The sequence below is a fragment of the Dipodomys spectabilis genome, unplaced genomic scaffold (genome assembly GCF_019054845.1).
Source record: "Dipodomys spectabilis isolate Male_0828 unplaced genomic scaffold, ASM1905484v1 ptg000579l, whole genome shotgun sequence".
Taxonomy (NCBI): domain Eukaryota; kingdom Metazoa; phylum Chordata; class Mammalia; order Rodentia; family Heteromyidae; genus Dipodomys; species Dipodomys spectabilis.
In genome coordinates this window covers 37,869-109,957 of record NW_024871256.1, presented here as the reverse complement: position 1 = coordinate 109,957, position 72,089 = coordinate 37,869, and the positions used below count along the sequence as shown (strand labels likewise).

The window sequence follows — 72,089 nt, the reverse complement described above, 5'->3', positions numbered from 1 at the left end:
TTGCATAAAGTCCTATGTTCAAAATATGCGACAGAACATGGGTCCTTCGTGTGTCTGGCTCTGACTTAGTTTACTTAACATATTTTTAGATCTATCTATTTCTTTGCAAATTACGTAACAGTCTTCATAATGGATGGGTGCAATCCAATTGTGTATATGTGCCCCACTTTCTCCAACCATCCCTCCACCATAAGACATCTGGGCTGTTTTCATAACTTGGCTACAGTAAATAGTGCAGCAGTCAACATGGTTGTGGAAGTGATTTTCTGTATCTTTTGGAAGAATTCATCACTATCTTTCTGGGAGCAATCCTCTAGACAATTTTCCAGAATAAGCACATCCCTCCTTTCATCTCCATCACAACGTTTTGCAAGGCCTCAAAAACACACTACCCCTTACAGTCTCAATAAGCTAAAACCACACTGGGCCCATATTCTTTCAATACATTTTTTTTTCATGATTATACACATAATTTACTGAGAACCTTCTACGTACTTTTCTAATGTGGGAATGAGGGACATGACAATAGAGTAAAAGTAAGAAAATTTCAATTTAATTAGCTATTATAATATTTAAAAACATTTTCAGCTCTAACTCATAGCCTCACTTACAATTATTTTAATCTTTATTTGAGTACTTCATCAATCCCCTAAATTATAACAGGTGTGTTAAATACAAAAGCAAAAATTGTGGTTTGATTTTGATACTCATGTGTGAGGATGCACAATATGGGCAAATAGATAGATTGGAATTAATACCCATTATCCATTATGTTAAATTAAGATGGTTTTCCCAAACTGATTCTCGCAATTCATATTCCATTAAACAACAAGAAACTTGTGACAATTCCCTTTGTTTTGCTCTTTAATAACTTTGTTTCCATTTTATTTTACAACGAAGGTTGATATTTCATAAATCTACTGTAGATACAAAGATACGATAAAATATTTCTGTCTGTATGCATTGATATATACATACACACATCTATTACACAGGTTGTAATGATAATTTATAACTTCTGTAACTACATGATTTACTAAACTATTTAAAAAATAGACAGCTTATGTCTGGAATCCTGGTTACTCAGGAGGATGAGATCTGACGATCATGGTTTGAAGCCATTTTGGCAAGAAAGTCCATGAGCCTCTTATCTCCAAACAACAAACAGAAAATCAGAATTGGAACTGTGGCTCAAAGTAATAGAGTGGTAGCCTTGAGAGATAAAGCTCAGGGCATCACACAGGCTCTTAGTTCAAGAACTACAATCTAGCCAAAAATCTAATTTACACCTGTGTAAGTAGAATATTTCCATCACCCAAATGCATATCCATACTCATTTGCAAGATAACTCTGTTATGTCTGGAGTTCCACACAACATTATAGCTTAAGTAGAAGGGATCACAACATGGGTTCACTCTATCTCTCTCATGGTCTTTTTTCTCCACTGAAATACTCAAAATCTTACAATCATTCCAATTATTTAAAGTTATAGCTTTTTTCTTCATTACGCCTAATAGAGTTTGCATTGAGTGTCTTGTGTCTCCTAAATGGGTGTTCTTAACACTTTGTCATGCCCCAGCCCTAAATTACCCTGATTATTTTTCAGATAGATTCTGGCTTCCTCCTTGTGTATGATCTTGGGCTCATTCCACTTTATGTTATTCTTCCTGGAATTTAGAATAACAGGTGCATGGCATGGCTTTGTGTACAGATCTTTCTGTCCAGTCTGGGCTTTAACCACTGTCCTCACAACAGTAGACTCCCATGTAGTCAGGATTCTCAAAAGCTTATCATAGCTGATTTTTAAAAAAAATCATTGCATTTCCTGCAGGTTTTTAAGTACTGAATTAATTTGTGTTTTCTTCAGTTGTTTTGTTTCATTTGAATGTATGTGTTGAGTTGTTCCAAACTTTCCTTTTGTTTCTTTCACTCACGTTCTTACCTAAGTGCTGAGAAACCAATTCTTTCTCAAAATAGTCAAAGTGAACATTATTTATTCCAAAGCAATTTCAGTAATATTTAAATACCTTCATACATATGAATGTTATACGAATGCTAAGTGCTGAGAATGGTCTTTTTATTTTCACAGCAGTCTTTGGCATACACAGACAGATCATGAAATATATGAAGATAATAAAACTACACATGCTTGCCAGGAGGAGAAAATCCTATTATTAATTGTTTGACAAAGGCTTCCCTTCTCGTGAAAGAAATACGCTGTTTGATGCAGAATTTCACAAAATCATATAGCTAGGAAGAACCTAAACAATCATCTAATACTACAGAGTTGAGGGAGATGAATTGCCCTCCTGAATAATTTACTTTTGGGTCATATAAAAGCAGGCTTGCAAAAAGAGAATAGACTTTAGAGAAACATGATCAGTTGTATGTAAATAGCTGCTTAGCTGATTTTGTTAATTTGTGAACCAATACATGGCAATAGGGTACAACAAGGTAAAAAAAATTAAAGAAGGTAGCATTGAAATACTCATTGGTGTGTTTGTGTGTTCACGCACACGTGTGTATGCACACACATATTTGCAGGAGCTCATGCATGTATTCATCATTCCTGAAGCTTGATAGTGCCTGGGCACTATCCCTAAGCTTCTGTGCCCAAGGATAGTGTTTTACCACTCGAGCCATTGCTGTTTTCTGATGTTTTGGAGATAATCATATGTATTTTCATGATTGGACTGGCTTTGAACAGTGGTCTTCAGATCTCAGCCTCCTGAGTAGCTAGCTAAGCTGATTCAGCCTCTGAGTAGCTAGTTAAAGTTCTGACTGTCCTTTATGCTTCACTGCTCTTTTATTCTTTTCCTGAGGTAATCACAAGCCTAACTCATATATATGTCGAGTTTTTTTAAAAATACTGCTACTGCTTGGCACCAGGGGCTCCCATCTTTACTCTTAACTACTTAGGAGGCTTGAGAACAGAACCCAAGCCAAAAGTTTAGTGGACTTCCTTCTCACTCTATAGCTGGGTGCACTGGATCATTTCCATGATCCTGCACTATCTAGAGGCAAAGATTGGAAGGACTGCAGAATCCAGGCCAGCCAAGGTAGTCAGCTAGACAAGTTGGTGTGCAACTCTGATGCCATTGATGATGGAAGGCTAAAAGGACAGATCAGGTGCATGTTCTTGTGGAAAGGGAACCCCTATCCTATAATTAACCACTGATATGACGCCAGCCTAGCAAGAACAATACTCCAAGTTGAAATCCCCACAGTTACCCACAACCAAAATAGGTAAATACATTAACATCCCACAACTTAGTACAATCTGTTCTTTGTTTTAATATCATCTTTATCTGATTATCATATGATGTGACAGAATAGTTTCTTCATTATCTTAAGATATATTTTAAAAGACCTAGAGAATTCTTTCTCACTTATTAAGTGCAAACGAATGGCAATTCATCTCATTTGTTACATATTTGACTACCACTATAAATTCATCTTATGATTTTTATTATTAGTAATATATTCTGCTTTATTACTTTACTTGTAACATTTATAAACTTTTTGCTTCTCTGCTGAAGTTTAAGTATTTAAATAGTATCATCAAAGTATATTCCTTGGGTTCCTAGGACAGTTTTTTACAAAGTTTTTAACCAATGGCTTCTAAGAATTCTTAATTAGTATATTATTTAATTTATTTTTAATTTCAATTTAATTTTATTGTAAAGGTAATGTGCAAAGTGGTTACAGTAACATAAGTAAGGTAATGAGTACATTTTTTAATGGAAGGAACATTCTTATCCCCTCCATCGATTTTCTTGTACACTCAAAAAAAGAAATACTGATACTTTAGCTGGTGCTATTGATCAATGGGTACTTTTGCTTTCTTTGTTCATGCATTTTTTATTATAAAATTGATATACAGAGGGTTTACAGTTTCTTCAGTCAACTAAAGAATGCAATTCATTTCATTTTCTAAATTTCAAATTTTGAACTTAATTATTTTCTTTTGTTTCTTTAGAGTAATTCTTTTTTCAGAGTCGAAGGATTAGTTAATTCAATTTTGCATGAGTTTTACAATGTAAATTATTTAGACACATATATTTTGCTTTTAAAATATTTAACATGAATATTTAAAAATTATTTTCTTAATTTTTATATGGTTGGTGAATTTAAATAATTTTAATTTCTTATAGTTTTAAACATATTTGTCTTTACTGTGTTTCCAAGAAGTACATACTTTATTAAGAAGGCTTCATTACCTGGTCACTTTTTGGAAATATTTGTACTTGAATTAAAAAAATGTTTGAGCAGGGAATGGTGATTTGTGGCTTCCATTTTCTAGCTATGGTGGGAAATATAAGCAGGGTTTGTGATTCGGGAGAGGCTTTGAAATGATGAGACCTTTATTATAAAAGTATCCAGAGTGAAATGATTAGAAATATAGCCATCTCTAGCGAGATATAGAGCATCTGGTTATCATATTCTAAATCTTGAGTTAAAATACCAGTAACATCAATCTTTTGTCAAAATAAAAGTATACATGTTTCAAAATGTTTATTATTTAAAACTTGTTTGCAAAGGTTCTCGTGTCTTCTATTTCTTAATTTTCAATTTAGTTGATCTATAAGAATCCAAGTATATTGTGAGTATTTTATTTCTAGTAAACTTTTAAATAGTATGAGCAATAATATGATTTCATATTAACATATTTTACTATTTGTGATAATTACCTCTGTTTAATATGATAATATCAATATTCCAAATGTGTGTATGTTGTGTGTGTGTGTGTGTGTGTGTGTGTGTGTGTGTGTGTGTGTGTGTGTGTTAATGTGGATTTTTTTGTGTGTGTGCTTTGGGTGTACTTTGTAATGTTTGGGCGATCACACCATTGCTTCACACATGCTATGCCAATGTTTTACCATTGGGCTATAGTGTTTTAAATTATGACTTTTAAATTTTCATTTCCTATTACTTCCAAATTATATATGATAAAATATGATCCATCTTCTATCCACGTTAGCAATTTTTATTGTTATTTTATTGTTATTTACAATATTTCTACTGCCTTTCCACTTCCAAACTCTTGTGTTTGTTATTGATAAAGGTTTATTTTGCTTCTTTTCTCTCTTCATTCTTTTTCCTTTTAGAATTTACCTACCCTTTCTTTTATTTCTTTGGAAATTATCATCTTCCTATTACAATTTCTTTACATTGTAACAGGTTTATACAATGCTTTATTTTCTATTTTTCCCATGTTCTCTGATTCTCAGTCAAAACTATTAGGTGGATTAAAACGAAACTTGATTCAGGACACCTTATATTCCTCTTTCTCTTCTCTGAAGTCTTTCTGTTTTTTGAAACACAGTACCAATGACATACAGCTCCTATGTGGTCCATCATTCTATCCCCTCTCACTCTCTTCTGCTGTGCATCGTTATCTAAATCTTAACTCATTCCTAAATTAATTTTAGAAAACAAATATAGTCTTAGAGCAAACTAGCCTTGGAATAGATTTCTTAATTTTTTTGAAAGTACAAAAGAATTGATAATCCTTTGCATTGGAAATCATTTTAAAATGTTTATCACTTATTATAATTCATATACCAAGCAAGAATAATTTTATATAATCATTACAAATATCATTTTATTACTACTATAGACTATAATTAAAGTCCAAACCCAATCTATTACCCAAATCTCATTATTCTTAATTCCTAATCCTCACCTAAATATCTTAAACAATCTAAATAGTCTTGTCTTTAACCTAGACATAAATATTCTATACTTTTACTTAACATTTTCCAGGGGCATGTATTCATGTTTCTAAGAAATGTTCACAGCAGTTAAAATTTGCTTTTGTGAAATTAATGTGATACATTTTGTTGTTGTTGTTGTTTGGAAGACTTTGGCATTGTCCCCAATGTTTTTATGCTTAAGGACAGCACTCCACAACTGGAAGCACAGAGCTAATTCCTGTTTTTAGTGATTAAATGGAGATAAGACTCTAACAAGTACTTTTCTGTCTGGGCTAGTTTCGAACACAATTCTAGGATCTCAGCACCCAGAATAGCTCGAATTATAAGCGTGTCACTGGCACTTGGTTTGATGTATTTTTTAAATTTTAATTATGTTTTAAGATGTATCTTTCACTATAATGTACATCATTCTACACAGAAATTTAAATATATGTACATATTTCTGATGACAAATAATCTCTAAAAATCTATATCGTTCTGCACATAACGTATATATAGATATATATGTATATGTATTTCTGAAGACAGACTCCCTCAAAAATTTTTATGCTACTATTTTGACCTTTTACATTTCAAAGATATACAGTCTTTTTCTAAAAGTTCCTGAGAATAAAATAACTAATACTTGATTTGAAAGTAGAGTTTATTACTTTAAAGGAAATTTTAGATATACACATGATATTGTAGTAACATTTAGAGTATATCACTTGAAAAAAGTTCTGTTCAAACTCTTAAATATTTGTGTGTAGTGACGGAGAGAGAAGTTAATTCATACTGGTTAGGAATTTGTAATGCTTCAAAAATCTATTCCATAATTTGTTAAAAGCACATCGTCAAGTTACCTGATATGGTTTAGTTTTTTTTAGTTTCTTTATTTGTTCAAAATTTTAATATGGATGCATGCACAGTGGTAACATTAAAATTATTAATCAAAAGACAAATAATAGCAACGTCATAGACACATACCAGACTTTCAATAATTAGCACTTATGATGCTAATAATAATTTTGGTGAGGATGATGACCACAGTGTAGCCTGATGATGACTTATTTTTATTTCTGCATGAAAAAAAATTGTGATTTTAAACCAACAAACTGAATTTGACTCTTTTCTTATTTGTAAGGCAAGATGGAAAATGTAAGGACTCTTCACTTTTCTTTTTTCTTGCTCTAGAATTCAACAAATTCATTCTTCAATATTTCTGGTAGATTATATTAATTTACAGATGAGGAATGTAATGCCAACAGTCAATGGAGTGAGTAATTAATGATACTAGAATTTGTGTCTGAGATATTCACTCTGTGTGCTTACATGGAGCAGTAATTTGGTGATGGAGAGGAACAATATGAAAAGTCTATGGGGAAAAAGCATACTATGTAAGCAGTTGTTTTAGGACAAAGTGACCAATGATGAGTATTTGAAACAGGCCAGTTTCAGTTGCATAAAAAAGAGTACATAGAAATTATATTAGTGACAGAAACAGAAAATCTTGATCATTCATCTTATCTAACAGACGGAAGTAGAAGGATAAGAAGAAATCTAAAGTGTTTCCACGTCTCTGGATGGCAACCATGTTAGTAATATTCTTGTTGATAAGGACTACAGGTGGAAATGATGGATTTAGAGGAAAAAACTCTCTGATAGTTCTAAAATTTATGTTAAACAGATGCATGGATAAGTCTTTTTAGACATCATTAAAATATCCACGACCAAAAACAGATTTAGAGAGGTAAACAAGGGAACAAATTGTCAGGAAGATACTGAAGGAAATATGCTATTTGGATTTGAAAACTAAAAGGACATAGACAAGTTCAATAAGAACAGTGTTTTTGTGAAAGTCATATTAATAAAATTTTGAGATATGAATGTGAAGCCATAAAATTCTGGATCCATGAATTCAACAGATTCTGTTGATTTAAAATATTGAGAACAAATTCTTTTATCCTGACCTTAGAAGAATTATACAGATATAACTGTCATGATCTTTACTTAGAGGAATTCTGTGAATATTTTTGAAGAGTTTGTTTAGCCAGGTGATTATAGATTGATCTACAGCACAGATAAGACTAATTTGTCTACAGTTTCAATGAGTGACCCATGTATCCATTCAGTTTGGGATTTTATTGAAATATCTTTAGATATGTTTGGATATTATATCAGCCTATTCATTATAAATGTAGGACAAGTAACACTGATGTTACTGATGTTACTGAACAGTCCTCGAATTGATTCTTCTTTAGAATAGAAAATGCCTGATTGACACATCATAACTGACATATATTCTATTTAAATCTAGTTCTTGTTAGGGATATCTCCATGCTGAAATAACCCTGTCAATCAACATGCCACAAATTCTTATATGTAGGAAGTACTCTTATAAACTTTAAATGTTTATTGAATGGGAGAGTTCAGACATTACCCTCACCACTAGGATTAAATGCCTAAAAAGATAAGACATTTTTCTTTAATGCCTTTCTTTCATTTTCTCATCCATATTTGCAATAGGGAAGGATTCTGATGTAACAATAATAAAATGGTGACTTGTATTAACACAGTATCTAAGATCTAGTGTTAATTCGGATACTTACTAATAAGGTCCAGGTTTTGTGGATATTTATATTTCTCCTGGGTAAACTAATGAGCTCCAAGAAAATGTCCCTAAGGAGCCTTTCAATTCTAATATCACTGTTTGTCTCAAAATGCTTTAAATTCTACGCCCTCTAATGTGAGCATAGGTTTATAATGTGGAACTATTCTCCTCAGAGAGTGAGTACTACCCTATTGCTTAACATGTACAAAGTACCTTCATACATAGACTGGGCATGTGCAAACAAGAAGTGGTAGTTGAACAATGTTCTTAGCAGTTTTTACAGATGAAATGGAAATAGAGCAACCATGAACTCAAAAGGAATGTGCAAAAAAAGACAAAGGAACAAAGTAGAATGTGACAAGGAAATGTTGAAGTATAATTTCAAATAATCTGCTCATGTGTAAGGGTGTGTTCAAAGCACAACTTCAGAAAATGTAGTTGGATATCTTGGGAGAAAAACTACTTTAAACTATTCTGGGATAATTGTACAATTAGAAGCCCCTTAGTCTACCTCTAATCAGCCACAACATCATCAACTTAGGTACTATTTTCCAAGTGCAAAGTGAGAAAAAGAGGGTTCATCACAGTTAGTGTTCAGGTTGAAGTAATGGCAATCACATACCTTTTCTTATGTCTTCATTTATTTAGGAGCATTAAAGTAGGAAAAAGCCAAGTAAACATTTTGCATGTACCTAAATTAAGTGCGACATATTATATTGGTCTCTTTTTAACTTGGAAGTAATAGATTATGTCTTTTATACTCTAATTTGGGACAATGATCTGCTGTAAGTTATTTTCTTCTCTTCCCCTTCTTTTGCCCTTCCACTTACATAATTATTATTTAAAGAGACATACCTGAGCTTGCATTTCTAAATTCTTCAAAATTATCTCAACTACTTCATACTTCTGGCAACCTCTTATGTCTTTCTCAAGGGAATATTTTATCACTACCATTTTTATTCTATATGATATTGGATATCTTCCTGTCTAATTCAGTGCAAGATATAGATAGACTCATTCAGATATCTCAACACCTGCCACCATAAAATCCTGACTTAGAAATCATGATTTTAGAATGTCTGGGGAAGTGGCATCTGTCATTTTTGAATGACCCTAAGTGATACTTACATGCAATCATGTTTTAAACCAATATGCCACTCAGTTGATGAACGAATTGACAAAATGTGATACACACACATACACACACACACACACACACACACACACACACACACGCACGCACGCACGCACACACACACGGTGGAATTCTATGCTTCTAAGTCATAAGGAAATGGAAAGACTTGGAAATATCCTACTAAGTAAAATAAGCAAGACATAAAGAGATTCCATGGTTTCTCTCATTTGTAATAAGTAGGAAATGTCTAGGATAGTCCTAGCAGATGAGCCGAATGTCTCAATAGTTATGTATATATGACCATATAAGATAATGCTGAGCAAAATAAACTCCTAGATATGGAAACAGAGGTTTTTCTTCGTGGATGTTGTTTTTGATGTACAATGTGATTTCTTTTTCTTTGTGTTTACCCCTATGGTTTATCCCCTACTATATTTGATTTTGGGATCCTGTGTATTGTATATACATATATCTTAATTTGGCAAGAGAAGAGGAACAACAAAATGGCGAGACAAAGGGCAAAAGACAAACCAGTGCAATAGCAATACTCACAAGACTTGTTGGAAATTTACATTACAACTTGTAAGGGGTATTGGGGTAAAGGAAAATATGAGAAAAATGAGGGAGGAGGTAAAAAGTTCAACATGCTATATATTTACTATCTTACAATTACTGCAACCACTTCTATATATCACCTTGACAATAAAATTAAATTAAAAAATAAGCTACATAAAATATAATTTCACTATATTGGTATAGTAAATATTATTCTATGTGGATTACCTTTTTAAAAAATGAACGCTATTTGTCTTATAATTTGTATTAATTATCCCTTTCTTTATCAGATGGTCATCAACTTGAATGTTATCAAACTATACAAATTTTTCAGAATATACTTGCCATTATTTTGGAAAAAACACATTATTTTAGTATTGTCATACTAAAACAGAAAACAGTTCAATTCTATGGAAACTCCTAACTTTTAAAACTGACTAATTGTTAAGAGGACAGAATATATGTATTTTTCAACATTCCTGTAACTACTAAGTACTCATTTTCAAATTCTGAACATGCCGAACCAGAGACATTCAAAACAGTACCTGTTTGCATTTTATTCTGCAATTGATGCAGTTTCCAGTGTGGGGGGTACATATTTAAAAGTCAACAGAAAAAATAGCCACATTCTGGTAGAAGATAAAACTATGAAGTATCTATAATAAATTCCTCAAGTGTAAACATATGTTCATCAGAGTAAGCTATTATTTCTATGACCATCAATCCTAAGTTTTTATGCTGTAAATTCATCCTAGCCCAACAGTTTCCAACTTGTAAGGTGGACCTTAAAATTCCCTAAATTCACATCAGGACTAGCTTATCATTATTGTGAAAAAATACTACACTTCTTCTAATGTGATGCTCTTCCTATTGGGGAAAGAACACTACACTAAACTTTGCTGCATCATTTTCCCCCCAGTGGTATTCTTGAGATCAAAACACTTGCAAATATTATTTATAGCTATATTTTTATCTATCACAGATATTCAGGAGACCTGAATACCTGAATATGAAGATCTGAAGCTTATGGTTCAAAGCCCACACAGGCAGGAAGGTTCCTTAGATTCTTATCTCCAATAAACTGCTCACGAAAAGCCAGACACAAGTGGCACTGTTGTTCAAGTGGAAGAGCAGTAGCCTTGAGCAAAAACAGGCTCAGGGATAGTACCCAGGCCCAGAATTTAAGCCCGAGGATAAAGCAAACAACAAAACCAAAATAAAAACAAACCCCAAACCTAGCATTTTTCTCATCGTATACAGAGGTATGTAATTAAGAAAATTTCTTCCTGTGTTATATATAGATAGAAGAAAAAGGATGTCACACAATTACTCTATTCATACCATGGTGCACCAAAGTCTCAAAAAATTCCTCTTTTTCTAAATTTATAAATTAATGTCATAAATTTGTTGGCAACTTTGTATAGATTATTCTCATTATCATGTTACACAGGAACTGTTGCAATTATCTATTAACTAAGTTCTAATTATAGCTCACTTGAAAGAATATGTTAGGCAAATAGAATGCCAGAATCATTTGTGAATTTGTGAATTAAATCTTCTATCGTATAGAATATGAAATTCAATATGAAATAGAATATGAAATTACAAAAAAATTACAAACAAAAATATTTATTTTAAATCTAAATTCTAATTTAGACAGGTCTACAAAGTCCTACATTAGATGAACTTCGCTATATCCCCAGGCTTAAGCTTTTGTAATCCTTCATCATTTCTTTGGAATCCAACAGAATGATGCTTACTTTTTCAATTTTTTTTTTAAATTTTATTTTATTTTATTTGAGAACATACTGTACAGAAGGGTTACAATTGCATGGGCAGGATAATGCATACATTTCTTACCAAGCATTGCAGCCTCCTCCTTTGTTTACCCTTCACCTCCCTTCCCAGCCTCCCCCCTCCCCCCCACCCAATCATGCCCCCTTCCCCCCTCCCACACCGACATTGTAAAGCTGGTTTTGACATAACATTTTGTACTTCTCATTGTTGCAACAGGTCCACCTGAATCCTTAAACGACTTGTTTGTCCCCGTCTCCTCCACATGTTATACTGACATCAAATATAGTGAAAGCGGGGGTTACACTGTGGGGGAGGGACATACAAAGCAACAAAGAAATAATCTTATAAATGCGTTAGAAACACACGCATGAAAGAAACAAAAACATTAAAATACATATTTGAGGGTTCGTTTTCCTAACATCACATTCTCTGACTTTTTCTGCTTGACTCATACCTATACTAGATATTGCAAATAAGGGAAACCATGGGACATATGTTTCTTTGGGCCTGGCTTACTTCACTTAATATAATTTTTTCCAAGCCTTTCCATTTCCTAACAAATGGGGAAATGTCATTCTTTCTGATGGAGGCATAGAATTCCATTGTGTATATATACCACATTTTCTTGATCCATTCATCTACTGAGGGGCATCTGGGTTGGTTCCATATCTTAGCTATGGTAAATAATGCTGCAATAAACATAGTTGTGCTGGTAGCTTTAGTGTGGTCTTTTTTGTAAACATTAGGGTAAATGCCCAAAAGTGGGATTGCTGGGTCATAGGGGAGTTCTTTGTGAAGTCTTTTGAGGAACCTCTATACTGCTTTCCAAAGTGGTTGAACAAGTTTACATTCCCACCAACAATGAATCTTGAGCTCTTTAGCATCTAGGAATGTTCTGTAATGATGACAGCATTTAAAACACAACTGAGGATTACATATGAGTTGCATTTCAATAGGAAACTTGACTTCTTAAAACATAATGAGAAAATTAGCCAAAACTTGCAACTGTGTATTCCTTTCTTGTTTTTTTTTATTCCTTTCTGGTTTTGTTTTATTGAGACAAAATTATATTACCTAGTCTAGGAAAGGTACCACTATGTAATTCCACTCTCTAATCTCCTGTCTTAGTCTGAGTGCTAGAATTCCAGGCTTGTATCTCATTGTCCTACCACACTTTGTTGGTTTATTTAATCTTGATATAGACTAGCATTTCTGAACTTCTCCGATAATATTTTTCAAAAGACTGATGGCTCAGAATGTTTATGTACTATTTTCAAAGATCTTCTAACATTTAACACAGGATATGAACGTTTTCAGATGCACCTGCAGGGGTCTCTGATTCATTCCTCCATGGATCCAACCCCTTCAATAACAATTACTTGACTTTCTTACTATCTCTGGTCCCTAACTATGTAATATTCTCAAGCGTTTTGGGGGGAAATTTCACTTGAGGACTTTCTAAAATTAAAAAATTATCACTTGATTCTAGTCTTAGGACATTTTTTAAATTATTTTCTAACATTTCTACACATTCTGAGAGTTGTTTCATATGTGTGTTTGCACATATAAGTGCCTCTGTGTGTATGTGCATGTTTGTAGGTATATATATGATAACCTCAAGCTCTTATTCAGCAATCTTGCTTATAACTAGTATTCCATCACATGAGCCATTCTTCCAGTGCAGCTTTTGGCTGGTAATTATAAATAGTGTCTCAAAGACTGTTCTCCCAGGCTGGATGCAAGCTGAACTTCCCAGACTCCTTGACATTCTTAGGTTCTATTTTTCCAGGAGTATCAACTTTTAAACTAGAAACATTTTCGTGAGTGCAAAAACTGTAGTCCAGATTTTTAACTCGAGTTCATATAAAGATAGAGAAACATACACATTACATATACTGAGTGTACACTGTTAGAAATGTGATGTTAAGAGGGATGCTGGTGGCTCATGCATATAATGCTAGCTACTCACGAGGCTGAGATCTGAGGATTGCAGTTCAAATCCAGCATGCGTAGGAAAGTTTCTGAGGCCCTTATCTCCAATTAACCAGCAGAAAACTGGAAATAGCACTGTGTCTCAAGAGGTAGAGCGCTAGCTTTGGACTGAAGAGTGGAGGCCCAGACTTCAAGCCCCACAACCATCCAAAAAAAAGAAAGAAAGAAAAAATGGAAAAAGAAATGTGATCTTAGCCACCAGTTCATTGCTAGTATAATTCCTGCTTTCTCAACATGGTCTTTTTTTTCCAATTAAGTCCATGCTCTTATATGTGACTTACTTGGAACCAGAATTATTCTTCCATTCTACTTTTTACAAATTTGCATGATTAGCTACCATGATTTAGAGTTAGTAGATGAAAGAGAGTGGCCTTATCCTTCATGTTTCATTAATAGTAATGCTTTCTCTATATCACTCCCGTAGATCTAAATACTGGCTTTGGCTTTATTGTTTCAAACTTGTGTTTTGCAGAGTCTTCTATAGTGTATTGGACCATTATATTTAAACACAGAACTTCTCTTTCTCCTATTATTCTCATTGTATCTCCTACTGTTAACTTACGTACACTAGGGAACTAATGAACAACACACACACTTACTAAAAAATGTTTCTGAGAATCTTCTTCCCACTTAAAATTGGTCTTAATTTACAGAGCATAGGAAATTTCAACTTAATGTACTCCAGGATAATTTCTTTCATGTTTTTTATTTTGAAAATGATGTAAAGAGGGGTTAGAGTTACATAAGTAAGTTAATAAGTGCATTATCTAATGAGCATTGTTACATCTTCTTTGTTTTTCCCCGTCATCTTTTTTCTCTCCACCATCCAAACTCCTCCCTCCCATCCCCAAGTTTTAAAGTTCGTTTTCAACATAGTGTCTTGTTCATCTCGTTGTTACAATGGGTCATACTGTTTCCTTGTTTCAGCATTTTATTTCCCTTCCCCTCCCCACATTAGAAAAATGTATATGTAAGATGCAGGTTAACGACATCAAATACACTGAAAACAGGGGTTACACCATGGAGGAAGAAAATAGAAGAGAAACAAAAAATCACATAGTACATTTAGTACATTAAAAACAATAACAAAAAAGAAAAAAACAAGTTGTGTTCCTATCTTGAGGTTCATTTTACTTAACATCATCTTATATGGCCATATGTACATGGATAATGTTTTATAAACCATGACAATTCCATATTTTCTCGTTACTAAGTTGTCTCTGAAACACGTGTTACCTCATGTCCAAAGATGTACTTGTGCTATTTCAATGAAGCCAGAAAACATTCATTTTACCGGGAGTAGCACCATAGATTGTTCCTGGAAGTAAGTGGAAGGAACTGTTATGGGAAGTGGATACTGATTCCAAGAGAGGAATTGAACATAGGGAAATGACCAAGTTCAAGTTAATTTGTGCTGTCCTTTTTACTGTACAAGAAAATAATCAAAGGCTTGAAGGAAACTCTGTCCCTGACTTGTTCCAGTGTGTTCTTTACTCATATAAAACTTTTCTGTAAACTTCTAATTGAGAGTATTACAAAAGGAAACAATCTGCCATTTGAAGGCCAGCATAGAAAAAGAAAATAACTTTGTTTTAAAGTATTCTACTTCAAAGAAACAAAGACATGAGGTTTTAAAATGTCTTATGCATGGATATTTAACTCCTGAGATGATTCTCTTGTTGCAAAAGTCAGTTATCCATTCCTTTAATCTGGTCCTGAGTTCACCATAGCAATGAGGATTCCAAAAAGCAGGTTCCAGTGAATATGATAAGCAAAAGGAGCCTCTTCTCAAACCAGTGCTGTAAGGATGGTCCCAAAGAAATATGTGGGTTTTTTGTTTGCTTCTTCATTTGTTTAGTTTTTTTTTCTTTTTTTTTAATTTAATTTTATTTGTGAACATACTGTACAGAGGGGTTACAATTACATGGGCAGGATAATGCGTACATTTCTTACCAAGCATTGCAGCCTCCTCCTTTGGTTTACCCTTCACCTCCCTTCCCAGCCTCCCCCCTCCCTCCCAACCAATCATACCCCCCCCCACCGACATTGTAAAGCTGGTTTTGACATGACATTTTGTACTTCTCATTGTTGCAATAGGTCCACCTGTATCCTTAAACAACTGGTTTTTCCCCATCTCCTCCACAAGTTATACTGACATCAAATATAGTGAAAGCAGGGGTTATACTGTGGGGGAGGGCCATACAAAGCAATAAAGAGATAATCTTATAAATGCGTTAGAAACACATGCATGAAAGAAAAAAACATTAAAATACATATCTAAGGGTTCATTTTCCTGACATCACATTATCTGACCTTTTCCGCTTGACTCATACATATACTAGATATTGCAAATAAGGGAAACCATGGGACCTATGTTTCTTTGGGCCTGGCTTACTTCACTTAATATAATTTTTTCCAAGTTTTTCCATTTCCTAACAAATGGGGCAATGTCATTCGTTCTGATGGAGGCATAGAATTCCATTGTGTATATATACCACATTTTCTTGATCCATTCATCTACTGAGGGGCATCTGGGTTGGTTCCATATCTTAGCTATGGTAAATAATAGAGACCCGGAAACACAACAAATCAAAGAAAGGTTGGACAAATGGGATTGCATAAAGTTGCAGAGCTTCTGCAGGGCAAATGACATAGCTAGCAAGATCAATAGAAAGCCCACGGATTGGGAGAAGATCTTTACTAGCCATACAACGGACAAGGGTCTCATATCTAAAATATACTTGGAACTCAAAAAATTAACCCCCCCAAAAACAAATCCTCAAAGAAACAACTGCCCAATAAATAAGTGGGCGAAAGACTTAAAGAGAAACTTCTCTGAAGAAGAAAGAAGGATGGCCAATAGACACATGAAGAAATGTTCAACATCCCTAGCCATAAAAGAAATGCAAATCAAAACAACATTGAGATATCACTTCACCCCAGTTAGAACGGCAAAAATCAAGAACTCTAACATTTGTTTAGTTTTTTCTGGATGTGGGGCTGGAACTCAGAGGCTGGACCCTGCCCCTGAACAGTTGTCTTTCTTGTCTACCTGCCCTCAAATCTAGTACACTATTGCTTGAGCTAAAACCCCACGACTGGCTTTTTTGGTGTTTAATTAGAGATAACAATGTGACAGACTCCCCTGCCTGAGTTGACTTTGAACTGAGAAAACCAAGTGACATCAACTGTATGAACTTCTCTTTTGAAACAAGAAATATTAGAAAAGTTTATTTATAAAGCTAATATTTGGTAATTTTTAAAATAAGAGAATATATCCATCAAAGAAGCCATAACTTAAATAACTCAACTAAAGTAGGTGCACTGAATCATTTCAGAATTATTTTTTATGCATAGGAAGATTAATATTGACTTCGTAGTTCCTTTTGGGGAAACTGAAAGTCATATTTGCACTTGTTTTGTTTGTCGTGGGGCTTGAACTCTGCGCCTGGGCACTGTCCCTCAGCTCTTCATCTCAAGTTGAGCACTCTACCACTGTAGCTACAGAACCACTTCCGGGTTTCTGGTGGTTAATTGAAGATAAAAGTCTCATGGACTTTCCTGACCAGTCTGGCTTTGAACCACAATCCTCTGGTCTCAACCTCCAGAGTAGCTAGGATTACTGGCGTGAGCCACCAGCACCTGGCTCATGTTTGAATTTACTGCATTTAATGACACTATGTATACAAAGAATGGAAATTTGAATCAAATGATGACATTGCAGCTTTTCAGAAAAATTGAGGTAGGAATAACTATGTCCTCATTTTTCCATGTTGTTATACTAATGACTCATGAACAATGGGACTCTTATATTAGCATCCTCTGCCATCTGTGTAGGTGTTATTTAATATTAGGAAATATTTATAGAGAAATAGAGAAAGACTGAGATTTTTAGAAAGCAAAGGATATCAGGAATGAAAGAACAACATAAAAGGAGATACAACTTATCACACAGAGATTAAGAACTAGCCTAAGTGATTTAGAATGCTAAAGGCAATGTGGAATGAACCTAGTTGATAACTAGTTCTTCAATAACCCAAAATAGTTCCCTAGAACAGTTTCTGGTATAATTTAGTTATTATTATCATTTATTTCTTCGAGCTGGGGTTATTCCTTCACTTCTGTTAAAACTATTAATTAGCCTCTGCCTTTTTGGTGCCATAACTGACCAAAAAAGATTTTCAAATCTCACTTAGACTACCCTTCTCATTGTGATTAGAAGTGATCACTCAAAACCATGGAATCTTTGAATTTCCAGGATTAATCTTCACCTGATATCTAAGCACATTCCTGGCACTAATTGCTGTGATCTGTTAACAAAAGGGTTTTTTTTAAAACACAGTATCCTAATATAGGTTAAAAAAAAAAAAACATGAATTAAGGACTACTGTTAGGTAATAGTTGGAAGGAGCAATTATATATTCCAAGTATGGATTCTCTATTTGGCATTTACTAGCTAAGTGACATTTTTGCCAGTCCTGGGGCTTGAACTCAGGGCCAAGGAAATGTTCCCGAGCTTTTGGGTTTGTTTTTTTTTGCTCAAGGCTAGCACTCTACCACTTGAGGCACAGCACCACTTCCAGTGTTTCTTTTTCTGTTCATGTGGTACTGAGGAATTGAGCCTAGGGTTTCATGCATGCTAAGCAATCACTGTACCATGAAGCCAAATTCTCAGAACCCTAAATGACTTTCTTAAGATGGCATTACTTTTTCTTTCCATTACTTTGTATTATAATTTGGGCCAGGTGGTAGAAAAGGAAGTGGAAAACAATACTAAGTCCAGTAAGGTTTACATTCCTATCACATCACTAAGGAAGTAGAGTGTTGACCTTCAGGACTCATAAGGCTGTTGCATGTGACATTATTATTGAAAACACTATTAACAGCTCAGACATCCAAAATATTCTGCTTCCACTTTCAAGGTCAAGAGCCATATCTAAGCCTTTTTGTTGATTGGGTGTGTTTCCTAGGAAGGAAGAAGAAGGATGTGGAATATGATGGTTGAAAAATATGTATATTTGTTCCCTGTCCAAATTTTTTGCAATTTAAAAAAATGCTACTGATGAACTCCCACCTACATCTAATTGGCTATGCTGTCTGCACTGGCCCTAAGCCATGTTGGCTTAGGTTGAAGACGCCTTATGTGTATATTCCCTGTATAGGATATCTTTCTCTCACCATTACCTATAGATAGGTATTCTAGTCAAGGCCCGTGTGTGTGTGTGTGTGTGTGTGTGTGTGTGTGTGTGTGTGTGTGTGTGTGTGTGTGTGTACACCAGAGCCCAGACTCTGGTTCCACAGGCCTGTATAATCCGGTATGTCTTTCTCCCACTTGGCAGGCACTCTTCTGCTCGAGACCTGCGGCTCCGAGTCCAGCTCCCTCCCGAGTCCCTGGTCTCTGCAAGGGGGTCTGAACTTGGATCTTCACATACTGACCCTGATTCTATGCAAAGCCTCGGAGCCACCTTCTACCTTGGAGCCTACAGAGACCAATGGAAAATGGAAGTCTGGGTGACTTCTTAGAAGGTATCTGACTCAACCTCCTTCCCCCCTCTTTCTCCCCCGATCTGTGTACTGGAAGTGTCCCTCTGGATGAGACCCCCATCCCTGGGCTGTATGGGCCCAGAGCTGCCGATTAACTGAGCAGGTGGAGCCACATCTCCTTAATTTCGACCACATGAAGCCCCTCTTCACCCCAGCATTCTCCTGTCAAATCCTCCACACCCTTTCCAATTTTACATATTTTTCATGGCCTAATGTCTTTATTTTTGCTTCTTAAATCTTCCTGCTCTTAGAAACCCCTCCCACCCACCCTCCCAGCAGAAATAGCTTTTAGAAGCCCTGCCCACCACATGTGCCAAAGTTCCCCCCCCACACACACAAACAGATCAGATCTGCACCCGAATGCCCCCGGAAACCCAAGTTGCTGAACAGGTCCTGCACCACCCCAAAGGGGGCCATCTTCCCTCCTCATCCCTCCTACCTTGTTCTATCCCTGGCCACTCATGACCACCAAGGTCTCTCCAGGTTTCTTCACTTCCTGCTTGCGAGTCTTTCCATCTGTTGGGAATAGATTTTAGGAGAACCCCCCCCACATACACAGAGTACCAGATGCCGCATCTGAACCGACCACCCACTCTCCCCCTCCCCCCTGCCAGCCCTTCACTGCTCCACCCACTACTGAGCCAGAGGGTGCTCCCTGTACACCGTGCATCCTGCATTGCTCCTTCCTGGACTTGATTCTGCACTGTGCTTTCCCTCTCCACCTTCCTCGTGCAGGAAGGACCTCTCCATGTCTGGATAAGGTTTGTGGGACATGCCCTTGCCCCCTGTCCCACCTAGGGAGCCAAAGGCGCAATACCACCCCTCCCCCCACTCCAGGGAGACAACTCATTGGGAGAGATGGGCTCCCTGGTGGGGCAGGGGTAGGCCCAAGCACCTGGCTCATGTTTCCCCCTCTTCCTTCCTGGACTGTTTCTGCTGTGGGCTCTGCAGGTGCACACGGCCTCCCCCAACCCCTTTCCTCTGGAGATGCCTTTTCTCACCCCACCTGGAGAAGTCACCAGCTGATTCCCCACCCCCTCACCCCACTCCTATCCCCATCTCCTTCTTGGATCACTCTTGGCTGTCCAGCCCTATGCAACCAAGTCTGATCTGTGTGGGAAATCCAGAAGCTGGCCTGCATTCCTGTGGGAGGCTCTCTCCTCCACTGCTCCCGGATGTGTCTTGAGTTCCCTCCCCCATGCTCACCCATTTCCCTGGGAAATGACCTCTCAATGCCACAGCCACACACAGAGCCAAGGCTCTCTGTTGGCTCCTGGGCCATGTCAGCCACAGTGGGTCTGAATTAGAGAGGCCTCAGGAGCCAGAGGGGACCCACAGGTTGAGGGCAGCCTTTCCTATCTCCTACATTCCCTCATCCCAGGATATTAGTCTGGGAGGAGGTGCTGGTGCCCCGTGGCCCCACTGGATGGTCAGATGTGTTGTAGCAAAGCCCAAGGGAGGCCTAGCCCCCCTCCCTTCCGCAGGCAGATGGCAGCAGCCCCGAATTCTCCCTTCCTACTTTCTCCCTTCCCTGAAGGCCAACTTCAAGATTTCCCAGATGGAGGCCTACCCCTTCTCCCCTACTGGTCTCTGAGGCCTCCGCCTACTAAGTCCGCCCACACTGCTGGGTTGGCCTGCTCCCCATTTGCTGCCCCTCCCTGGCAGCCCGGGTTGTGGTTCTCATTGAGGAAGCCCAGAAATCCTGCCTTCCTCTTCCCCGCTTGGCCAGCCCTTTCCCACTGACTGCTCCTGCCTCTCCTGCCCCGCCAGTCCCTCTCCTGCTTCTACTAACCATAGGGGCCTAGGGGCCCAGCAGGTACAACACTGAGAACCCATCCCCATCTGCTCCATCCTTGCTCCTCCATTTCCCCCATCAGCCCTACCTCCTCCATTCCTGGCCTGCCCCTGTCCTAAGTTTCATGCCCCTTCCACTTATCCCACCCCTCCTGGGCAGCCCGGCCCTCTCAGAATGGCAAAGGCTCCATTGGCCATTAAGAGTCAGTTCCCAGTCTTGGAGCTTGCTCCAACCTCATCCCTTCCAGGCCAGGGCCATTCTCTGCTTTCCAGGAAATAACTTCTGGAGCTGTCCTGCTCCCATGGGCTGATGCGAGGTGGAGGAAGAGTTGCTGGGGCCTCAGCCTGAGAGTCTTGCCTGGGGTACCAGGGCTGCAAAAGGCCTACTGGGAACAAAGCACTGGTTTGTGGATCTTGCCTGGGATCTGAGCAGCAGCAGGAAAAATGGAGCGGGACCAGGCTCAGGAAACAGATGCCAGCAATCCTGAAAGGGCAGGGCCTTGTCTCAAGTCTGTCCCTGTGATGCAGGTGGGAGCAGAAGGAAGTGGGTGGGCCCAGTCAGGCCCCTGCATCTGTTCTGCCCTGAATCCAGGGGATGGAGGGAAACCTAAAGGGCGAGTCCTGCTCAAGGTGCAGATATTGATGGGCAAACTGATGGGATGGGGCCCTAGTTCGGGTGCCGCCCAAGGCGCTCCTGCTAGAGAGCCCCATGGCAGAAACCGCCCCAAGCACCCCACTGGCAGGCGAGCTATGGGGCAGAGCCCTGGGGCTGGTCTTGCCAAAGAATGTGGATGCCAACTATATTTTAGATATGAGACCCTTGTCTGCTGTATGGCTAGTGAAGATTTTCTCCCAATCTGTGGGCTTTCTATTGATCTTGCTAGCTATGTCCTTTGCCATGCAGAAGCTCTGCAACTTCATGCAATCCCATTTGTCCAACCTTTCTTTGATTTGTTGTGTTTCTGGGTCTCTATTAAGAAAATTTCGGCCTAAGCCAAGGAGGCCTAGGTTTTCTCCTATTCCATCCTGTAATGTTTTCAGAGTGTCTGCTTTGACTCCGAGGTCTTTGATCCATTTGGAGTTGATTCTGGTGCAGGGTGATATATAAGGATCTAGTTTTAGTTTTCTACAAGTAGTTAACCTATTTTTCCAGCACCATTTACTGAAGAGGCTGTCTTTCTTCCATTCTATTATTTTCGCTCCCTTATCGAAGATTAGTTGGCTATAGGTCTATAGGTTTATTTCTGGGTTTTCAATTCTATTCCATTGGTCCTGAGGTCTGTTCTTATGCCAGTACCAAGCTGTTTTGATTACTATGGCTTTATAGTAGAGTTTGAAATTTGGTATTGATATTCCACCAGCAGTGTTCTTTACACACACACACATACACACACACACACACACACACACACACACGCACACACACACACAAAGAGGAAGGTAGTAATGATGAGCTGAGCTAGAACTGGGGGCAATCCTGAGGCATAGACATAGTAAACTCTCAAGGCGGATCAAGTACTTTCTCCCTAAGTTCTTCTTGGGCTGAGGGTTCTGGGCCATGGCAGTTAGTACCATGGAACCTGCCCCTTCATCCGTGCATGGGGCCACAGGACCTAGGGAAGGACACTATGGATGCTCCTTTGTAGTTGGCCCATGATTGCAGACCTTCATATACCCCCACGCACTGGTGAGGAAAGCAGAGCCCTGAGCCCTGGAACTCCAGAGATAGTGACTGCTACAAGCAGCAGCCAGCCGGCTTTAGATTCTTGAGCCTACAATTCTATCATGAGCCCAACTCAACATCTGCTCAAGGTGTGCCTGATGATTAACACTGTTGTGATAGTTGTATGAGTGGGTGTTACCTGCTGTGCCATTTTGCAGTCCTTGCCCCTCCTGGCCCAGAACTATGATCTGAGGCGTCGATTGCCTGGTCAGATGCACACTGCACCCATGACAGATGCCATTCTGATAACCCGACCAATGACCTCCGTACCCCGGGGCTGGATTCTTCTCTGATACTGTGGCCTGCTCTATAGGGAAAGGCCTCAAAAGAGGCTGCACTCAAGACTTGTAGAACACCAAGACATTGGGAGATCCTCAGGGGCCCACTGAAACGTACTCTGCCTAGAGTCACAGAGTAAGGTCCAAGAAGGCCAGGTGTTGGTCATGGGGCTTGAAATCTGGGCCTGGATGCTGTCCCCCAGCTCTTCAGCTTGCCACTTGAGTCACAGGGCCAATTCCAGTCTTCAGGAGGTTCCTTTTAGATCAGAGTCTCCCGGAATTCCTGCCTGGGGTTGGTTTTGAACCGTAATCCTCATATCTCAGCTTCCTGAGGAGCTAGGAAGAGAGGTGTGAGTCACTGGCACCTGGCTGATCTGACCTTTCAGTAGCTCCTGAAAGCTTTTCTTTATTTTTTTAGGTGCCAATGCTGGGGCTTGAACTCAGGGTCTGGCCTCTGGTCTCTTAACTTTTTCCCTCAAGGCTGGCACTCTGCCACTTGAGCCACAGCTCCATTTCTGGCTTTTGTAGTTAATCTGCAAGAACAGTCTCACTAACTTTTCTCACCTGAGCTGGCTTGACTCATGATCTCTGATCTCAGTCTTCTGAGTAGCTAGGATTTACAGGGATTGAGCCACTTCTGGCATTGTGCTAGAAGCTTTTCTTAAGCAAGCATTCTTCCCTGTGTTTGCCTTGAATCCTCCATGCAAAGGAGGCCTGAGGGTCAGGAGGTGTGAAAAATAGGCTTCCAGCCACAGGAAATGGCTGGAGTCCATGGTGAAAAGCCAAGCTAATCTTCCCCCTGGGCCCTATTCTGGGAACCCACCATTTGCCCTACCTGTGTCTCAACAAACCTTTACCCAGCCTTGAATGTTCTGCCAGAATGTCTGAAGCCACAGAACTTTCATTCCACCTACACCACTTGCTCCATACGACACATAAGGACCTTTGCCCATGATGGACCTTCTGCCTGAGGCTCTCTGTCTGGTTTCATGCCTTAGAACTCCTGTGGAATTTTGGCACTGGTTATATCACCTCCTGGAGCAAAACTTTCCTTCCCTTCTTTTTTTTTTATTATTGAGTTGATATAGACGGAACTTTGTGCAGAATGACTGGCAAATGCTCTATCTTGGTGTGTTGTGTGTGCATGTGCGTGTGTGCACACACACGAGCATGCGTGTGTGTGTGTGTGTGTGTGTGTGTGTGTGTGTGTGTGTGTGTGTGTGTGTGTGCCAGTCCTGATGTTTGAATTTATGGTCTGGACGTTGTCCTAACCCTGAGCTTTTGTGCTCAAGGCTAGCACTCTACTACTAGAACCACTGCTCTACTTCTCGCTTTTTGGGTGTTTAATTGAAGAAAAATGTCTCATATAGACTTTTTGTTAGTAATTGTGATCCTCAGATCTCAGCCTCTTGAGTAACTAAGATTACAGGGGTGAGCCAGCAGCACCTGCCTTCTACTCTACCTCTTACCTATATCCTTGGCCCTCCTCTGTGTCCCAGAAGAATATGTCTCACCAGACTCACTTTTTTTTTTCTTTTTGCCAGTCTTGGGGCTTGAATTCAGGGTCTGGGTATGTTCCTGAGCTTCTTTTGCTCAAGGCTAGCACTCTCTCACTTAAGCCACAGTGCCACTTTTGGCTTTTTCTGTTTCTGTGGTACTGAAGAATGAAACTCAGGGCTTCGTTTGTGCTATGTAAGCACTCTACCACTAAGCCACATTCGCAGCCCACTTCTAATGGGAATTATGAGAGTGGGATTTATTGAATTACCAATTTTGGCGTAGAAATAGCTGATTATTTCATGTCTATGCCAAGATTTGGGACTAGCTTTGACTTGGCAATGAGGAATGATAGATGAGTGATAGCGACTAGGCCCCAGAGGTCTAGGCTCACATCCTACACAAGGATAGAGACTATGCAGAGAGAACCTTGGACAACTCCTCCAACCTAGGGACTGTGGACTCTCTGGAAGCAGTGGCTGGCTGCAAAGTGTCCCAATGGGATGCCTCAGACAGAACATTATGCACCCGTTGCACACACTAGCCCAGGCAAAGCTTTCAGGTCTCCAGTTATTAAATGGAAGAGGGTGCTTTGTTCAAGTTGCTGGCTCACACTTAGTACTCTATGAGGGCTTGTCCCAGTTTGACCATGTTGGGGTGGCTGGGGATGGGCAACCTGCTCAATGCCCATCATCCATACAGAGATCCATGTAGTTATTGCCTCCTTTTTGGGGGAGGGCGGGTATTCTATTGTACTATGATCCTAGGCCCTGCTCTTGAGCTCCTTTTGCTCAAGGGTAGCGCTCTGCCATTGAGTCACAGCCCCATTCATGTTTATTTTTCTGGTGATCTCTTAGAAAGAAGAGTGTCCTAGACTTTCCCATCCCATCTGAATTTAAATAGACATTTTCTACATCACAGCCTCCTGAGGAGCTAGGGTTATAAGCAGGAACCAATGGCACCTTACTTTATTTTCTTCTTGTTGTTATTTTTTTCAATTGTAACAGTCTGAAATTTTCACCGTGTCATTCCAATGGTTTGCATTCGAAGTAAACTACCAAGGTCTGGAGTTCAAATGCTAGGACTACCACCCACAAATGGAGGGAGATCCTGAAAAACTAATTTCTGTTCATATGAATGCTAACGGAATGTAATAAAAGTGATAAATGTGCCGTTGATTCATGATTCTATTTTAGAATGCCACTCAAAAAATATTGGATTTATGTCTTCCATTCTAGCACCATGGTATGATTAAGGGTATTGAATGATTTTTAATTAATACTTTTATAAGTATTCAACAGTAATATTTCATTAAATGGAGGCATAATTTAATAACTAATAATTGGTAATAATATATGTAATTTAATTACCTCACAGTCCCTCTCTTTGTGTGTATATATATATATATATATGTATATCAATCTACACATGTCTCTATCTATATCTATCTATCTATCTATTTATCTGTCTATGTATCTAAATATCAAGCACTCCTGTGGCTTGATCACAGGTCCTCAGAACTTCCTGGCAGCTCAGTTTGCCAGAGGCTGGTCTGCTAAGACTGTGACCCCATTTATGGATTGGGCATTCTAGGCTGTGAGCTGAAATCCCAGCATGGCCAAAAATTATTCATGGAATAAGAAGCCAATATTAGCACATTGTTTTCCTTTTCTGTGAAAGTCCATGGTCTCAGTATGATGTATAATCCATATCTACATATATCCTGTGTGATATGATGTAATAAAAGAAATGTTATATGTGTAATAATGCTAAATAAATAAGGGTAATAAATGTCATATTTCTGCAAAATTTTGGTCAATCAACTTCAACAATTCATCCAAAAAATCATATACCACGATCAAACAAGATTCATTTCAGAGATACACAGCTGGTTCAATATATGCAAATCAATTAATATAATTCATCAAATCAACAGGAGCAATGATAAGAACCACATGGTTATCTCAATAGATGCACAAAAAGCAATTGTCAAGATCTAACACCCCTTTATGATGAAGGTGTTGGAAAAATTAGGAATCCATGGAACATTCCTCAATACAATAAAGGCAATATATGACAAACCTACAGCCAGCATTATTGTTAATGGAGAAAAACTAATGCCATTTCCTCTTAACTCAGGAACGAGACAAAGAGGTCCACTCTCTCCACTTCTTTTGAATCTAGTATTAGAATACCTAGCTACAGGAATAAGACAAGATGTAAACATAAATAAGATCCAAATAGGGAAAGAAGAAGTAAAACTCTCCCTCTTTGCACATGACATGATCTTGTATTTAAAGAATCCCACAGACTCCACTCCCAAATTACTCAAGCTGATTCAAAACTTTGGCAAAGTAACAAGATATAAAATTAACCCTCAAAAATCATTGACTTTTCTGTATGTCAACAATGAGAAAAGTGTGGCTGAAATTAGGAAATCAACTCCATTCGTAATAGCCCCACAAAAAAGTAAAATATCTAGGAATTAACCAAAAAAGTGAAGGAGCTCTATGATGAAAACTTTAAAAAGTTGAAAAAGGAAATCAAAACAGAATTTAGAAAGTGGCAAAAACTCCCATGCTCCTGGATTGGAAAGATCAACATCATGAAAATGGCAATACTTCCCAAGGCTGTCTATCAATGAGATACCTATCAATATTCCAACCTCAGTCTTCAAGGAAATAGAAGACACACTCCAAAAATTTATATGGAACAACAAACGATCACAAATAGCAAAAATGATCCTCAACAGAAAGAACAGTGCTGGAGGAATATAAATACCAAATTTCAAACTCTACTACAAAACCACAGTAATCAAAACAGCTTGATACTGGCACAAGAACAGACCTCAGGACCAATGCAATAGAATTGAAAACGCAGAAATGAACTTACAGACCAATAGCCATCTAATCTTTGATGAGGGAGCTAAAAAAATAGAATGGAAAAAAGCTTCTGCAGTAAATGGTGGTGGCAAAACTGGTTAACTACTTTTAGAAAAATAAGCTAGATCCTTATATATCACCGTGCACCAGAATCAACTCCAAAAAGATCAAAAACCTCAGAGTCAAAGCAGACACTCTGAAAACATTATAGGGTGTAATAGGAGAAACCCTAGGTCTCCTTGGCACAGGCCGAAATTTTCTTAATAAAGAGCCGGAAAAGCAACAAATCAAAGAAAGGTTGGACAAATGGGATGGCATGAAATTGCAGAGCTTCTGCATGGCAAAGGACATAGCTAGTAAGATCAATCAAAGCCCACGGATTGGGAGAAAATCTTCACTAGTCATACAATGGACAAGCATCTCATATCTAAAGTATACCTAGAACTCAAAAAATTAAATCCTCCAAAAACAAATCTTCAAAGAAACAACTGCCCAATAAATAAGTGGGCTAAAGACTTTAAGAGAAACTTCTCTGAAGAGGAAAGAAGGATGGCCAATAGACACCTGAAGAAATGTTCAACCTCCTAGCCATTAAAGAAATGCAAATCAAAACAACATTAGATACCACCTCACCGCAGTTAGAAAGGCTATAATCAAGAACTATAATAACAACAGGTGCTGGAGCGGATGTGGACAGAAAGGAACCTTACTGCATTGTTGGTGGGAGTGTATACTTCTTCAACGACTTTGGAAAGGAGTATGCAGGTTCCTCGAAAGATTCCACATAGAGCTCCCCTATGACCCAGCAATTTCACTTTTGGGCATTTAACAAAATGTTCACAAACAAGACCACACTAAAGCTACCAGCACAACTATGTTTATTGCAGCATTATTTACCATAGCTAAGATATGGTACCAGCTCAGATGCCCCTCAGTAGATGAATGGATCAAGAAAATGTGGTATATATACACAATGGAATTCTATGCTTCCATCAGAAAGAATGACATTGCCCCATTTCTTAGGAAATGGAAAGACTTGGAAAAATTATATTAAGTGAAGTAATCCATGCCCAAAGAAACATAGGTGCCATGGTTTCCCTCATTTGCAATATCTAGTATATGTCTGAGTCAAGCAGAAAAGGTCAAATAAATTGATTTCCGGGAAATGAACCCTAAGATATGTATTCAAATGTGTTTTTTCTTTCATGTGATTGTTTCTAACACATTTATAAGATTATTTCTTTGTTGCTTTCTATGTATCTCCCCACCTTATAACCCCTGCTTTCACTGTATTTGATGTCGGTATAATTTGTGGAGGGGAAGGGAAAAAACAAATCGTTTAAATAGGGATACAGGTGGACCCATTGCAACAATGAAATGTACAAGTCATTATGTCAAAATATGATCTTTACAACTGTGGGGGGGGTGCTTGGAACGATGATTGTGTGTGGGGGTGAGGGGCGGGGAGAGAATGGGAAAAGATAGGAAGGGGAAACAAAAAGGAAGAGGCTACGATGCTTGATAAGAAATTTACTCATTATCTTGCCCATGTAATTGTAACCCCTCTGTATAGTATTTTCACAATGTAAAATAAAAGAAAAAAAAGTACCAATTAAATTAATAGTTAGTGTATGATTATATAAAACTACATTGACTAATTTTCAATTAATACTTTATTATTTATTCAATCATGTTACTTAAAAAAGGAAGGAATAATTTAAATGCCAATAATTTGTAATAATATTTTATGTGCAATTTCCTAGTATACATATATCTCTTTCTTGCTATATATATATATATATATATATATATATATATGCATCTATTTATCTATCTATCAATCTACATATTTATGTGTTCATACACTTGTCAGTCATCGGGCTCATTTGTAGATTGCTTGCCTACTACGTACAAAGCCCTGAGTTCGATTCCTCACTCCCTTGTGCACAGAAAAATCTAGAAGTTGTGCTGTCGCTTAAGCAGTGGAGCACTCGCTTTCAGCATAAAAGCTTTGGGACTGTGTCTAGACCCTTTCTCAAGACCCAGGACTGGCACCAAAAAAAAATAAAATAGAATGTTCTGACTGCAACAATATAAGGATAGTACTGCAAATATACCTCATCACAGAACAAGCATGGAGTCTGGTGCTTGCAGCTGCCATCTTACCTGACTTAGCCAGAGGTAAACCACTGCAACCCAGCTCCACGGAACCAGAAGTTGCTGGTTCACTCACCACTGTCATCCAAGATACTCGGGGGCTGATCTGTGAAACTCTGAGCTGTGGTTCACAGTAGTAGAGCTCTAGCCTTGAGCAAAAGACCTTAGAACAGTACCCCCAAATTTTCAGTGCATTCCCCATGGCTCTTTGTAACAGAGAATTATGATCTAGGTGTCTGTAGCTGAGGTCTGTCACCCTGCCTACTCAAGAAACTGAGATGTGAGGATCTGGGTTCTAAACTATCCCAGACACAAAAGTTCCCATGAGACTATTATCTCCTATTCACCACTTAGAAACTTGAAATGGAAGCTGGGCGCCAGTGACTAACGCCTGTCATCCTAACTACTCAGGAGCCTGAGAGCTGAGGATCATGGTCCAAAGCCAGCCTGGGCAGGAAATTCCTTGAGATGGACAATTCTCTCTAGTGACCCACCAAAAACCTGAAGGGGTGCTGTAGCTCCAGTGGTAGAGCGCATGGTTTTAGCTGAAAAGCTCTAGGATAGACAGCACCCAGGCCTAGACTTCAACTCTTCCAACTTACAAGAAAAGAAAAGAAACAAACAAACCAAAAGAGGAGTGGTTACAGTGCTTTGCATGTATTAATCCCTGGAATTGAATCCTCAGTACCACATCACTAGAAAAAAGCCTGAAGTGGCCCTGTGGCTCAAGTGGTAGAGTGCTACCCTTGTACAGGAGAAACTCAGGAACCATGCTCAGGTCCTGACGTCAAGTTCCAGGACAAGTGTATGCACACACACACACACACACACAAACACACACACACACAGACAGATACCAGAAGTGAAGCTGTGACACCAAATGGTGGTAAAGCACTGAGCTTCTGTTCTGAGCTCATGGTCAGCACACAGGTCCTGTGTTCAACCCCAAAAGCTAGCCATCCAGGGCTCAACTAGGATATGTCAAAGGTTTCAAAATCTGATGCACTTCACCAGCCCTAGATGATAGGAAACTTTGGGATTTTGCACAAGTGCTTAGATTTAGCAAGCCTCTGGAATCCTAAGGAGGCACCATTGCCAATTAGGAATCTTTTCATTAGGTTCAGCTCCCTTATTGTCTGCCAGAAGGACCCATGAATTAATTGGAGCAGGTTATTTCAATACTGGAACATAATCTAACAAAGACAGGATAAGTGCAGGGAACTTGGCCTGCCACAGGAGATGGCACAAATGAAAGAAAGCTTCCTGGGGAGAGAGATAGCTTAGAGTACAAAGAAGCCTTTTTCTCTTGGCCTTCAAATTTTGCCTACACTCATCCTCACTAATTGGCTCAGATGGAGTTGTTTCTTACACAGCTGTACAGGAGGGGGGCCTTTTTGTCTGTCTGTCCAGACCATGAGGCAGACTTCCTCCAGCAGCCTGGAGTGCACAGAAACCCTCAGGCTACACTGGGAACAGTGAGGGGAGCCCCGGAACATGCACTGTTTTGAAAGCACTCTCTGTGCTATGAAATCATTCTATTCAAAGCAAATTTCCTAGCTGAGTGCCTTTCAACATAGCTACTCTGGATCTTTACCAATAGAAATACATGCATACATACATGGGGAGACATGGATTTACTACTTTTTCTTTTTTGGCAGGTCCGGGCTTGTACTATGAGCCTAGTCACTCTCCCAGAGCTCCTTTTGTTCAAGGGTGGTGCTCTGCCCTTGAGTTTCAGTCCCACTCATGGGTGTTTATATTCCTGTGATCCCTTAGAAATAAGAGTGTCCTGAACTTTCCTGTCCCGACTGAATTCAAGCTGCCATTCTCTACCTCTCAGCCTCCTGAAGAGCTAGGATTACAAGCATGAGCCTCTGAGACCTGGCTTTCTTTTATTCTTGTTGTTCTTTGTTTTATCATGACAATCTGAAATCTTCACAGTGTCATACTAATGGTTTGCATTTCGAAGTGAACTACCCAGGCCTGGAGTTCAAATGCCAGGACTGATACCTACAAATGGAGGGAGATCTTCAGAAAATCATTCCTATTCATGGGAATGCTTAATGGACTGTCATAAAAGTAACAATTAAATTCACAGTTGTTCATGATTCTCCTAAAGAATGCCACACAAAAAGTATTGGATTATGTCTTTCATTCTAGCACCATGGTATGATTCTCCTAATTAAAGAATACTGACTACTTTTACATTAATGCTTTAATAAGTATTAAACCATGATACTTCATTAAATGGAGGCTTAATTTAATAACTAATAATTCACAATATATATTATTCAATATCCTCATATTGTCTCTCTCTCATATATATATAGAGAGAGAGAGAGAGCAAACTACACATCTATCTATCTATCTATCTATCTATCTATCTATCTATCTATCTATCTATCTATCTATCTATCTATCTATCTATCTATCTATCTATCTATCTATCTATCTAAATCTAGGCCAGTACTATGGCTTGATCACACGTCCTCAGAACTGGCTGGCAGCTCAATTTGCCAAAGGCTTTGTCTACAACTGACACTTTCATGAATTGGGCATTGTGGGTTGTGAGTTCATATCCCAGCATGGCCAAAAGTTTATAGGTGGAGTAATAAGCGAATTTTGACATATTTTTTTTTCCTTCTCTGTAAAAGTCCTGGGTCTCAGTATGATGTAAAATCCATGTGCAAATATATCCATGTGATAAGATATAATAAATGAAATAAATATTATTTATGTAATAATAATAAAATAAAGAATAAATAGATAAGGATAATAAATGTCATATGGGGTAAACCCATGTATGTAAAAAGATTTCATACATGAATATTATTTTTTCCAGTCTGTGGCTTGAATTTGGTCCTGGAAATTGGTCTGAATTTCTTGTTTTCAATGACGGTGAGCTTCCTGTCCCCCAAAGTGCCACAGAGATACCCAGACCCTGAGTTCAAATCCCAGGCCTGCAAAAAAATGGTGCAAATTCCAAACCAGTGCCTTATTGTTTTTGGCCAGGCCCGGGGCTTGAACTCAGCTAGTAGCAACTCTGCCTCAGTTTTGATCATCCTAGGCTGGGATGCAACCTCTGGACCCACAGCCCATCTTGAGATCCCAGGACCCAAGTTTAAATCTCGGGACTGGCAAAAAAAAAAAAAGTGAAGGGCTGGGAAGGTGGCTCAATAGTAGAGTGCTTGCCTTGCATGCATAAGGCCTTGGGTTGGATTCCTCACCACCATATAAGCAGAAAAAGGCCGGAAGTGGTGTTATGGCTCAAGTGGTAGAACGATAGCCTTGAGCTGAAGATTTGAGGTACAGCACCCAGACCCAGACTTCTGGCCCCACAACAGACCAAAAACAAAAAAAAGGGCGGGGGAAAAAAAGAGAAGTATAAAACTGGGAAGTTCCGGAAGGCGGTTTTACATTGTTTTTTTCCTTTGCATTGTGACCATCCTGGGTCTAAATGACAGGACCCGAAAAGTGTACATGACCTTGCACTGTTGAAGTTTGGTGGGCTATCAGGGAAGCCACAGCCTAAACCAGCAACCTAGGTCCGGGGTTCGGATCCCGGGACTGCTACCTACAAATGGCAGGAGATCCTAAGAAACACATTCCAATAGACATCCATATGAATGGAATGTTGTAAAAGTAACAATTACATTAGTATTTAGTGTATGATTATATTAAAATTATACACAATAATCATAGTACATTGACTAATTTTCAATAAATATTTCATTATGTATTTAACCATGATACTTAAATAAAGGAAGAAATAATTTATCGATAATTGATAGTAATATAGTATATATAATTTAATAATATGCAGACATCTCCCTCTTGTTTTATGTATATATATGTATATATAAAACAATCTACATATCTAAGTCTACACTTGTCACTCCTGGGGTTCAGTGGTAGAGTGCTCGCCTAGTATGTATGAAGCTCTGGGTTCATTTCCACACTATCACATGCACAGAAAAGCCAGAAGTGATGCTGTCACTCCAGCACCTAAAAATCAAGTTAGAACGTTCTGACTGTAACTATAGAAGGCTAGGACTTCAAATACCTCATAACAGAGCAATCCCAGGGTCTGAAGCTCATGGCTGCCATCTAACCTGACAGCCAAAGGTCAATCGCTGCAAACCAACTCTATTTAGCCAGACATTGCTGGCTCACCCCTAGCTGCTTGGGGGATGAGATCTGACACTGGTGAGTTGAAAACTCAGCCCTGGCAGGAAGTCTGTGAGACTCTGAGCTGTGGCTCAAAGTGGTAGAGCTCTCGCCTTGAGGAAAAGGTCTTAGGACAGTACCCCCAACCTATGAGTGACATCCCCAAAGCTGACGACCCTCCCCCCCATTAACCACCCATCTATATTGTTAGATGTGAACTTGTGTGGTTTGTGACGTGTTTCTGAAAGAATGGTGATACTGATGAAAGCACCCGAATTCTAATGACAGCTTGTGGGATACAGCTATGTGATGAGCCCTTCCTGGGATGCTGGGTGCTGAGTCCTTCATGGGTTGCTGTATGCCGAGTCCTTCACAGGGTGCTATGCTATGAGCCCTTCACAGGGTGTATTCTTTCATCTGGTCCTTGTTAGAGCTCCACAAGTAAGATGATTGTGCTGATGAGAAAGTTGAAGCTCAGATATGTCCCCAAGGCAGGGCCAAATTTATGTATGTACTGAACTCTACTGACTTGTCTCCTGCAGACAATTGTTTTGGTTTAGTTTTCTCCATCATGAACATTCAACTTAGAGCCTAGGCACTGACTTTCCTCTTGGGCTCATGGCTGGTGCTCTACCTGTGAGCTAAGGACCCCTTTGCAGCAAAGTGTGTCTTTAGCTGAAGTCTGTCATCCTGCGTTCTCAGGAAGCTGAGGTTCTGGGTTCCAAACAACCCCAGACACAAAAGGTCCCACGAGAATATTATCTCCTATTCACCACTTAGAAACTTGAAGTGGAAGCTGGGCATTGGTGACTCATGCCTGTCATTCTAGCTACTCAGGATCCTGAGAGCTGAGAATCACAGTCCAAAGCCAGCCTGGGCAGGAGATTCCTTGAGATGCTTATCTCCAGTGAACCACCAGAAAGCCTGAAGGGGCACTGTATCTCAAGTGGTAGAGTGTTAGCCTTGAGCACCCAGTCCCAGACTTCAACTCTTCCAACTACAAGGAGAGAAAGAAAGAAACCTGAAGTGGAGTGCTGGGAATGTGTCTTAGGGGTAGAGTGCTTTGCATGTATGAAAACCTGGGTTTGAATCCTCAGTACTACATCCCTAGAAAAAAAAAAAACCGAAAGTGGTTCTGCGGCTCAAGTGGTAATGCACTATCCTTATACAGGAGAAACTCAGGTACAGAGCTGAGGTACTGAGTTCAAGCTCCAGGACTGGTGTTTGCACACACACACACACACACACACACACACACACACACACAAAGATACCGTAAGTGAAGCTGTGACACTAAATGGTAAAGAAAAGAGCTTCTGCTCTGAGCTATGGTCAGCACTCTGGCCCTGTGTTCAACCCCAAAATATAAACACCCAGAGCCCAACTAAGAGAGGGCAAAGGTTTCAAAACCTTATTAGTTTCACCAGCACTAGATGACAGGAAGCATTGTGATTTTGCATAAGTGCTTAGATTTAGCAAGCATCCGGAAAACTAGGGAGGCACCTATGCCAATTAGGAATCTTTTCATTAGGTTCAGCTCACTTGTTTTCTGCCAGAAGGACCCTTGAATTAATTGTAGCAGTTTGTTTCAACACTGGAACATAGTCTAACAAAGACAGGATGAGTGCAGGGAACTTGGACTGCCCCGAGAGGCAGCACAAATGAAGGATTCCTGTCAAAACAAAGCACTAGGGAGAGAGATAGCTTGGGGTACAAATAGGCCTTTTCCTCCTGGCCTTCAGAGTCTGCCCTCATCCTCATTCATTGCTCATCCTCAGTAATTGCTCCGGATGAATTGTTTGTTACACAGCTGTTCAAGAGTGAGGCCTTTTGTCTGCCTGTTTCAACAATGAGTCAGACTTCCTCCAGCAGCCTGGGGTGCACAGAAGCCCTCAGGCTACACTGGGAATAGTGAGGGGAGCCCCAGAACATGTCTTGAAAGCACTCTCTGTGCTGTGAAATCATTCCATTCAAACCTTTCTTCACAGCAACTCTAGATGGTCACTGATAGAAATACATGCATACATACACAGACACATAGAGTTACTGGCTTTATTTTTGTGGCAGGTCCTGAGGCTTGAACTGTGACCCCAGGCACTGTCCCTGAGTTCCTTTTTCTCAAGGAAGCACCGTATTGTGTCTTAACCCATGATTACTCTAGGCTGGTTTGCAGCATTTACAGATGATCCAGTCATCCTAGGACCCCAATTAAACTCCCAGCACTGGCAAAAATACATCAAACCAACAAATATGGATGAGGAAAAAACCAGCAAGTATTACACAACCGTTTTACCTTTGTTTCCTTTGCACTGTGACAACCATGGGTCTCAATGACTCAGCTGGAAAATTGTATGTGACCTTGCATGGCCAAAGGCTCACAGATTGTTGGTAAAACCTAAGCCCCACCCAGATACCTATGCCGTGAGTTCTACCCTCGGACTGCCACCTACACACAGCTGAAGATCCTAGGAAACTCATTCCTATCTATAGGAACATTAATAGAATATTTGACATGTACAAATTGAATTACTATTTATCTAGTCTTTCTAGTATAATATTGTACGCATAAATATATATCATAGATTAATTCAATTAATAACTTCTACCGTGATTAATTAATGGAGGCATAATTTTAGACCAAATAATTGGTAGTAATAGAATATATAATTGGTAGTAATAGGATATATAAAAATAAGATGTAGACATCACTTTATATAGAGTTATACACTAGATTCTACATAAATGTCTGTCTCTCTCTGTATACATTTATGTATAGATGCATATTCATATGTAAATACACACACACTGCAATCTACATATCTATCTTTTTATATATTGGCCACTCCTAGGGCTTCATCTCAGGTCCTGAAATTTGTCTGAAAACTTCATTTGCATCAGACCGGTGTGCTAACATTGACCCATTCATGAAGTTGACCTGCTAGGTTCTGAGTTCAAATCACAGAACTGCCAAAAACTTAATCCTAGTGGAAGAAGCCAATTGTCCCACTTGTTTTCCTTATGGGTGTCAAAATTCCTGGGTCTCAGGAATGATGTATAATACATAGGCAAATTTATGTCCTATGTAATAGGATGTAAAAAATGTTATATGTGTAATCATACTCACTAAAATACATAAGAAATACATAAAAATAAAATAAAATGAATAACTACACTAACTGCAATATAAGTAAACATGTGTATGCAAATATAAATCATGTATTTAAAATGTATATGAATATTATTTTTTTGAGAGCTAAGACTTGAATTCAGGCCCTGGGAACAGGCCTGACTTTCTTCTCTTCCAGCATGGTGAGCTTCCCCTTCCCCGACAATGCTGCAGATTTTCCCAGAGTCTGAATTCAAATCCCAGGCCTGGCAGAAAAAATGGCATGAATTCCAAGCCAAGGAGCCTCATAATTTTACAAATATTTTTAATGAATTTATTTATTTATTTTTATTTTGTCAAGCACAGAGCTTGAACTCAGGTTGGGGCAACTCTGCCTCAGCTTTGATTGCTCTAGGCTGGGGTGCAACCACTGGACCCACAGCTGAACCTGGGTTCCTGGGCCCCAAAGATTTACAGGAAAACGATAAATAAAATGACACAGATAAAAATCTGGCAACTTGCAAATGGCTGTTTTACATTTGTTTTTTTTTTGCAAGGTGACCATCTTAGGTCTGAATGACATTGATGAAAAGTTCTGTAACCTGACATTGCTGAAGGATGGTGGGCTACCAGGCAAGCCATAGGTCAACACGGCAACATAGGCCCTGTGGTCGAGGCCCGGTCCTGACCCCTACCAATGGTGGGAGATCCTAAGAGTCTCATTCCTATTCATAGGAATACTGATGGAAGATTATGAATGTCAAGATTAAATTAGTTGTTCCTGAATGATACTACTATAAAAGTAGTGATTTTAGGAGGCTGATTGATTTTAATGAATATTTTGAAACATTAAAAGAATACTATTAATTACATGGATGCAATAGTTTTGTGACAGTGGTTGATTAAATTAATAATTCATTAAGAATGAACACAATAATACTAATTACATGGGGGCATAATAAATACCCAAGAATTGTTAAAAATGTAGTCTATATAACTGAAGAATATATAAACATCTCTGGTACTCTATAAAGATCTATATTTATTTGTGTACTACCATCCGCATGTCAAGCTGTCTCATTTTGTCAACCCCTGGGGCTGGATCTCAGGTGCTGGTAACTGCTTGTCAGCTCCATATGGCCCAGGTTGCTAGCACTCACAAATATTGAATCGTGGAGTAAGAAGCACTGGTGACACATGTTTTCCTTTTCTGTGAGCATCTGGGTGTCAGATATGAAGTTTCATACATAGGCAAATCTATATCCCATGTAATAAATGTAATAAATATTCCATGTGTAATACCAGTCAATAAAATAAATGGTAAATAAATGAGTAAAACAACAAATAAAATGCATAACTTCACTAAGCACAATATGGGGTTAACATATGGGGCTCAGTCTCATCGGCTGGGAACTGCCTAGCAGCTGAATTGGCTAGAGGCTGCTGTGCTGACAGTCACTCATTCATGAGCTGAGCCTTCTAGGCCCTGAGTTTAGATCCCAGCCCTGCCAAAAATGCAATCTTGGAGTAAGAAGTCAAGAGTGAAACATATTTTCCTTTTCTATGAAATTGCTCCGTGTCAGGTAGGATGTATAATTCATATGCAAATCTATATACTATATAATAGGATGTCATAAAGGCAAAAATGTCATAGGTGGAAAAATGGTCACTACAATAAATGAAAAACAGATTGAATTAATAGCGAATCATTCTGGGATAATATTAGACAAAATAATTATAGGACGTGGATTAAGTTTAATTAATATATTATTAAGCATTAACAGAATGAAAAGTAAATGGAGACATAGTTAAATACCTAATAATTGGTAGTAACACATGATGCATAAATTAATTATAAATAGAGGTCTCATTCTATAAAATATGTAATTATATGTATGGATGTATGTACATATATGATAAACAATAACAGTAAATTGAGTAATAATTAATGTTTTATTAATTGTTCAACTGGGATATATAATTAAATGGAGACATCATTTAATACCTACCATTGGTAGTACTATTAACTATAATTTAATAATATGCATAAATCTCTCTCTATTTTTTTTGGGTCCAGTCGTGGGCCTGAAGTCTGGGCCTGGGCTCTGTCCCTCAGCTCTTCAGCTCAAGGCTAGCACTCTACCACTTGAGCCACAGCACCACTTCTGGCTTTTTTTTTCTGCTTATGTGGTGCTGAGGAATTGAACTCAGGTCCTCATGCTTGCAAGGGAAGCGCTCTATCACTGAGCCACCTTCCCAGCCCACATCTTTCTTTTTGTATATATAATATTTATATACAGCAATCTCTATTTATAACTCATGCACTCCTGGGACTCGGTGGTTGAGTGCTCGCCTAGTAAGCAGGAAGCCCTGGCTTCCATTCCTCAGTACCATATAAAAAGAAAAACCAGAAGTTCTGCTTTCTTTCAATCAATTGTGTACTAGCCTGGAGCACAAACGCTTGGGGAGAGTGGCTAAGCCCTTACTAAAGGCCCAGGACTGCCACCAAAAAAGGTAGACTGTTCTAACTGCAACTATAGAAGGTCAAGACTTCAAATACTTCATCACAGAGCAAGCTAGGAGTCTGACAGCTGCCACCTAACCTAACTTATCCAGATGTAAATCACTGCAACCCAGCTCCAACGAACCAGATGCTGCTGGCTTACCTCAGTCATTCTAGCAGCTCACAGGCTTTAAAACCCAGCCCTAGCAGGAAGTCTGTGAGACTCTTCCAAGTGGTAGAGCTGTAGCCTTGAGCAAATGTTATTAGAACAGTATCCCTACATTTCAGTTCAAGCCCCATGGGTAACCTCCCCTGAAAAAAAAAAACTCCACTAAACCATTAGATGTGAACTTGTGTGGTTTGTGAAATGTTCCTCAAAGAATGGTGATACTGAAGAAAACACGTTGATTCTAATGACAGCTTGTGGAATACAGCTATGTGCTGAGTCCTTCACAGGTTGCAGTGTGCTGAGTCCTGAATTGGGTTCTGGGTGCTGTGTCTTTCACATGATGCTGTGTATTGAGTCCTTCAAACAGTGTCATGTGCTATGTCCTTCACAGGGTGCATTCTTTCATCTGGTCCTTGTAAGAGCTCCACAACTGAGATACTTACACAGATAAGAATATTGAGGCTCAGATATATCTCCATGGAAGGAACAAAATTAAATATAACTGAAGACTAGTGAGTTGTCTCCTGCAGACCATTGTTTTGTTTGTTTGTTTTTTCAGTCATGAACCTTGATCTCAGGACCTAGATTTTGACCCTTACCTCTTGGGCTCAAGGCTAGCACTCCACCAGGTGGAGCCAAGGATCCCCTTGCAGCAGACTACCATGGCCTAGGGGTCGATAGATGAGGTTTGTCATCCTGCCTTCTCAGCAAGCTGAGATCTGAGGATCTGAGTTCTAAATTATCCCAGACACAAAAAGTCCCATGAGACTATTATCTCCAATTCACCACTAAGAAACATTAAGTGGAAGCTTGATGCTTGCAGCTCATGACTATCATCCTAGGTTCTCAGGAGGATGAGAACTAAGGATCATTGTTCAAAGCTAGCCTGGGCAGGAATGTCTTTGAGACACTTAGCTCCAATGGACCACCAGAAAACCTGAAGTGGTGCTGCGGCTCAAGTGATAGAGCACAAGACTTGAGCTGAAAAGCTCAGGGACAGCACCCAGTCCCAGACTTCAACTCCTACAACCAACAACATCAAAAATAAAAACCCAAAACCAGAAACAATCTAACAAACCTGAAGTACAGGGCTGGGAATGTGCCTTAGGGGTAGAGTGCTTTGCATATATGAAACCCTGGGCTTGATTACTCAGGACAACATCACTAGAAAAAGCATGAAGTGGTTCTGTGGCTCAAGTGAGAGAAGGCTATCCTTGTACAAGAGAAATTAGGTACAGTGCTGAGTTCAAGCTCCACGACTGTATGCACGCACACACATGGACATACACACACAGACACACAGACGCACACAGACACACACATACACATAGACCAGAAGTGAAGCTGTGACACAAAATGGTAAAGCACTGGACTTCTCCACTGAACTTATGGTCAGCACCAAGGCCCTGTTTTCAATCCCCAAACCTAGCCATCCAAGGCCCAATTAAGAGAGGTCAAAGGTTTCAGAACCTGATGATCTTCACCAGCCCTAGATGACAGGAAGCTTTGTGATATCTAACATGTGCTTGGATTTCTCAAGCTTCCAGAAAACCAAGGAGAGGTATCATAGGCCCATTATCGCTGGCAATGAAACATTTCATTAAGTTCAGTGCCCTAGTTGTCTGTAAGAAGCACTTCTGAATTATATTGAGCACTGTATCTGAGCACTGGAATATAGTCTCACAAAGGCAGGATAAGTGCAGGGAACTTGGCCTGCCATGGGAGGTGGCACAAATGAAGGCTTCTTGTCAAAACAGAGCACTGGGAAGAGAGATAGCTTGGAGTACAAAGAGGCCTTTTTCTCCTGGCCTTCAGAGCACACACACACGCATCCTCACTAATTGGCCCAGATGTGGAGTTGTTGTTACAAAGCTGTACAGGACTGAGGCCTTTTGTCTGCCTGTCCAGACAATGAGAGAGACTTCAGTCCAGCCCACATCTGGGCTTTTCTGTGATCTCTTTTTTTTTTATTTTAATTTTTATTTTTTGTGACCATACTGTACAGAGGGGTTACAATTACATGGGCAATATAATGAGTACATTTCTTATCAAGCATTGCAGCCTCCTCCTTTGTTTACCCTTCACATCCCTTCCCAGCCTCCCTCCTCCCAATCCTCCCCCCCCCCCCATTGCACCAAACTTGTAAAGTTCATTTTCGACATGACAACTTGTACTTCTCATTGTTGCAACGGGTCCACCTGTATCCTTAAACAACTTAGAAATAACAGTGTCATGGACTTTCCAATACTGGCTGGATTCAAACTAAGATTCTCTACATCTCAGCCTCCTCAGACCTGAGATTACAGTCAGCAGCCACTGTCACTTCCCTTTCTTTCCTTCTTCATTTTTTACTCTGGACAAGCTGACTTCTTAACAGGGTCATTCCATTGGTTTGAATTTATAAGTAAACTACCCAATGTTCTTTATAGCTGCTTTCTCTGAGAATGATTTTCTCTCCTCATCTTCTCCTCTTGTCACAGGTTTGCAGCCAAAAGTGAGAAATGAGTGTTCCAGGATTTGGGAGCCAATGTCCACAGGACATGCCAGTTCGGTCACTTAGCATTGAGCTGCAGTAAATTTACTGTCTCAGGATGAGTGGATCGAAAGCTGGAATGATCCTCATGCAGTCTGCAGTGCTCCTTTTGCCTGTAAAATGAAATAATAATTATGAGTGTTTCCAACCTTAAGTATCTAGAACACACTAGAAGCATATTCTAGTTTCTGTTTTTCTCTAGTACCTCTCGAGATTTAGACTAAAGGTTTGTGTGGAGCGGTTCCTTGGCGAATCCCTGAGGAAAGTTGCTTGAATCCTCCTCAGGAGATAGCTGTCCAAAGTCAGCCTGCGCAGGAGGTCTGTGAGCCTCTTTTCTCCAATAAACCACCAGAAAACCAGAAGTGAAGCAGTGGCCCAGAGGGTAGAGCTCCAGCTTTGAGAGAGAAAGCCAAGCAGGAGATACTGGCCAGAGGAGGCAGTAAGGCCTGGGAGGCGATTATATCTAATTTTTATCGACCAGATGGCTGGAAGTGGAGCTGTGGTGGTGGTAGAGCTTCAGCCTTGAGTAACACAACTCAGAATTGCATAGGGTCCTGAGTTTAAGCCCTGGGATGACCACAAAAAAAATTCAAAGAGAGAAGGCCAAGTTATGTATCAGTGCCTTACCTACTTATGTGTGTATTACCTCCTTGATTACACACAGACCATATGCAATGCTTCTGCTTTCATTTACTGATTTATTTTTCAGAGATGCCTGTTTCACATACTGCATCATAATCTTCATTTCAGGCCCATCACTTTTCTCTTCCAGGGTTCCAGGCCTGTGTCCTTATATGATACACACTTAGGCTCTCAGCAGGGTTTATTTACATTTTATTATTATGAGGCCAACACAGGAACAATCACAAATCGAGCAGGGAAAGACAAGATCAGGTTTCTTAGAAGTAACCGGTATTCAGAAAAATTAACTTGGGGACAAAAAAGTGGCAGCCTACTTATGTAAAAATTACCATTAAGAAAAAGATGAGGGGGTTGGGAATGTGGATTAGAGAGAGAGTGATTGCCTAGCATGCAAGAAGCCCTGGGTTCAATTCCTCAGTAGCACATACACAGAAAAAGCCAGAATTGGTGCCGTGGCTCAAGTAGTAGAGTGCTAGAGACAGTGCCCAGGCCTTGAGTTCAACCAAGAACTGGCAAAGAGATAGATAGGTAGGTAGGTAGTTGGGTGGGTAGATAGATGGATAGATAGATAGATAGATAGATAGATAGATAGATAGATAGATAGATAGATAGATAGATAGATAGATAGATAGATAGATAGATAGATAGATAGATACAAAGATGATAGATGAATCTGGTCGTGTATGTCAGGAGGGAAGAAGGGAACAATTAGCAGTCATGAGGCCTTCTGCAGTGTGCCAGGATACCAGCATCGCATTCATATAACCACAGAGCAGGAAGACTGTCTCTCTCCCACTTTTCAGGCAGCTGAGGGTCCCAGAGCCAAGAGGGAAGACCCAGGTTCTAACTTAAGTGCTTGGAGAGAGAAGAGAAATGGCCTTGCCTCTCCTTGGACTGGGGATTAGCATTAATGATGTGCAGAATGAAGGAAGGAGAATGGACTCACCGAGGTAGAAGAAGGGCCTTCAAATCTGGCAGATGAAGAGTGAAAAACCCACTCCTTAAAACCAGAGATCAGGGTTTTCAACTCTGTTCCTCCCCTTCCCCCCCCCACACTCACACACTAAACTGGCTCTCTATTGGTAACCTAAAGATAGCTTGAGGCTCCCTTCACCTGAGGGAGGAAGGTTAATCAGTCATTGTGTGAAGAGGCTGAGAAAAGCCTGACCCTGGTGTAACTCTAACAAATGTTTGAAGTTCTCCTCGCCCCACCCACCCCCGTTGCTGGTTGTGTCTGGAATGAATGGTTTTGCAGCTCACTTTCCTGTTGAGTGTGTACATTCTGCTTCCTAATCCTGCAGGCCTTGGTCTCTCACCTAGCCTGGCTTTTGCAACTATTTTCTGTCCTTCAAATACAGTGTTACAATGGAGTTCTTCCTGCTAACAGGGCTAGGGCTTGGATCCTGAGAACATTTGAACCCAGGATAGGTCAATAATGTTTCTTTCCTGCTTCTATAGCTTGAGAACTCTAAGAACAATTAGAGTGCAAGTAACTTCTCATCACCAAGGGAAACCCAGGAAGCTCTTGAATATCTGACCTTTCAGAAGTGGAAGTCAGAGTGTCATAGACTTTCCTACTCTGGCTGGCTTCACCCTGTGATCTTGAGACCTAAGCTAGGGAGATGGGCGTTAGCTACTAATTCTCTGCTAGGTTCAGAACTGTAATGACATTGTAAGTACAAGTCACAAAGGGCTTGGGAAGCATATTAACCCTTTCAACATTGGACCTTTCAGAACCCTGTAGGACACAAGGTTATAATGCTAGAATCTCAGAGGCTGGGCATATGGATCTACTAAACTTGAACCTTGAGCTCTGACTCCAATTCTCGTATACATTAGCATTCATTTTCCAGAGAATGTTCTCTTAATTAGCAAATAGGAAAAGTACTTTAATTAACCCTCACTTTTTTCCAGTTGTGTGTCTTGAACTCAAGCCTGGGCACTGTCCCTGAGCTCTTCAGTTCAAAGCAAACAGTACCACTTGAGCCACAGTGTCTTTTGGTGATTCATTGAAGATGAGTCTAACAGGCTTTCCTTGCTTAGCCTTTCTTTGAATTGTGGTCTTCAGCGCTCAGTCTCCTGAGAAGCTAGTTTTCCAGGTGTGAGCCACCAGCATCTGACCTATTATTTTTGAAAGTCCTGGGGCTTGATCTTAGGGCCTGGGCACTCTCTCTGAGCTTCTTTTTCTCAAGACTAGAGCTCTACCACTTGAGCCACTCCACAGCTTCTGGGTTTTTCTGAGTATGTAGCACCGAGGATTCAAACCATGGCATTCATGCATGCTGAGCGAGCTCCTTACCACTAAGTCACATTTCTTGCCCCACCCTTACAATTTTATCCCTCAACTTGCCTATCCTCAAGAAAAGGCCTCTGATCATAAATCATCTAAAGAAATCCCTATAGGAAGGTGTCCAAAGATAAAGAAGACAAAGCTCATCTGTGGGAGAGACTCTACAACATGTGAAGACGGTGACAAATGCTTCCATTTAATTATGTATCATATTCCAACACTTAATAAAGTATAAATGAAAATGAGTCAATATCCTAAATTATTGTGAATCATTTTATAATAGATGTAAAACATGTACTAAATATTATGTGTATAATAATACTAAATACAATAAACAATAAATAAAGGAATAAAATAAAAAATAAAATACAAAATCAATAATAAAAATAATAATATGCAATAAACATGCATATGTAAGTATATATCATATATTACACATGTATAGAAATATTTTTTTCCATTGCAGGTCGTTCATTTGGGCCCTCAAAACTCTAGCCTGAATTTGTTTTCCTCAAAGACAGTAAGATTCACATTCACCCATGGTGCAAAAGAGTTACCTGGAAGGTGAGATCAAATCACAGCAATTACAGAAATACTGGCCCCAGTTCCAAGACAGTGGCTTAATTTTTTAAATGAAAGCAGTTTTGTTCATTCAGTTCTATACAGAACATTTAAAAAAAGCAGTGTAGAATTTTGTACAGCTTTTGACATCCTTACCTTATCCCCAAAGTGCTTCTCTGAGCACTACATTGTTTCTTTTTTGTACATTTTTATTGCAAAAATGTTGTACAGAGGGATCACAGTTACATGAGCAAGGTAATGAGTTCATTTCCTATTGAGCATTGTTGCCTCCTCTTTTGTTTTCTCCCTACCATCCCTTCCCTCCCATCTCCACAACTACTCCCCCTGCTGAGCTCAGTCATTTTTTTTTTATTTTTGGCTTGGCACAGGGTTTGAACTCAAGTAGTGGCAACTCTGCACCTTCCCTCACATTGCTACAGATTTACCAAGACCCTGAGTTCAAATCCCAGGCTAAGGAAGGAAACTGGCAGAAATTCCAAACCAGAGAGCTTTATTTCTTTTTAATTTAGTTAAATAATTAATTAATTTTTTTTTATTCTTTCTTTTGCCAACCACACGTCTTGAACTCAGTTCGTGGCAACTCTGACTCAGCTTCCATCACCCTAGGCTCTGGTGCAGTCTCTGGATCCATAGCCGATCCTGGGATCCTAGGCCCTGAGGGTTTGCAGGAAGAATAAAAACTAGGATACCACAAAAAGTGGCAAGCTTCAGAGGGCTGGGGTACTATGTCTTTTTCTTTGCACAGTGGGTCTGAATGACAAGGCTGCAAAGTGGACATGACCTGCCATTGCTCATACATGCAAGGCAAGCACTCCACCACTGAGCCACTTTCTATTTTCCCATTCCTAGAAGAAGCTGCACATAAAAACAACACTGATCTTCATTTTCAGTCTGTACCTTTGAATACGGAGGAACATCTTTCCTCTGCTCTCCATCAATTACCTACTTTCCAGTTAGAATGACTTGGAATAATAAAAATGGAAAAAGAGAAAATAAATCATCATGAAAATAAACAGATGCAGAAATTCACTGTATTTTTCTCACAAGTTCAACCATTATAAACTATTGGGGAAATACAGGGACACCTTATTCTCACTGGCACTGAAAGTCTCTAGTTAGGCAATTCTGATGAAGATAAGGAACAAAATGAAAAAGTGAGGAATCGTATCAATTGCAAGAAAAAAAAATGGAGTAGGATCCAAGCAAATTTCTTCTTTGGGCTGCTGAAAATAATCGGCTTACTAGAGTGTGGTGACTACTTTCCATAAAGGCCACTCATGTGAATACTAGGGATGACAATGAATATACCCCTCTTCATCAGGAAGCCTACAGTGGACACTTAGATATTGTCCATGAGTTGGTGCCTCAAGCAGCAGATATTCATGCAATAATTGTTAATGGCTGGACACCCCTGCGCAGTGGTTACTCATGAAATAATACCAGTGTGGCGTCTTTCTTACTTCATCATGATGCAGATACCAATGCCCAAACTAAATGCCTCTTGACTCCCTTGCATCTTGCTGCTGGGAATATAGATAGCAAAGATACACTGGATCGCCTTCTGTTGAACCATTATATCAAACCAGGTCTGAAGAACAACTTGGAAGAAACTGCCTTTGATATTACCAAAAGGATAAGTATGTATCACTACCTCTTTGAAGGCTGTACAAATTGTTCTATTCAGTTGTAATGGTTTGGTTGTTTCTTTTCTCTTTTTTTTTCTTTTTTTTTTTTTTTTGTTGAGTTTTATTATTTTATTGTGAAAACACCATACAGAGGGGTTAAAATTACATGGGCAAGGTAATGAATACATTTCTTATCAAGCATTGTTGCCTCCTCCTTTATTTCCCCTTCCCATACCTTCTCATCTCCCCTCACTCCCCTCCCCCCTCATTACTCCTCCTCCCCGGCCAAAGTCGTAAAGTTCGTTTTTCTACATGACGTCTTGTACATCTCATTGTTGCAATGGGTCAACCTGTATCCCTATTTAAACAATTTGTTTTTTCCCTTCCCCTCCACAAATCATACCAACGTCAAATACAATGAAAGCAGGGATTATACGGTGGGAGAGGGACATACAAAGCAACAAAGAAATCATCTTATAAATATGTTAGAAACAATCACAAGAAAGAAAAAAATACATTTGAATCCTTATCTTGGGGTTCATTTCACCTAACATCAACTTATCTGACCATTTCTGCTTGTCTCAGACATATACTAGTTACAAATAAGGGAAACTATGGGATCTATGTTTCTTGGGGCCTGGCTTACTTCAATATAATTTTTTCCAAGTCTTTCCATTTCCTAACAAATGGGGCACTGACATTCTTTCTGAGGGAGGAATAAAATTCCATTCCATAGAATTCTATTTTCTTAATCCATTCATCTACTTAGGGGCATCAAACAAGACCATACAAAAGCTACCAAAACAACTATGTTTATTGCAGCATTATTTAGCATAGCTAAGATATCAGTTACGTTTCTTAAACATCAAAATGCCAGTCCACTCTTTGTGTCCATACAAAATATTTTCAGAATTCAAATAACAGCAATATCTTACTGTAAAAATTCCGTGGAATTTTTCCAAGTGAATTGCCTGACTTTGATGTCAAAGGTATTTGAGTTGTTTGTGTACATCTACAATGATTTCTGCAGAGTTTGTGATTTTTTAATCAGAAATAATTTGATCTTATCTGTTGAAATGAGTAGTACAGAAACTAAAGATATTTCTGCTTCTTGTCTGAAAAAAGTATATTTTAAAATATTCTATATTCTCTGTTTGCATAATATCCATAATCTATTTCATTCTTTCCTAGATATACTTTACATTCAACATTGTTTTATAATATATATATTCATTAATAAATGTGTCCTTTCAGATTGTATTTCATATAGAAAATTTAAGATTTTTTTTTTCTAGGTTCTTTTTTTTTTTTTTTTTTTGGTCCAGTCGTGGGCCTGAACTCTGGGCCTGGACGCTGTCCCTCAGCTTTTCAGATCAAGGCTAGCGCTCTACAACTTGAGCCACAGCACCACTTCCGTTTTTTTTTTCTTTTTGCTTATGTGGTGCTGAGGAATCGAACCCAGGGCCTCAAGCATGCAAGGCAAGCGCTCTACCACTGAGCCACCTTCCCAGCCCCTTTTTCTAGGTTCTTATAGTAGTATATTTTTTTTGGATAAAATGACAATGTTAACTAATTTCAAAAGTTTTGTAAAGGTTATTCCATGTAAAGGCCTTTCTAAGGTGAAGATTTAATACACTGATGTCAAACTAATGTTTAATTCTAACACTTGCATATATTGTTACACATGTAATTTTGTAATCAACTTTTAAATAACTGTTTTTCATTTCTGCAACTGAAGAATGAAAAATATGGAATACTTCAAGAATTTTCATATTATCCTTGTGCAAGTGTCATGTTAATCTCTGTATTGTTGTAATTTGGGTATACGTGCTGCTGAAGCATGTAGTATCCTCTAAATTTAAGTAGTTAATGATGCAATCTTTATATAGGCTTATATCCTTGGGTGCCTATTTGTAGCAAGGAAACGTTATTGTTCCTAACAATACTATTGATCTTATTTCCCTAAAATAATGTGTATAGTGGGAAAAAAATTATATTGTTCGGTCGATTGCTCACATTTGCATTTTTTGTCAATGACAATTTTAAGTCTTTTTCATTTTAGATTTGATCATACTTTGAAGCACTTATAGCTAGGTCCTAAGGTGATGACTTTTTCAAGTACTTATTTACGTAAATGAGTTAGCTTTGTGGAGCTAATAGATTCAAAGTAAGCCTTGCTTAAGAGCTACTTCTAAACTTCTGCAGCTGAAATTTTCCCAAATGAGGTCTTACTGGCACAAATGTCTACCCTTTAAAATTCTTCCACGTAGGAACATACCAACCAGAATATCCTACCCTGACAGCATAGTTTGTCTTACTAGAACAAAACTAATCTTAGTTACAAGGGATCATAGAGAGATGAACAGTTCAGACAGAACTGTTCAGACTAGAAGGTATTTTATCAAAATTTAAGTGTTTATTATACCTACCATTTCAAAAGTAGCTAACGCCAAGGTGAAAAAATTCTTCATATGCGTGATTTCCTGATGTCTGGCCTGTCTACCTTCCAACCAGGCAGGAACTTACACTACTTCCTTTCTATCACCAAATATTTCCATAGCTCCAGGAGAAGTCCATGTTTCTCCTCATTATTAGGCCTTAAATTGGTAATGTTTTAATCACAGTGTTTCCTCTTGCCTCCAGGCTTTAAATCTACAAATGGTAAAGCTTTAGGTCTAAGTCTACCTAACACTGAGGTACAGATAATGCAATAATACTTTAAAACAGAGTTGTCTTTGATACCCTAACCACAACAGAACAATGCAAAACATGTGCCCTTTTTATTATATTACATATAGTTATATATTTTATATTTATATGTGCTGATTTCATATTTCACACAGTGAAACTTAGTAGAATTAATTGATAATTTGACAAATAAATTGATAATTATTTATTCCAATAAAGAGAATTGGAATATAAATAATTAGGTTTAGAATACATACTAGAATATAAAAAGTATCAATGTAATGTCTTCACTATAAATTTGTGATACCTTCTAAGTGTTCTTGTTCTTCTGAATTCACATGGAAAAAAATGTTGTTTTCCTCTAATCTATAAGGGATTTTACTCTGCTGCTCTGTTTATTGTTTTAACTCACTGGTTCCAAAATATTTTCCTCCATATTTCTGAAGCATTCCTATTGATTATACCCAAATTTTTCTGATATGATGTATAAAAGATATTATTCTTCTGCAAGATGTATGGGTCCTAGGATCCTATGTCCCAGTTACCTGCATCATCAGATAACAGGGTCAAGACTTCTCAACTAGGCCCAGGCAACATGCCAACAGAAAGTAATTGAAGAGTCATGTCAATTTCTCATTTCCTATAATATTTCAGGGCCCCAATTCCTTGACAAACAGGAATTAGCAGTAAGCAATAGTGAAATGCAAGTCAACTTAAAATGAAGGATGAGATCACAAAATCTAAGAGAAAGTACTGCAATTCAAACTTTCAATTTACAGATGACCAGCCCATATGAGTTAACAAAATCACAAAGTGTCACAAGATTATTTTTAATACCCCTCCCCTAATGATTAATGAAAGATTTCAGTCCAGCATAAGTGGGCCAGCAAAATAGCTCCTGGAAGGATAGATCCACAATTGGTCTATTAAGGCCAGGAAAACTTGTCTTAGAAGTCAAATGTAATTCAGAAAAAAACATTAATTGAGAAGATCCTTAGTGCTTAATAACACCGTGAGATGTACAAGTTGTCATGTCGAAAACAAACTTTACAACTTTGGTGCTGGGGGCGGGGGGGGGGGGGGGAGGATCGGGTCGGGGGGCAGGGGGAGGATGCCAAGGGATGGGAAGGGGAAACAAAGGAGGAGGCAACAATGCTTGATAAGAAATGTACTCATTACCTTGCCCATGTAATTTTAACCCCTCTGAACAGTATTTTCACAATTAAAAAAAACACTGGTACTTCAGTAAAACTTGATTCTGTGGTATAAAAATGTTGTCATTCTCAAAATATTTAATCTCCTGAAAGTGTATTCTTTCTCTTTTTTTTTTTTTTTTACATTTCTTTTTTTTTGGGGGGGGGGGGGGATCTGGTTGTGGGGCCTGAACTCTGGGCCTGGGCGCTGTCCCTCAGCTCTTCAGCTCAAGGCTAGAGCTCTACCACTTGAGCCACAGCACCACTTCCGGCTTTTTTTCATTTTGCTTATGTGGTGCTGAGGAATCAAACCCAGGGCCTCAGGCATGCAAGGCAAGCGCTCTAACACTGAGCCATCTTCCCAGACCCCACTGTATTCTTTTTCAAATAATCTTTGAAAAATCAAATTCGCAAACCAGGCGCTAGTGGCTCACGCATGTAATCCTAAATACTCACGAGGCTGAGATCTGAGGATCACGGTTCAAAGCCAGCCCGGGCAGGAAAGTCCGTTAGACTCTTATCTCCAATAAACCACTCGAATATCAGAAGTGGCACTGTGGCTCAAGTGGTAGAGTGTTCGCCTTGAGCTCAAGAGCGCAGGGACAGTGCCCAAGCCCAGAGTTCAAGCCCCACGACCTTCTAAAAAAAATTCACATTCACCAAAATAACATTTGACAAATAGATGATACTTAGTGGCAATAGAGTTACAATAGAGTTGATTTGTTTACCCAGCACTAATGCCAATCAGGTTCAACCATTCATTAAACTGTAGAAATAGTGCCACCCACCATTTGTGTTGTTCATTAGATGCCTTCCAAAATTTGTTAAATATATCAGCCTCCCATATTTCAAACCCAAACGTTAGCTAATAAAGTAAATTTCATCATTTAATAAGGTACATTTTAAAAAGTCACAAATAGTTGCCTTATAATATGTTATTTTATGTTTTTCTTATCTGTCTAACATAGTAAGTCTTGAATATGGGTACTCATCAGAGATATGACAAACATAAAATCTGTCTTCTATTTCTATCATATTCCTCTATAATAGTACATCTTAATTTTCTTTTTTCAAAACTTAAATGTAGTAGAAAATATTATCCCATGTAAAATTAAATGATCACACACCATTGTACAAATCCATTTATAAAAATTGGTAGTTTGGAATACATTCTAAACCATTTTTAAACTTTCTTGTTGACTAAAGGTTAATGTTCCAAATGGATGAGAATTAAATCATGTCTAGGTGCTTCACACCTCCAGTCTTGCAAATTATTATTGCAGATGAATGAATTATGGAAATATAAGCTGACATAAGTTCAAGTATATGCAGGATTGAAACTCCATGGAATGTATATAAACCTTTCAAACTTTTAACAGACAGTTTAACAGAATGACTATCAGGAAGTTGAAACCAGAATGGAATAATAGTAAATATATAGAATGAATGAAAAATAGAACAAGGGGCAAGTTCAGCTAGAATATCAATGTACACATGTGATAAAGAAAGTGGTTAATCTGAAATAAATCTTGGAGAAGGAGTTGGTTGACAATGATGGAAGGAGTGAATCTGATCCAGGAGCATTGGACAATTAGATGGACATATTTAATTGTAACACACTTGCACAACCATTTGAAATTCAGTGAAAAAACACACAAAAATTACAACCAAACAGCAATCTCTAGAAAGTATGAATATGACCTCTCAAAATTTTAAGCAGTTAATGAAGGGCAGTCTTGGGAAAAGCAAACAAAACTATTAAAAGAGGGCATTTGAGGTAGGGGAGAAATTTGAACAGATTTATATAGATTGTTTCAGGTTATAAATCAACTATATCTGCTTCAAATGTTATCTTCCTTCTGTGAGTTCTCTCTGACTGAATTGGATACTCCAGTCCTGAGCCACACTTGATATCTTGTGAAGATAGAATGGAAGAGAAAAATATCAAGAACCCATTACTCCGCTGGAGAGAAAACAATCCTCTAAGTTTTCTTTCATCTCTCTTCACTACTCTTTCTTTATACTTTTAAGTCAATTGATTTTGAGTTATATATTTCCTTCTTTGTTCTGGAAAAGTAATTGGTGAAAGTAATTCACTAAATATTATTTGCCATTTTTTATCATGCTGTTTACTTGTTCAAGGGAGACCATTAAACTTCACACCTGCATTTGGTTGCCATAAAAACCCAACGTTGATGTTAATCAGGACAAACTCTAATGTAAAACTTTGTCTCCAAAAAAACCAGTCCAAGAAACTGTGATCACAAATATTTGGATATCCATTTTTCTTTTTTCTTTTACCTTGAAAGTCTTCTTGTGTCGGGCTGGGAAGGTGGCTCAGTGGTGGAGCGCTTGCCTTGCATGCCTGAGGCCCTGAGTTTGATTCCTCAACACCACATAAGCAAAAAGAAAAAAGCTGAAAGTGGCGCTGTGGCTCAAGTGGTAGAGCACTAGCCTTGAGCTGAAGAGCTGAGGGACAGCGCCCAAGCCCAGAGTTCAGGTCCCACGAACAGACCCCCCCCGAAAAAAAAAAAGAAAAAAAAGAAAGTCTTCTTGTGTCTAAAGTGCTAACAAACATAAGTACTCCACCACTTTTTGGTTCAATCACTTCTAACCTCAAAGATATATTTTGCTAACAAGATGCTTAGAGGAAACCGCAGAATACTCCACTTTTATCTTCTCTTAAGACTCTCCTTAGATACCACATCAGGAACAGTGAAGTTATTCTTTGCAAAATTATTTCAATAGATTATTTTTCCCTTAGTCTTGCATTTGCTCAACAAGATGTATGGAAGAGAATAAAGTTAAATCACCCATACCTTGGATAACAGTGTCTGTTACAAAGGACAATGCTTCTATGTTCTCCTTCTATGTCCTCCTCTTAGCTCTTGCCTGATTTCCAATTAATCACAGCTTCTTGACTTCAAGTCTAGAGAAGCTGAAGGACTATAAGGCCTCCCCCACTGCTACATCTTCATGGTTTCTCCTTTAAAACTCTTTGAAGTTGCCTCCTTTGGATGTGGGATTTATTTTCATGTTTTCATTCAATCAGTTCTGCATTGTAGTGAGCCAAATAAGCTCTGTAAAATCACTTTAGGTAGCAAAAATATTACAATCTATGTCAAAAGTTTTGGCCTCCCTCCACTGCTGAAGCCAATTTGCTTAGCTAGGGCTTCTAAGAACACTGATTTCTGACCTTTTCCATGTGCTCAATTTTTTTCTGAACCCAAAACTTTTTGGCTTATGTAATAAGCTATCTCATGTTAATAAGGATATTATATTTGTGAGCCATTTAGAAATGTGAAATCACTGGTTTGAAGTATCCAATCAGATTTTTTTTCTGTGTTTCAGTGCTTCACATGCAAAGACATTGCGGAAAGTATTACAAACAGAAAAGTGTAAACCCAATACCTTTTTTCATTGTGGAGGACACTTTCTCCCTAAATATTTTGACCCAAATGATCTTTTTCACAGAATTACTGTTTGGTAATTAAAGGTCAATTCACAAATTTTGATGTCTTTTTTTTAAAGAAATTTGAATTAAATTGCACTATAACCTTGTTTCACACAGTGAATATATTTCCTGGGTAAGGACAATTTTCAAGGGAAGCTACAGGATTTACAGCAAGGTTTCTGAGGTTTGTTTGTTTAGTGTGAAAATGAGCCATCTTCACTCACATTGCTCCCTCTCCACTAAGTCTCCATGGATTTCTTTGCATGAAAGCCTATTTTCTCAGGCAATTTTAAATGTTCTTAATAGGCTACGTTGTTAAAAAGTTTGAACAATTAAAATATACGTGTCATAATTTTAAAACTCTTTTGAAATTCCTTTATCAGAATCGCGAATTCATCAATCCTAATTCCACCTTTACCATCAAAAACTGTTAACATGTTGTTTTCACGATGTAGTGTCCATGCAACTATTATTTTCCAGTGGCTTCGTTATGCAAATATGTGACCACATAAGCTGATACTGAACAAAATGAACTCCAAGATATGGAATCAGAGATTTTTATTTGTGGTTGTTGTTTTTTATGTATTATGTGATTTCCATTTTCTTTGGTTTTCCCCCGTTGGTTTATCCCTTGCTGTATTTGATTTTGGTACCTTGTGTATTTTGTATACATTTACCTTAATTAGGGAAGGGAAAAGGAACATCACAATGGTGACACAAATGACAAAGGGCAAAACAATGCATTAGCAATACTCACAAGACAATATGTTGGGAATATACATTACAACTTGTGAGGGGTACTGAGGTGAAGGAAAACTGTGAGAAAAGTGAAGGAGGGGGTAACAAGTTTGAAAAGTTATGTATTCACTACCTAACAATTACTGTAACCCGACTGTACATCATTTTGATAATAAAATTAAATTTAAAAAATAAGCTGCATAAAATAAAATTTCACTGTATTGGTATAGTTAATATTATTTTTTATGTAGTAAAATTTCAAAAATCAATACTATTTTGCATCTAATTTGACTTAATTACCCTTTCTTTATCAAAAGGTCGTCAACTTGAGTGTTATCCAACTAGACAATATTTTCACAATATACTTGCATATTTTGGAAAAAATAAATTTAGCACTTTCACACACATAAAATTGAAAACAGTTTAATTCTGTGGAAACCCATAACTTTTAAAATTAAATAAGTTGTTGGGACAGAATATATGTGTTCTTCAAAATTCCTATGGCTAATAACGACTCATTTTCAAATTCTAAACATTCCATACCTGAGAGATTCAAAACAGTACTTGTTTTCATGTTATATAATTCTGCAATAGATGCAGTTTCCAATGGGGTGTTACAGATTGAGAAGTCAACAGAAAAATAGCCACATTCTGCTACAGGATAAAACTATGAAGCATCTGTAATAAGTCTTCAAGAGTAAGCAATCCCAAGCTTTATGCCATAAAGTCATCCTAGCCCAACAGTTTCCAACTTGAAAGGTGCACCTTAAAATTCCCTTAATTCACATCATGAATAGCATATCTCTACTGTGAAAAAATACTACACCTTTGGTATTGTGATGCCCTCCTAATTCTGCAAAGAACACCACAATAAACTCAGTTGCATCACTTTTCCCCCAGTGGTATTCTTGAGATCAGAACACTTGCAAATATTATTTATATTTATACTTTTTTAACTATCATAGATATTCAGGATACTAAGATCAGAAGATTATGGTTCAAAACCCATCCAGGCAGGAAGGTCCCTTAGAACCTTATCTCCAATAAACTTCTCAGAAAAAGCCAGACACAAGTGGCACTGAGGTTGAAATGGTAGGGCAGGAGCCTTGAGCTCAGAGACAGTGTCCAGGCCCAGAGTTCAACCCCTAGGTCAAACCAATAAAGCAAAAACAAAAATTGGGCTGAGAAGGTGGCTCAGTGGTAGAGAGCTTGCCTTGCATGCATGAGGGCCTGGGTTCGATTCCTCAGCACCACATTAGCAAAAAGAAAAATAGCCGGAAGTGGCGCTGTGGCTCAAGTGGTAGGGCACTACCCTTGAGCTGGAGAGCTGAGGGACAGTACCCAGGACCAGAGTTCAGGCCTCACGACCAGACCCCCCCACAAAAATAAAATAAAAGTGAACCCAAACCTACCATTTGTCTCATTGTATACAGAGGCACATAATTAAGGAAATTGCTTCCTGTGTAACATATAGGTAGAAGAAAGAAGATGTCACACAATTATTCTCTTCATACCATGTTATACCAAACCCTCAAAAAATGCTTTTTATAAATTTATAAATTAATATCATCCATTTGTTGGCAACTCTGTCTAGATTATTCACATTATCATTTTATACATGAAATGTTGGAATTATCTATTAACTAAGTTCTAATTATAACTCTCTTGAAAGAATTTCTAGGCAAATAGAATGCCAGAATCATTTGTGAATTTGTCAGTTAAAATCTCTACTTAAAAAGAATTTTGTAGTATCCTATAGAATATGGAATTACAAAAAAAACCAAACTATTTATTTTGAATCTAAATTCTAATTTTGCAAGGTCCACAAAGTCCTACATTAGACAAACTGTGCTATTTCTCCAGGCTTAAGTTTTGTAAACCTTCATCATTTCTTTGGCATCCAACAGAATGAAACTTACTTACTTTTTCAAATTTTGGATGGGAATCATGAGCTATTTTGCACCTAAGAAGGTTCTGTAATTAAGAGAGCATTTAAAACACAACTGAGGATTATATATCAGTTGCATTTCAATAGGAAACTTGACTTCTCAAAACATAATGACAAAATTAGCCCAAACTTCGAACTTTGTATTCCTTTCTTGTAACTTGGTTTGTTTTATTGAGACAAAATTATACTACCTGGTCCAGGGAAGGTATCACTATGTAATTCCACTCTCTAATCTCCTGTCTTAGTCTGAGTGTTAGAATTCCAGGCTTGTATCACATTGCCCTGCCATAGTTTGTTGGTTTATTTAATCTAGAAACACACTAGCAATTCTGAACTTCTCTGATGATCTTATCCATTGACTGCTCAGACTGTTTATGTACAATTTTGAAAGATGTTCTAACATTTGACACAGGATATGAACATTTTCAGATGCACATGCAGGGGTCTCTGATTCATTCCTTCATGGATCTAATCCCTTTAATAATGATTACTTGACTTTCTTATTATCTCTGGTCCCTACCTATCTAATAGTCTCAAACTTTTTTGAAGAAAGTTCACTTGAGGACTTTTTAATATTAAAATTTATCACTTGATTCTAGTTTTACTCAGGACATATTTTCTATTGCTTTCTAACTTTTCTACATATTCTGAGAGTTGTTTCATTTGTGTATTCATGTGTGCATATATAAGTACCTCTGTGTGTATGCGAATGCTTGTATGTGTGTATGCAAAAGCCTCAAACTCTTATTCAACAATTTGCTCATGAGTGGTATTCCATCACTTGAACTGCTCTTCCAATGCAGCTTTGGCTGGTTAATTATAGATAGTGTCTCAAAGACTGTTCTGCCCAGGCTGGATGCAAACTGAACTTCCCAGACTCCTTTACATTCTTAAGTTTTATTTTTCCAGGAGTATCAACTTTTTAAACTACAAACATTTTTGTGAGTGTGAAGTCTAACCTGTAGCCCAGATTTTTAACTCAAAATTCATATAAAGATAGATGAACATACACATTACATATGCTGAATGTACACTGTTAGAAATGTGATCTTAAGCTGGGTGGTGGTGTGATCTGAGGATTGAAGTTCAAAGCCAGCCCAGGTAGGAAAGTCCCGGAGACTCTTTTCTCTAATTAACTACAAGAAAACTGGAAGTGGCACTATGGCTCAAGGGGTAGAGCACTAGCCTTGAGCTGAATAGCAGAGGGACAGCACCCAGGGTTCAAGTGCCATGACCAACAGCAAAAAAAAAAATATATATATATATATATATATATATATATATATATATATATATATATATTCCTATGTATATAGGAAATCTTATATAAATATATATATTTATATACATATTATATTTACATATAAATATATATATAGGAAATAAGAAGAAATATGATCTTTGCCTCCATGTTCATTGCTAGTATAATCCCTGCTCTTTCAAGATGGACTTTTCTCCAGTTAAGTCCATTCTCTTATATCTGACTTGCATGGAACCAGAATCATTCTTCTATTCTACTTTTTACAAATTTGCACGATGGAAGTGTGATTTAGAAAGGGAGTGGCCTCATACTTCATGTTCCACTTAGGAGAAATGCTTTCTCTATATCACTTCTGTAAATCTACGTACTGAACTTGGCTTCATTGTTTCAATGTTGTCTTATTTGTAGAGTCTTCTATATTGTATTGAACCCTTAAACACAGAACTTCTCTTTCTCCTATTATTGCTATTGTTTCTCTTACTGTTAACTCTTGTACATTTGGAAAATAATGCACAGCACATACACTCACAAAAAAATGATCTGAGAACCTTCTTCCCATTTAAAATTCACCTTAATTTACAGAGCACTTATGATGTTTGAACTCAATGTACTCATGGATAATGTATTTATAAGCAATTTAAATTTCATATTTTCTCTTTACCAAGTTGTCTCTGAAAAATTGCTACATGATGTCCAAAGGTGTCCTTGTGCTATTTCAGTGAAGCCAGCAAACATTCCTTATACCTAAGCAGCACCATAAATTGTTACGGGAATTGTAACTATTACTGAAGGTGGAACCTGATCCCAGGAGAGGAATTGAACGTAGAGGTATGACAAAGTTCAAATTAATTTGTGCTTTCCTTTTTACTGTACAAGAAAAGGATCCAAGGATTGAGGGAAACTCTATCCCTGACTTTTCAAGTGTGTATTTTACTCATATAAAGCTTGTTTGTAAACTTCTGGTCGAGAGTATTACAAAAGGAAATAATGTGCCATTTGAGGGCCAGCGTAGAACAAAATGAAATAACATTGTTTTAAAAGTGTTCTACTGCAAAGAAAAAAAGACATGGAGATTTTAAAGTGCTCTATGGATGGATATTTCACTCCTGAGATGATTCTCTTGTTGCAGGATTTAGTTATCCATTCCTTTAGTGTGGTCCTGAGTTCTCCATAGCAATAAGGATTCCACAAAAGCAGGATCCAGTGAGTATAATCAGCAAAAGCAGTCTCTTCTCAGACCAGTTCTCCTTTAAGGAGGGTCCCAAAGAAATACCTGTTTTTTTTTTTTTTCTTGGTTTGGTTGTTAGTTCAGTTTGTGCTGGTTCTGGGGCTTGATCCCAGAGGCTGGACCATGTCCCTGAATAGATGTCTTTCCTGTCCACTTGCCCCCAAAGCTAGTACTTTACTGCTTGAGCCAAACCCCCACTTCTGGACTTTTTGGTGGTTAATTAGAGATGAGAGCTTGACAGACTCTCCTGCCTGGGTTTACTTTGAACTGAGATAGTAAGAAAGCCAAGTGATGGGCTGAAAAGGTCGCTCAGGAGTAGAGTGCTTGCCTTGAATGCATGAGGCCCTGGGTTCGATTCCTCAGCACCACAAGAGCAGAAAAAGCTGGATGTGGTGCTGTGTCTCAAGTGGTAGAGCACTAGCCTTGAGCTGAAGAGCTTAGGGACAGTGCCCAGGCCCAGAATTCAGGCACCATGACTGGCAAAAAAAAAAAAAGCCAAGTGTCATCAACTGTATCAAGTCTTCTGTTTCCAACCAAGAAATACTAAATGAAGTTTATTATAAACCTAATATTTGACAATTTTTAAAAGAAGAGAATATGTCCAGCCAAGAATCCATAACTTAAATAACTCAGCAAAAGTAAGTGCACTGCATTTTTTTTATTTTTTTTTCTGCTTTGGAAGATTACTATTGACCTTTTAGGGAAACTTAAAGTCATATTTGCACTTTTTGTTGGTCGTGGGGCTTGAACTCTGATCCTGGGTGCTGTCCCTCAGCTATTCAGCTCAAGCTCAGTGCTCTACCACTTTAGCTGTGTCACCACTTCTGGGGTTCTTGTTGTTAATTGAAGATAAGAGTCTCATGGACTTTGCAGAGCAGGCTGGCTTTGAACCACAATCCTGTGGTCTCAACCTCCTGATTAGCTAGGATTATAGGCTTAAGCCACCAGGATCCAGCTCATATTTCCATTTAGTGCACTTAATGACACTATGTAGACAAAGAATGGAAATTTGAATCAAATGATGACATGGCAGCTTTCAGAAAAATTGAGGTAGCAATAAATAAGTCCTCCTATTCCATTTTGTTACATTAATGACTCATGAGCTATGGGACCCTTACATTAGCAACCTCTTGCCATCTGTGTAGGTGTATTTAGCATCAGGGAAGACTGTGATTTTTAGAAAGCAAAAGAGATCAGGTATGGAAAAACAGCATAGGAGGAGATACATTTTTCACACAGAGATTAAGAACTAGCCTAAGAGATTTAGAATGCTAAAGGCAATGAAAAATAAGCCTGATTGATAACTAGTTCTTCAATAACCAAAAATGGTTCCCTAGAATGGTTTCTGGTATGCATTAGTTACTATCATTTGTTCCTTCCATCTAGAGTTATTCCTTCTCTTGTCCCAACTGATAATTTGCCTCTGCCTTTTTGGTGCCATGACTGACCAAAAAGATTTCCAAATCTCACTTAGACTATCCTTCTCATTGTGATTAGCAGTGACCACTCAAAAGCCTGGAATCTCTGAATTTCCAGAATTAATCTTCACCTGACATCTAAGCACATTCCTAGCATTAATTGCTGTGACCTAATGAACAAAACTTTTTTTTCAACACAGTATCCTAATATAGGTAAAGTACATGAATTAAGGAATATTGTCAGGTATTAGTATGGAAGGAGCAATATATATTCCAAGTATGGATTATTTATTTTGCATTTACTAACTAAATTTTTTAATGCTTTGGGGGTTTTTTTTGCCAGTACTATAGTCCTGGGGCTTAAACTCAGGGCTAGGGAATTATTCCTGGGCTTTTTCTTTCTCTCATGGCTAGCACTCTACCACTTGAGGCACAGCACCACTTCCAGTGTTTCTTTTTCTGTTTATGTGGTACTGAAGAATTGAACTCAGGTTTTCATGCATGGCAGGCAATCACTGTACCATGAAGCCACATTCCCAGAGCTCTAAATGACTTTCTTAAGATGGTATTATATTTTCATTCCATAATTATGTATCATAATTTTGGCCAGTTGCTAGAAAAGGACATAGAAAACAATACTAAGTCCAATAAGGCTGGATGGACAATAAGGCTGGACGGTCTAGCTAGGGCACAGAGGGGCTTACCTCATGGGGCTGGTTCAACAGGCTGAGTGAGACAGTTCCTGACCCACAGCCCACCTCCAGAATGAGAGGGTCACCTTGGGTTCCAGCCACATGGGGACACTGGGCCACCTCTTCAGCACCCATTCAACCAGCTCCTGTGAGAGAAAGAGAGAGAGAGAAATAAAGCCATAATTACAATTAAGCTGGGTGCTGATGGCTCAGGACTATAATCCTAACTAAGAGGCTGAGATATGATGAACATGGTTCATAGCCAGCCCAGGCGGGAAGATCCATGAGACTCTTATCTCCAAAGAACCACCAGAAAACTGGAAGTGGCACTGTGGCTCAAGTGGTAGAGTGCTAGTCTTGAGCTGAGGAGCTCGAAGACAGCACCCAGGCCCAGAGTTCAAGCCCCACGACTGACAAGAAGTGGACTTCCCACCACAAGAAGTGTACTGCATACCACTCATTCTCCTAGGGACCATGGCAGAGAAGTCAGTCTGAGCTTTCTGTCAACTGGAGGTCATGAGTTGGTCACCTGTCTTCGCCGTGCCTCATTTTCCCCAGCTACAAAACTGAACACAGTGAAGGATCTCCTTCCTCATGGGAATAGGATAAGGATGAAAGAGAATCATGTTTTGTTTCATAATCTCATACATGTCACACGACTAGTAACAGGCCCCATCTGAGCCCTTTCCCAGTTATCTTCCTGTCGTATGCTCCCAGAATTGCCAAGAACCATATCTGACAGCCGGTCTCTCTGTGCCAGGCCCTGCTCCTGAGATCCCCCTGTATTGAGCCCTTGTTTCCTCACAACTGTCCCAGGAGGAGACTGAGGTACAATGGTGGAGGCCCAACCCAGAACTTTATGGCTGCTGTAAACTAAGTTTGGGACAATCATCTAAACCGATGACTGAGCATGGTGCTATATGTCTACCATACCAACTAAGGAGGACCAGGCCTCGTGGCGCACGCCTGTCACAGATAGGAGGACCATGATCCAGCCCAGCCTGAGCACATATTGAGTGAGTCTCTGTCTTGGAAATGCCCAAGACAGAAAGGCTTGGCTACCGTGGTAGAAGACCTGACTGGCAAGCCTAAGGCATTGAGTTCAAACCCTAATACACCAAAAAGAACGAGAGTCCCGGTGCCAGAGGCTCATGCGTATAATCCTAGCTACTCAGGAGGCTGAGATATGAAGATCACAGCAAAAGATTTAAAATAGGTTTGTCCTCACCGATCAGAAGTCAAGATGAGAAAACCCGGAGTCTGACATATACTGGTGCACTCCATACCAGTAGGGCTCACCTCCTTACTAAGTGCTGGCCATGCACTCTGCCCCCCTGGGAAGCCAACCCCTGTGGGCCCCATACCCAGATCCTCCCAAGCTCCAGCTGCCACTAACCAGGCCCAAAGGAGTAGACAGCTCGAAGGCACAGAGGTCCCTTGGTCTTATAATTTAATGTTGCTGAGTCCGCTTCCAGGCCCCCAGACCTCAGCCACAGAGCCCATGCATCCCCCAAATGTATCAGGCACAAGTTATCAAAGGACCCAGCTTCCTTATTACAACCCACTTCTACACACACACACACACACACACACACACACACACACACACACAAATCCAGACCAGTGACAGAAGACTCGTCCCTGCAGCACCTGCAATTTTCCAAATGATCACTCACCTGAGCACAGTCAGGTTATACAAGGAGGAAGATGATATCTCTCTCTCTCCCTCTCTCTCTCATGCACACACACAGACACAGACACACACACACACACACACACACACACACACACAGAGTCTCAGCAGTGCCTCTCCAGGGTTTGTTGGTTCCTCATCTGGTACAATGTACAAGCTAGAGCATGGGGGTTCCCTTGGAGGAATCAGGAGCTCCCAACCAAGGAGAGCACCACTCTAATGATGCAGCACCACCCTGCCTATCCCTTTCTCCAAGGCCAGAGCCTTGACTCCCCATTCACCAAAACCCTAGGCCAGGACACTGGGTGAAGGAGTCCCGAGACAAGTGGCTCCTCAGAGCCAGGAGAGGAAACAAGCAGGGGGTCATGGTGACCCCAGAAGGGTGTCTGACCCGAGGTGGGGGCAGTGTTGGGGAAAAGGATGGGGTCCTAAAGGCTGCATACATGGACTTACTCCCTACTTCCAGCCTACATGCTTCTGGGCCTCATGGCAGATTCTTGGGAAGGACAAGGAGACCAGATGGACAGAGAGCACCAGCAGAAGCTGGCAGAGCTGGGAAATGTGATCACGCTGTGAGAACTGTTGACAGTTGGGAGGAGGGGACAGGCTAGGTGTATGTGTATGTGTGTTTGGAGGGGGTGCTTCTCCCAGATATTCACATTCTGCTCTGACCCCCAGCACTCTCACTTCCCTACTGGGCTCTTCTGGGACCTCTCTTCAGGTGAAAGGGTGACGGAGCACAGAGGACAAGGGCTCACACAGCAAGAGAGACATATCTTCTGAATCCAACACCCCCAGCCCCAGAAAAAAGGAAAAGACCCAAGAAGGCAGGTGTGGAGGTGCTGCTCCCCACCTCTGACTAAAGCCACCAGGTTCCCACCAGGAAGAGGAAGGGTGCAGATGTGTGGCTATGTGGCTCCCACTGCTACAGGCCAGGGGCTCTGTGGTGCCCCCTCCTCACCCATCCCTGCATCTCCCTATTTCCTGGGACACTGGCAGCTAAGGATGGGGGTGGGATCCCCTGGTCAACACCCACTCCCACCCCTACCCCTGGGGCACATTTGTGGAAGAGACCTGGCCAGACTGCAGGGCATGGGGGAGCCAGAGGTCCAGTCAGGTGGGGGGGGTCGCGTGCTGTGGGGGTCACAGGGTATGGGCTCTGGAGGAGGCCACTCACATGTTCTGCTGGGAGAAGCTGTTGGAGGCAGCTCCCACTGGGTTCCAGCAACGAAGGCAGTAGCATGGCAAATACTTAGGCCTGGAGCAGAGACAAGGGTCCTGGACCAGGTTGGGGCCACAAGCCTGCCTATGGCGTGCCATCACCTGAGGACTCCAAGGGGTGCCATGGGTCCAAGCAAGCAGTGCTAGGTTTGGAATGCAATGCCGCGTGGAATGCTGAAGGGGACCGGGGCGTGGGCAGGTGCATGGCAGGGCTGAGCCAGGCCTTTCCTCCTACGGTTTGAGTCTCTTGATCACCACTCAGCCACCTCTACCTTCCTCAACTGTTGGTAGTGGTGTCAACCAACAGAGGAATCCCAGTGCTATCAGGCAGGATGGAATGCGGGTGTGACCACCATTCTTATATCCCATTGGTCAGAAAGAACCATGAAAGAATGGTGTAGCTGGAATCCTGTGATGCAAGCAGAATGGGCAGAGTGAAGACAGTGGCTCCCCCAGCCCCTTTCCCAGGGAACTCTGTCCAATTCAGTTGGGGACAAGAGGATGACCAGCTTTAGATTGTTGTGTATGTTTGTTTGTTGCTAGTCCTGGACCTTAAACTCAGGATCTGGGCACACTCTGTAAGCTACTTTTGCTCAAGACTAGCCCTCTACCACTGGAGCCCACACAGCTCTACTTCTGATTTTGTTGGCATTGAAGTTGGACAGGGATCTCAAGGACTTTCCTGCCTAGGGTGACTTTGACCATAATCCTCCTATCACAGCCTTGTAAGTATCAAGGAGGACTGCTGAGAGCCACTGGTGCCTGCCTAATCATTGGTCTTGCTGATGATCTGGCACAGACCTGTGAGTTCCCTATCCTCGGGTTGAAGTGGTGGGAGCTGGAGCCCACAGTTGGAATCCTGGTCCTGCCACCTCCAAATGGCAGAAGAACCTAAGAAACTCATTCTTATCCATAAGATTACCAATGGAATGTGATCAATGTCAAGATTGAATGAGTAGTTCTTGAATGATTCTAGGATCAAATTATACACAATTATATCCTAGGACACTGATCGATTTTAGTTAATACTTCATTAAGCATTTAAACAATCATATTCATTAAATGGAGGCAGAATGAAATACCTAAGAATTGGACCTCACATAGTATAAAGGTGCAATTTTTTTCTGCCAGGATTGGGATTTGTACTCATTGTCTGGGTAACTCTGTTGCACTGTGTGGGAAGGGGAAGCCTGCCTCCTTGAAGTCAGGAAATTCAAGTCTGTTCCTTAGGCCTGAATTGGATCCCCAGCACTAAAAAACATCTTATTCATGTACATTTTAAATATATGAGTTATATTCATATGCATATGTTCACTCCATATTGCACTCAGTATAGTTATTCTTTCTTGTTTTTTCTTGTATTGACCATTTATTTTATTGACTATTATGACCCATAGAACATTGATTACATTGATTACATAGGATTATAGGTCTGCATATGTATTCCACTTTATACCTGACACCCAGGACTTTCAAAGAAAAGGAAAAAAAAATGTGTCAGCATCAGTTTCTTATTCCACGATTAATTGTTTGGGAGTGCTGGCATCTGAACTCATGGCCTACAAGGCCAAATTCATGAATGGGTGAGTGTCAACACGCCATCCTGGAGCAAATTGAGCTGACAGGCAGTTCCCAGGACCTGACATCGAGCCCCAGAGGTTGACAAAATATGAACAGATTGACATACAGATGATAGGACACTAATAAATATATATGTTTCTCGAGTGCCACAGATGTCTATCCATTATTCAGTTATATAGACTACATTCCTACAAATTCTGGGGTAATTATTATGCCTCCATGTAATTAATGTTATTATTTTCATCCTTAATAAACTATTAATGAAATCAGTGTCCTGAAATTATTGAGTTCCTGTAAGTAACAGTATTCTTTTAATACTTCATAAATATTAAATAAAATCAATCAGCTTCCTGAAATCATCTTGTCTAATTTTATAGGAGAATCATTCACGATCAACTCATTCAACCGTGACATTGATAACATTCATATGGATGGGAATGAGTCTCTTAGTATCTCCTGCCATTGGTAGGTGTCAGGTCAGGGATTTGAAATCAGGGCTTATGTTGCCACGTGGTCCTATGGCTTCCCCCATAGTCCACCAGCCTACAGCAATGCAAGGTAAAATACCCTTTGCAACAGTGTCATTTAGACCCAGTAGGGTCACCTCACAAAGGAAGAAAACTTAAAAAGGCCATCTTGCCACATTTTTCCTATGATTTTTTTTCCCTTCAAGGCCTAGGGATCTAGGATCCCAGAATCATCTGTGGGTCCAGTGGCTGCACCTCAGCCTAAGGTGATCGAAGCTGAAGCAGAGTTGCCATGACCCGAGTTCAAGCCCCGCTCTGGGAAAAAATAAAATAAAATAAATTTAGCTCCCTGGCTTGCAATTCCCATCATTTATTCTGCCACGTTTTGGATTTGAACTCAGGGTCTGGGTAAATCTGCAGTGGATGAAGGGGAAGCTCACCATACTTGAAGATAAGAACTTCAGGCCTGTTCACTCGGCCTGAATTCAAGCCCCAGCCTTTGAAAACATGTTATTTATATAAAGATAGGCTTTGTACTTACCTATAGATGTTCAGTTCATACAAGTTTGGTGTGGTTGTTCCTTGTATTTATTGTTGTATTCATTTATTTACCATTGATTTTACTGTCTATGATGACACCCATTCCATTTATTACATTAATGACATCCTATCACATAGCATCTAGATTTGTAGACGTGCTCTCCATCATGCCTGACACCCAGGACTCTCAGAGAAAAGGAAAACAAGTTTCACACTCAGCTTCTTACTCCATGATCCAATTGTTGGTAGTGCTGGAATCTGAACTCAGGGCCTAGCAGGGCTAATTGGCAAATAGGTCAATGTGAACACACCATCCTGTGAGCAACTAAGGAGGAAGGCCATTCCCAGGATATGACATTGATCCCCAGGGAGGGCCACAATATTTATAAATTCATTGTGTAAACATAGGATATATATTTACATATATGTGTGGACAGCATCTCTGTTCGGTATACTTATTTTGTGTCTTATCCATGGAGGTATTGTGTATTTTACTGAGTATGGTAACAGATATAACAGTGTTTACATGGATGACAACCTATTACCATGTCTATAGGGTTTCTTATGCGTTCTCCATCCTTGTTGAGACCCAGGACATTTGCAAGACAGGAAAATAGGTGAATCGATTGTCTTCTCACATCAGGATTCATATTTTCGCTGTGTTGGGATTTGAACTCAGAGCCTAGCAGGCCCAATTGAGGAAAGGGTCAAGGTGAGGACACAGGTCTGTGAGCAATGCAGGAGATAGGCCATTCCTAGGACCTGACATCAAGTGCCAGGGAGGGCCAGATAGTCATAAATTCATAATCTAAACATAGGATCTATATTTACATACATGTGTGGGCAGCATCTTGCATTCAGTGCACTTCTTCTCCTTATTTTGTTCCTAATTCATGGAGGTATAGTGTATTTTATTGGTGACAGGTATAACTGTGCTGACATGGATGACAGCCTGTTCCCATGGTTATAGGTTTGCCTATGCATTCATTCTCCATCCTAGTTGAGACCCAGGACTTTCACAGGAGAGGAAAACATTTGCAACGACTGGCTTCTGACAGCAGGATGAAACTTTTGTCAGTGCTGGGATGTGAATTCAGGTCTGGGTAGCTCTGTTGAACTGTGGTGGAAGGGGAAGTTCACCATCCTTGAAGATTAGAATGTCAGGCCAGGTCCCGGGCGTGATTTGAAGCCCCAGCACTGGACAAAATAACAAGCCCATCTTTTTAAAACATAGGATTTATCTTTACCTACAGATGTGTTATGCAACTTGTATTCAGTGTAGTTATTCTTTTTATTTTGTGTCTTTTTCATGGATGTATTGTATGTTTTATTGAGTATAATGACAGATATAACTGTGCTGATATAGATGTCAACCTATTCCCATGGCTATAAAGTTGCCTATATAGTATTCTCCATCTGCGCTGAGACCCAGGACTTTCACAGGACAGGAAAACCGATGGATCAATTGGCTTCTCACATCAGAGTGAAGCTTTTGGCAGTGCTGGGATTTGAACTCAAGGCTTAGCAGGCCCAATTGGTGAATGGGACATGGTGAGCACACAAGCCTGTGAGCCACTAAGGAGCTTGGCCGTTCCCAGGACCTGAGATCGAGCCCCCCATAGTGAGGGCCAATATAGTTATAAATTCCCAATTTAAACAGAGGACCTCTATTTCCATACATAGGTGGGCAGTACCCACTCAGTACTTGCATTCTGAGTAGTCATTCTCATTATTTTGCCTTATTCATTGATGTGGTGTGTATTTTCTTGAGTATAGAATGATAAATATAACTGTGTTGACCTGGATGACAATCTATTCACATAAGTAGAGAGTTGCCTATGCATTCTCCATCCTAGCTGAGACCCAGAACATGCACAGCACAGAAAAAAAAAAAGGTGCAAAGACTGGCTTATCACATCAGGATGAATTTTTGGCAGTGCTGGGATTTGAACTTGGGGCCTAGGAGGCCCAACTGGCCAATGGGTGCACGTGTGTACTCCAGCCTGTGAGCCATGAAGGAGCTGGGCCATTCCCAGGAACTGAAATCGAGCCCCAGGGAGGCCACAATAGACATCAATGCATCATTGAAACATGGGATGTATATTCATATCTGTGTGTGGACTGCATCGATCATTTAATGTAGTTATTCTCTCTATTTTGTATGCTATTCATGGATGTAGTGTGTATTTTCTTGAGTATATGATGACAGGTATAACTGCGCTGACATGGATGACAACCAATTCCCATGGCCACAGGGTGATCCATTCGTTCTCCATCCTAGCTGAGACCCAGAACTTGCACAGGAAAGGAAAACAGGTGCAACGATTGGCTTCTGACATCAGGATGATTCTTTTGGCAGTGCTGGGGTCTGAACTCAGGGCCTAGCAGGCCCAAGAGGTGAATGGGTCCACGTGAGCATACCAGCCTGTGAGCCACACTAAGGAGCTAGGCCATTCTCAGGACCTGAGATTGAGCCTCCAGGTGGGGGGTAGCGGGAGGGTACACAACAGTCATCCATTCATAAGCTGAAGGTAGTATGCAAATAAGTACATATTTGTATAGAGTAGGAGAGATGGCCACCTGTGATGGAATCAAATCTACTGTGTGACTACCGATTCTTGGATCTTTCCTGATGCCTCCATTTCAAAACTGATGATTATTGTCATGCTTCATCAAATCTTCATTGCAGATAAGCAATACCCCATGATTCTTGCCTATCATTTCCTACTTCCATCACTACTGATTCAAAGATGACATCAATGGCATTCCATGACTCCTCCTAGGTCCATAAACTAATATCTTGGAATCTCCCTCCATACCGTCTTAGTATGGTGGCTGAATTCAAGCCTCAGGCCTGGAAAACATACTCCTTATATACATTTTAAAGATAGCACTTATACTTCCATACAGATGTTCAGTCCATATCGTGTTTGGTGTGGTAGGGTTTATACTTCTATATAGATGTTCAGTCTATACCATGTTTTTATTTTTATTTTTTTTATTTTTTTGTGAACATACTGTACAGAGGGGTTACAATTACATGGGCAAGATAATGAGTACATTTCTTATCAAACATTGCAGCCTCCTCCATTGTTTACCCTTCACATCCCTCCCTACCCTACCCCCATCCCCCCATCCAATTCTCCCCCCTCCCCCACCCCCCCGAAACAAAGTTATAAAGTTCGTTTTCGACATGACAACTTGTACTTCTCATTGTTGCAACGGGTCCACCTGTATCCTTAAATGACTTGTTTTTCCCCATCTCCTCCACAAATTATACCGACATCAAATATAGTGAAAGCAGGGGTTATACTGTGTGTGTGGGGGGATACAATGCAACAAAGAAATAAGCCAAGCCCAAAGAAACATAGGTCCCATGGTTTCTCTTATTTGCAATATCTAGTATATGTATGAGTCAAGCAGAAAAGTTCAGATATTGTGATGTTAGGAAAATGAACCCATACCTTGTTTTGTGTGATTATTCATTTTATTTCTTGTTTTATTCATTTATTTACCATTTATTTTATTGACTCTGATGACACCTATACCATTTATTATATTGTTTATATCCTATCACATAGCATCTAGATTTTTAGATGTGTTATCCATCATGCCTGAAACACAGGGCTCTCCCAGAAAAAGAAAACATGTGTCACACTCGGCTTCTTAATTCAAGATTAAATTTTCACAGTGCTAGGATATGAATTCAGGGCCTATCAGGCCCAATTCATGAGTGGGTTAGTGTGAGCCTGGCAGCCTCTAGCCAATGAAGCTGTCATGTGGTTCCCAGATGCTGAGATTGAGCCCCAGGTTTGGCCAAAACAGTGATACATGGATAGGCAGACGGTGATATACAAATATATATATATTGGTAAAAAGTGCCAGAGCCGACTATGTATTATTGAATAACATCTACTACTTTCCTACCAACTCTTAGGTATTTACTATACTTCCATTGAAGGAATATTATTCTTTTCATGCTTAATAACTATTAATTAAGATCAATCAGCATCCTAGGATTCTTGCATCCAATTTTAGACTAAACCAATGCACGAACTACTCTTTCTATCAGTATCCTATGCATAGGAACGAGTCTCTTGGGATCTCCGCCACTGGTAGGTGTCAGGACAGGGATTTGAACCTGGGGCCTATGTTGACAGGTGGGCCTATGGCTTCCCTGATAGCCTGCCAGCCTTCAGCAATGGCAGGTCAGGTCCACTTTGTAGCTGTGTCATTCAGAACCAGTAGGGTCACCCGCAAAGAAAAAAATTATAACCCCCCCCCAACCCTCTGCAGCTCACTACTTTTGGTGCTGTTCCACTTTTTTTTTCTTCCTGCAAGCCCTCTTGGCTTGGAATCCCAGGATTGTCTATGGGTCCAGAGGCTGCAGCCCAGCCTAGGGATATCAAAGCTTACGAAGTGTTGCCATGATCTTAGTTCAAGACCCGTGGTTGGCAAAAAAAGAACAAACAAATAAATAAATAAATAAATAATTTATTTATTTAACTAAATTAAAAAAATAAACCTCCCTGATTTGGAATTTCTGCTAGTTTTATTTCCTATCCTGGGATTTGAACTCACGGTCTTGGTAAATCCATACCAATGTGAGGGAAGGTGCAGAGTCGCCTACTTTAGTTCAAACTACTTTAGTTCAAACCCCGTGCCAAGCCAAAATTTAAAAAATTAAGT

At 39.5% G+C, this 72,089-nt stretch overlaps 1 pseudogene; it reads right to left on the bottom strand.

Annotated features, from left to right (window-relative positions):
- Positions 1-49,020: 49,020 nt before the first annotated feature.
- LOC122100494 lies at positions 49,021-49,120 on the bottom strand (annotated as a pseudogene).
- Between the last annotated feature and the right edge of the window lie 22,969 nt (positions 49,121-72,089).